The following is a 72089-nucleotide window of genomic DNA, read 5'->3' on the forward strand; positions in this document are numbered from 1 at the left end:
CTCCGCCTTCGCTCGCATCAAGTTAGATTTACTTTTATTTTATGGTACCCTACCAAGTTGAAAGAGTTGGCTAGTGCTTAATTTTACTCTCTCTCTCTCTCTCTCTCTCTCTCTCTCTCTCTCTCTCTCTCTCTCGCGAGCACGTGCAAAATCAGACGACAGGTGCCAACCCAACATGTCGAAGAAGACAAAATCTCAACTGATACGAGGCACCTAAGAGAGAGAATCCATGGAGCGAGAGCAAGCTTCTGTTGTGCTGCATTACTTTTCGGCTCCTAGACGCTCTTGTGCTACAGACCTTCTTCAATCTAGACGAGTATTGGCAATCAGTGGAGGTTGCTCACCACATTGTATTTGGGTACATCAAAAGGAAGGCATTCAATCTTTTTCCTTGCATAGACTAGCTTGAGAGAGAGAGAGAGAGAGAGAGAGAGAGAGAGAGAGAGAGAGAGAGATTCATTCACGTTCTTTGGAGGCTGAAGTCGACCCATTGGACAAATCCAGATACATCAGTTATTAGTACACACCACATCAAGGTGTGCCATAGCAAAACTGAAAAACTGGCTTATGCATTGTGATCCATGAGTTACAAAAAATGTGCATTACCAATTTCATACATGAGAGAAATCTAGATGTCATGATGCTACAAAAAGGGGGTATATTCTTGGGGTTTTGATGTCGAAACAACCCTTACAAAATTTTTGCACTTATGCTAACTACAAAAAAGGTACTACTCAATTTTGGCATGAGAGATTTGGTCACCTAAGCATTGCTTTGTTAAAAGAGATGCAAAGATCTAGGATGGTGGCACACATGCCTCAAATCTTAGATATGAATGAAGGCTTGCATGATGGGCAAGCAATAGAGAAAGGCATTTTCACATGAGAGTAGTAATCGAGCTAAGTCTCCTCTAGAGTTGGTACATGCAATCTTTGATGTAAAATGTCTAAATCTGCTTTAGGTGGATCTTTTTTTTTTTAATGGGCTAGTTGACGACTTTAGTCAAAAAATGTGGGTGTATTTCATTCGTGAGAAGTTTGAAGCTTTTTGAAAATTTAAAGTGTGGCACAAGCTTGTAGAAAATGAAACAAGAAAGAAGTTTAAGAAGCTTCGCAGAGATAGAGGAGAAGAATTCATCTCAAATGAGTTCAACAACTACTGCAATGAGCACGACATCCAATGTCACCTTACTATCGCTTACACACTACAATAGAATGGAGTTGTGGAACGTCGCATTCGGCAGACTGTGGTAGAGATGGCAAGGTGCATGCTCAAAGCCAAGGACATTCGAGATTCCTTTTGGGTTGAAGTAGTAAATATAATAGTTTATGTTTTCAATCAAATTTACACAAAGGCTTTGAAACGTAAAACACGTCAAGAAGCCTATTTCAATAAGAAACCTTTGGTCTTGCATTTCAAAACTTTTGGATGTTTCTATTATGCACATGTTCCCGTTTCCCAAAGAACTATGTTCGAAGCCAAAAGCAAGAGGTATGTATTTCTCAGATACATTGAAGAGTCTAAGGAATACAAACTCTATGCTCCAGAGGCAAAGAAGATACTCACTAGTCGTGATGTGGTATTTGAAAAAGGGCCACATTCAGTGGAGAAACAAGGTTTGTCTACTTTCTCATCAAACGGAGAAATAACTCACCTTCTGTCATATCAAAGTCAGGTAAAAATTCAAGAGGAGGAAGTTGTATGATGATGACAACTCAAAAAAATCTAACCAATTTGTTGCAGCATCACAGGAAAATCCACTACCAAAGTGGGCTCAACAAATCTTTGAATTTCAATATCCTTAAGTTTACAATCCTTGTGAAGAGGAGGGTGGTTTGTGAAGGTCAAAGAGAATAGAGGAACGAAGAAGAGCCTTTGAACACAATGTCAAGATGGCTCTTATGACTAAAATTGTGGGCTCATAGAGGAGATAGCCTCCATCAACAAGGCCATGGTTGATCCAAACTAGAAAAAAGCAATGCAGTCAGAGTATGATAGCTTTCCAAGAATGACACTTAAGAAATAATGGATCACCCACCAAAGAAGAAGGTCATCGGCACCAAATTGGTTTACAAAGTCAAACACAAGGCTGATGGCTCATTGAAAAAGTACAAAGCAAGGTTAGTAGCCTAAGGTTTTTTATAAGTTGAAGGGTTTGATGTGAGTCGAACCTTTTTCTCCCACAGCTCGAATGACCACTAATTGTCTTGTACTTGCTCTTACTGCTATCTATCCGTGGGTTATTTACCAAATGGATGTAGTATGTGCTTTTTTGAATGACTTCTCCAGGAGGAGGTTTATGTAGAGTCACCACCAGGGTTTGAGTTGCCACTTTCAAAAGAGAAGGTTTGCAGATTGAAAAATGCTTTATATATCCTAAAGCAATCACAAGAGCATGGTATGTCATGATAGATAGGTTTTTCAAAAAGATTGTCTTTAAAAGAAGTGCTTCTGAAGTGAATTTGTATGTTCTAAGAGAATCAAAAGTAGGTCATTGTTATCTTATATGTAGATGACATAATTATTACAGGTGATCATGAAGAGCTCATCCAACAAACTCGCAAGAGTTTGAGCTCTGAGTTTGAAATGACAGACTCGGGTCTATTACTTTATTGTTCGGGGATTGAGGTTTTGGAAATCCACAAAGGGCATCTTTATCTCTCTCAGCAAGAGTATACAATAGAGATCCTAAAAGCATTTGGGATGTAAGTTGTAAACCGTGAGCACTCCAATGAAGGTTAATGTGAAACTCTCCATGGATGATTCTTCTCCCTCAGTTGGCATCAAGAAGTAAAGGAAATTTGTGGGAAGTTTTATTTTCTTGCGTAATACTAGACCAATAACTTGTTTTGTAGTAGATGTTTTGAGCAGGTTTTCCAACCAGCTAAGGGAATCTTATTGAAAGGCGGGCATGCGTGTTCTAAAGGTAAATCAAAAGTACTTCAAGCCACGACATTTTCTATGGCATTAACACAAATACTCTAAGTGGGCATTGTGACTCTGATTGGGCAGGAGATTGTGATTCTAAAAAGTCAATTTTTGGATATTGTTTCTCACTTGGTTCTGCAGTGTTTTCTTGGATTAGCAAAATTGGTCATCCATCACTCTTTCTTCAACGGAATCAGAATATAAAGCTGCTTGTTTTGCATCTTGTGAAGCAATTTGGCTCATGACAATTCACATGGACTTAGGTGTTCCTGTTGATTCAGCAACAACACTTCAATGTGACAACCAGAGTTGCATAGAGATCGTTAAGAACCCTGTCTTCCATGACGCACAAAGCATATTGAGGTTCAATATAATTATGTTCTAGAGTCATTGAGGATGAGATTGTGGAGCTAGAGTATTGTCCTACTGAAAACAATTGTGTAGACATCTTCACCAAAGCTAGTGGGAAAGGCCAGCTACTTTGACATCGTCATCAACTCGATGTTGGCGCATGGCCAACATAAATCACCTTCGAGTGTTCATTGAGGGGGGGTGTTAGTATAGCTACAATGCCGACCTATCAGTTTTGCCCACCCGGCAATGTATGTTGCACACTTTATAGGGCCCCCATATGAGGAGAACCCAATAGTGCATATATATATATATATTTGGTGGATTCGTTGATGAGGTCTTTTATTGTGATCGTGGATGGTACATAGCAAATCATGCATGGAAAAAATCCCTCACCGGTGACTAGCAACCCAAATCTTGTACCTGATTCTTGGAATATTCCTTTTTGTTTGAACATCTTGGCCGAACGACGATCAAAAAGTGACTGACAAATGGCCGGCCGCCAATGGTCGGAAGTCTTTGGCAACCAATAGCTGACTTTTAGGACCTGGCTACACATGGACGACTACACATGGACGCATGGTGGTAGTTGAATTCTACTTGGACTTGGCTACACAAGGGAAACTACATAGCATGCATGGTCGAGTTCTACTTGGACTTGGCTACACAAGGGTTGCTACACATGGGCGCATAGAGGCTCCATTACATCTTTAAAAAAAGGCCTTCTCCATGGGCCATTACGAACACACACACATCCTTATTGAAGGATAGGCAACCCCATATATATATTTGGTGGATTCGTTGATGAGGTCTTTTATTGTGATGGTGGATGGTACGTAGCAAATCATGCATGGAAAAAATCCCTCACCGGTGAGAAAAATCACTCACTAGCAACCCAAATCTCGTACCTGATTCTTGGAATATTCCTTTTTGTTTGAACATCTTGACTGAACGACGGTCAAAAAGTGGCCAAAAATGGCCGGCCAATGGTCAGAAGTCTTTGGCAGCCGATAGCTGACTTTTAGGACCTGGCTACACATGGACGACTACACATGGTGGTAGTTGAATTCTACTTGGACTTGGCTACACAAGGGCAGCTACATAGCACGCATGGTCAAGTTCTACTTAGACTTGGCTGCACAAGGGCGCATAGAGACTCCATTACATCTATAAAAAAAGGCCTTCTCCATGGCCCATTACGGACACACACCATCCTTATTGAAGGATAGGCAACCCCTTGTATTCCTACTTGCTCTAGTTGTCGGAATCGCCATCTAAGCTCTATCGTGACAGCGCATGGGTGGATGATACCATCACTTTGTAATAGTGTGCTAATCTAAATTTTTGATTTGCCACTGATCAAATTTGCATCGTATCTCTCTCTACTCTTCTTGCTACAAGATCATATTGTGTTTCGCATTTCTAGTGAGTGGAAAATTAAAACAAAAGTCCAAAAATGTTTTTTTGATATACATATAGGTTGAGGGAAACTTTTAGGTAGAAATTAAGTGTTTTTTTTGAGTCACCACTTGGTCCTTATTTATGCAAGTTTTTCATGAGTTGTCGTGGAAAAAAATTCTCTTTTACTTTCAGAAAGGTAGTAAAAGAAAAGGACTTCTTAAATCCACATGCTATAGACCTAGAAAAAAGGTTAAAGGATCTATTAAGAACTAGGTTCATGAATGCTCTTTTTCCTTTAACCCTACACAACATTACTCTTTTTACCAACACTTTTTCAAATTTCAAAGAGTTATGGTATTTTTGGATCAAATAATGCTCTTTTTCCTTTAACCCTACACAACATTAGATTTTACTCTTTTTACCAAGACTTTTTCAAATTTCAAGAGTTATGGTATTTTTGGATCAAATATAGTTTTTTGATAGTTTTTCTCTGACCTGTACAACTCAAAATGATGGTTTTTGATCTGCTTCACTTACTCCTATGAATTGGAAATAACAATATCCAGCAAAATGAACAAAATGTGAAAATATGGCTAATGAGTGTGGTGTGTACAACACTCTAAAACCATTGAAAAATTGAAGATTGAAATACTTGAAAGTCACTCAATCTTTATTATAGTGGCATATTGTCTCAATATAAACAAAACCCTCTCAATAGCCAGAAGATTCCCTTTGCTTTCTAAGGCTTCCTGTGCTAATTCCCTTGCCATCGAAGGTTGCCCGTGCTCTTTCTCCATCTCTCTTTTCCCTCCCCTTGCCTACGCTTGCCCTCCCCTCCTCTACCACATTGTTGAGACAATCTGTGAAGCTACCATAGGCTGGCATTACAAAAGAATCTCTTGCGCCTCCTTCAACTGTCGCGACTAGTAGGTAGGACCTCTTGCGATCAAACCGTGGAGGAAGAGCATGCAATCAACAACGCTCAAGTCCACTTAATTTTCATTCCAAAAGCGGCGCTCAGGCAGTAATGGCGGGTGTATTTTTTATTTTTATGTTCACTTGCACTCCTAAATGGTGGCATATGGAGTGCTGAAAAAAAACGAACTGAATTTATTTATTTTTTAGAGATAGAGAAAGAGGAAAAGAATCTGTGTTGATTCTCCACTCTTTTGAAAATTCAGCTGGTGCTGGCTCTCATCACGTTTTATTCATACTTTAGCAAGATGCTTCCACCCCCCATGATATCTTCACTCCTAGCCTTAGTTGAGGCTTCACCTTTTAAAATGGATTGGAATGAGAGTCAAACCCAACTCCCGCAAAAGTTTAACTGTTGTACGATCGTCGTAGACCACTCCAATGCCCCCAACTCAGTGCTTCAAATTTCTCTCTCGGATTTGAGAGCGCACGGGGTTCTAGAGCCCCCTCCACTACCAACTTGCCGATTCCTCTCGCCCCCCTCCTCCAACCGTACCTGCTTTTTTCGTGTGTGCTACACTGCTACCAAGCCCACCGTCACCCTTCGGTTTTTGCGTGACACCTCCACCTGCGCTCGCATCAAGTTAGATTCGCTTTTATTTTCCGGTACCCTAAAGAGTCCTAACTTATGCTCAAGATTTTACACACTTTTTCTCTCTCTCTCTCTCTCTCTCTCTCTCTTTCTCGTGCGGAATGAGACGACGGGTGCCAACCCAACATGTCGAAGAAGACAGAATCTCGGCTGATAGGAAGCGCAGCGGGGCGCCTAAGAGAGAGAATCCATGGAGCGAGAGCAAGCTTCTGCTGTGCTGCATTTCTTTTCGTCTCCTAAACGCTCTTGTGCTACAGACCTTCTTCAATCCAGACGAGTATTGGCAATCAGTGGAGGTTGCCCACCGCATTGTATTTGGGTACGTCAAAAGGAAGGCATTCAATCTTCTTACTTGCATTGACTAGCTTGAGAGAGAGAGAGAGAGAGAGATTCTTTCACGTTCTTTGGAGGCTGAAGTCGACCCATAGGACAAATCCAAATACATGGGTTATTAGTACACACCACATCGAGGTGTGCCATAGAAAAACTGAAAAACTGGCTTATGCATTGTGACCCATGAGTTACAAAAAATGTGCATTACCAATTTCATACATGAAAGAATCCAGATGTCATGATGCTACAAAAAAGGGGGTATATTCTTGGGGGTTTGATGTCTCTGCTGGCCTGTTCTTGAGTTCAGGTGCGTAATCTGAAACGGGCTGTAATATTTGTTAGATATTTTCACAACTTTCTGGTGTCGATAGTCTTGCCTTCTCAAACTTGAGAACAATGTTGCCAAGAAACGCGCTTCTTCACTCATGAAACGTACGAAACGTTTCAGAAACGTTTCTGTATGAGTTTAGACGTTTCAAAGGTAAAGTCAAGGCTCATGTTACATGTAAACCTTGAAGCGTGTCGTCTCTCTCTCTCTCTCTCTCTCTCAGTTCTGTTTTTATTGAAGTGCTAAAGGTCTGTTCAGTTTGCTCTTTTCTATTGGCACGTGGTGCCCGTCTTGTGACAGTGGTATCAGAGCATCAGGCGTGTGCTTTTCTAAAAGCATACCAGTCCTACAAAAGAGCACACAGAGCTATTGGAATTTTGTTGAGGTACCTTCGTCCTTCAACCCGGACTTATTAGCCACTCCAACCCTTACTTCATCGCGCATCGAGCGCGCTCCCGTCTTCACCGCTCATGTCTTACAAGGCGTAAGCCATTAAGATCACTTGTAAGAGAAGGATCCAAGATTTTTTTCGAGCTGTTGTTATTCTCAGAGACAGTACCATGTAGATGTCTATAGCTACCAAGCCGCACACTTCTAAGGACTTGGCAAGCTTTCAAGATTTTTTTTTTTGCCCAAAGTTATATAGTTCCTCACATCTTCCTTCGGAGTGCAACTTCTGGCAGAGTGGGGTATCCTAAAATGCTTGCCATGGAAACCCTAGCATATTATAATTTCAAGTTTCTCGACATCTCTCAGTAGATGTCTCTTCACGAGCCGATGACCTTGGAGGTCCAGTGCGATTGCTATCTTGGGACTACCATCACCGCCAACGAAACACTGTTTGTCCAAGAGCTGATGGACCATGCTGTGCTCGGCTACGACCTTATGGAATGAACCTAACCCTAATTTTGGTGCGGGTTTAAGGATGGAAAGTCTATCGACTTTTCGAGCTCGACTGATGTCGAGATGCTTTTTAAGTTTGAAATCTGTTTGAGAACTTGTTTGGTGATCCTGTTTGAAATTTGTTTGAAATGGATGGTATCTGTTTCGAACCTGTCTTGGTGCCGATTTGAATTTTTTGACTCTGGTTTTAATACTGGTTTCAATGATTGGTGATTTTACTCCTGGGTGGAGTAGTGAGAAATTATGTTTGAGAATGCTTGTTCATACTCACAGCCCGAACCCTTGTGGTTATTTGTGGGGGGAGTATTGAATGATTGAAAAGTGCTGTTTTTTTTAAAACTCGTGGCCCAAACCCTTGTGGTTATTTACGAGGGGAGTATTGTTGTTGTGACTCCCGGCTTGGACCTGGATGGTTATGCGGGAGGAGTATTAAGAAGTCTGAGCAGTGATTACTCTCAGCACCTCCAAACGATGCAGGCTGCAGTCTGGGGGACGTTTGGTTGTAAAAGGCCTCTATATCTCCTGGCCCGGACCTTTTTAGGTTATGCGGGAGGAGTGATGAGGGAGTCGTTGAATATCTTCCGGCCCGAACCTTGTTAGGTTATGCGGGAGGAGTGTTCATCGGCGGCTTTATGTTTCTATGTCTTGTAATATGCATATGTGAACTTTGCTCAAGATGAGTGCTCCGAACTGTGCTCAAGGATTCCTTTTACTTACAGAAGGGAGAGCCTTCCGTTCCTTTAGTGAGAGAGTGCAATGGACACAAACAAAGTGAATGGACACTGTGCATGGAAGTGCATGAGACTGAGAGATAGAGAAGAGAATACGACACCAGAGACGTTGTAAAACCCTCCTCCGAAGGCCCCACAGTGGCCCTCCTCCCCGCAATTGTAACACCTGCCAGTCAATTGCCTAGCCCTGCCTCTTCTTGTCCTTACTTGACCTCTATCCATAATACTTAAGCGCAACCCTTGAATTTGCTCAGGCAAATCTTGAACTGTATGTAACCATTGTTGAGGAACGGTTGCTACCCTTCAATTGGGCTGATTCTCCATTTGAGCTTCTCTCAGATTTGAGGTTGGATTGGGAACCATCACTTTGTACCCCAATGCACCTTGCTTAATCTTCTTCTTTATTTTTGGCTCTTAGACCGTGCAATAGCAACAGCCCCCTTGTAATTCTTTGGGTCCTCAAAATCCACCTTTTCACGAACTTTGGGATGCAAGCAAGCCATAAGTTTTTCCAATTTAAAGTACTCACCACCATTGACCAACTGGCGAGAGCGGTCTACTTATAATTGCACAAATCTCTACAATGCTTGGACTTGCCGATGATGTCGACGACGACGAGACGGGCTGAAATGTGCAAATCTTTATCTGCTGAATTCTGCCTCTATGTCGGGGACGATGTCGATGGCGACGATGCGACGACGACGACGCGTTGAAAACTGAAAATGCTGGTGCCACTGCTACTTCTGTCGCGAAGATCTGCAAAAACGCTAGGTCTCTGGCTGATCCAAAAACACTAGGCTGATTTGGGGTTCTGTGGGAATCTGCTAACGCTAGGGCTGATTTGCTGTTGGGGGGGAATCTGCTACCGCTAGGGCTGATCTGCTGTCTACTGTCGCCGTGAATCTGCAAGTGCAAAAACGCTGGCTGATCTGATGCAAAAACGCTAGGCCTTCTGCAATGCTGAAAACGCTAGAGTTGTCGCGCGGGGGTTGGTCTTGCTGAGAAGTTGCCTGTTGAGCAAGGTGCTTCTGCTGCCTGTTCTGCCAGAAAGTGCTAGCTCTAGATTTCTACTTATACAAACTTAGTAAATTTGCCCTACCTACTTTCCAACAAAAGTCACTTAAAAATAATAAGTGAATTATGTCAAAAATAAGGAAAATAGGTCTATGCACTGTAAAAATGCTCTTGATGGGATCTGATGGGAATTTGATGGTCATGCTATGTGCAACCAGAGGATATGCATCTAATCTAAGTGTCTGGACATGCACGGTCTCCGAACAGACTCACAAAAGTGCCAGAACACTTCCTATTCTAGGCTGACTTGATTGAACTGAACCCTGGTTATGCTGTAACTTGTCCACGGACACATAGGGTTGGATGTGTCACGTGACATCCTCTCCTTTTCAAAGTGAGGGATTGATACCGAACTGTATGCCGTCGAGGGAGATCGCCAACAACATTCGGAATCATGGAAGGGACTCTTCGCCGGCCCACTCTGATGTGTGGGTCGTGCGGTGATGTGTGGGTCGTGCGGTACTTGAACTTCATAAAGGTTTGCAACGCTTGCTTCTTTGGGCCGCGCCGAAAGCGACACAAAGTCTTCTGTGGCTCCTTCAATGCTTCATCTTCGTCTAGAGTCATGCTTCTTTCTTCTCTAAGAATCTCCATGGCTGAAAATTCCTGAAACCATTTCCAACACAAAACCATGAACATACCTACTCCATGTAAAGTGACTGGAAAAAATCTTGTCTTCCTCAAAGTCTGTGCATGCAATGTAGAGGAACAAAGAGACGGAGTGCTAAACCGTTCACCACACACACGCAAACAATGAGATCGAATCTTTCTCCTATGATCTAAAGCAATCAACTGTGGCAATTCAGAACGGAAATGCCCATGCTTGGTGCTCATACTTTCATGTGCTCTTTCTACAACTGTGTCGTGCCAAGGAAGAGACATGGAATGTGACTTCCTTGAATGCATACTTTTCAGCTTTTCATGAAAAATCCGCATACATCCGTGCTCATTCATGAGTGAGACGTGCTCAACGTACAATATGTCATGCCTAGGAAACGGGATCACATAAAGACGCTGACAAAAATAACGATCACGAATGAAACACTCGTACAATGCGTGCTGACAAATCATTCGAACACATAGTACTTCTTGTAAGGGTTCTTTGGACCTAGGCTCGAGAGCCAAGATCGGTTCTTCCTGAGGGGGTTCTTTGGACCTAGGCTCGAGAGCCAAGATTGATTCTTCGTGACTGATCGAATCTGCGATGAGGTTAGCTTCACTAGAGAAAGTATCAACTAACACATCATCCTTGTGAACAATCACATCATCTTCATGCAACTCATCATGCTTGTGAGAAATCACATCTTGATCATGCAAATCATCATGCTTATCATCATCATTCAAATCATCATGCTTATCATCATCATTCAAATCATCATGCGTATCATCATGCAAATCCTATGTGTCATGCTTGGGAGAAGAAGAGACTGAGAGAGTCTCTTTTTCCCGAATCTCTTGCATCTGTGCCTACACTTGAGAAAAGAGTCGCAACATCTCTTTCATGTGTCGGGCGCTCTGTTCGGCCGCCAAGCGCGCTTGCTCACGCTCACGCTCCAAGTCGGCCTTTCTTTCTGCTTCTCTTTTTGCTTTTCTTACTTTGTTCTCGCAATCAAATTCGGCTCGTCTTTCTTTGACTCCCAAGCATGCTCGTTCGTACTTATGCTCGATGACTGCCCATCTTTCTTCGCGTTCACGTGCTATGGCTGCCATTCGTTCTTCGTATTTCCGTTCTATGGCTGCCATTTTTTCGTCGCTTTCTAGCTGAATGTCCATCATCATCTGCGGCAACTCCTTCATAGGAGTTAGTGCAATCCTTGGCGTAGATGGGGAAGAGGGAGGGTCGGAAAAACCTCTTGGAGGGGAAAATTCTTCTTCGCCTCTCTCATGCTCAGCACCTCCAAGCGAAGTATCCATTCCGCTTCGAGTGATGACTATCCACTGAAGTCTTGGGTTCTTATGGGTTCTTGTGGTCTTGGGTTCTTAAGTTCACGAGGAACTTGGGTTCTTGGGGGTCTTGGGTTCTTGAGGGTCTTGAGGTTCTTGAGTTCTTTCACTTGCAATCAGTGCTAGAGAAGGATCTTCTCTTCACCCGAGTTCTTCTCTTTTCCGCGGGTGCACCCCTTGGCGGCCTTGCGCTCGCACCAAGGTTGCTTTTTCCCACCTCATGTCGATTGGCCGGCCGCTAAGTGCACGGTCCGCTCGCAATGAGTGAAAAGAGGCACAAGGGGAGGCTGGACAAGTCCTTCTTTCCTGGGATTCCTGTCACTCTTCAAAAACACGATTAGGAATCGACACGCCCAAGCAAACTTGGGTTCGTGTGACCGCAACAAGCAAAAAAAATATGTGGTTCTTGTGGTTCTTTCCTTGAGTGATACAGAACACTGCCAAAGCTCTAATACCAATGTAAGGTGCAGCGGAATGAATGTTTGAACTTTGCTCAAGATGAGTGCTCCGAACTGTGCTCAAGGATTCCTTTTACTTACGGAAGGGAGAGCCTTCCGTTCCTTTAGTGAGAGAGTGCAATGGACACAAAACAAAGTGAATGGACACTGTGCATGGAAGTGCATGAGACTGAGAGATAGAGAAGAGAATATGACACCAGAGACGTTGTAAAACCCTCCTCCGAAGGTCCCACTCTCTATGGCGAGAGCGGTCTACTTATAATTGCACAAATCTCTACAATGCTTGGACTTGCTGATGATGTCGACGACGACGAGACGGGCTGAAATTTGCAAATCTTTATCTGCTGAATTGTGCCTCTATGTCGGGGACGATGTCGATGGCGACGATGCGACGACGACGACGCGCTGAAAACTGAAAACGCTGGTGCTACTGCTACTTCTGTCGCGAAGATCTGCAAAAACGCTAGGTCTCTGGCTGATCCAAAAACACTAGGCTGATTTGGGGTTCTGCAGTGGAAATCTGCTAATGCTAGGGCTGATCTGCTGTCTACTGTCGCCGTGAATCTGCAAGTGCAAAAACGCTGGCTGATTTGATGCAAAAACGCTAGGCCTTCTGCAATGCTGAAAACGCTGGAGTTGTCGCGGGGGTTGGTCTTGCTGAGAAGTTGCCTGTTGAGCAAGGTGCTCCTGCTGCCTCTTCTGCCAGAAAGTGCTAGCGCTAGGTTTCTACTTATACAAACTTAGTAAATTTGCCCTACCTACTTTCCAACAAAAGTCACTTAAAAATAATAAGTGAAAAATGTCAAAGATAGGGGAAAAAGGTCTATGCACTGTAAAAATGCTCTTGATGGGATCTGATGGGAATCTGATGGTCATGCTGTGTGCAACCAGAGGATATGCATCTAATCTAAGTGTTTGAACATGCACGGTCTGCGAACAGACTCACAAAAGTGCCAGAACACTTCCTATTCTAGGCTAACTTGATTGAATTGAACCCTGGTCATGCTGTAACTTGTCCACGTACACATAGGGTTGGATGTGTCACGTGATAGCATTTGTGTTGCATTGTGATGTTCCAACCACTGAATATTCCTAATTGGATGAGATTGCCTGGGTATGTGATTTTAGTGCATCAAGACACCCGTGGAAGATCAGTACGGTCTGGGTGTGATGGCTAATTTTACTACACCGGAATATTGAGAGTTCCGATCAAGACGAAAGGAGAAGCTAACTCCTTGATCAAAAGAGCCGGAAGGAGAAGCTAACTCCTTAACAAAAAGAGCAAATTGAATGTCCCTCGGATTTTTTTTATAGCTAACTTGAGTTGTTTTGCAAATATGCTGTAATCGCGGACGATTACTCTCTTTCAAGAAGGGGAGATGTCACAAACTGATGACGTGTCAAAGCCCTAAAGAAGGGAGCCAACTTGCAGATGTGGGCCGAGGGGCCTAAACCCTAAGTGAAGAGGCAAAGCAGCAGGAAATAAAGCAGGGCTTACACACACACACAAGAACTTGTGAAGTAGGTTGATGACGTGGCAGAACTATACGGATTTTCGCTTTTCACGCTGGCGGTGCTGACGTGGCTGGACGGTACGGATTTCCATAAATTGCGCTGGCAGCTTTTTGGCTTTGCTTTTGGACCAGATGCTTTTGAGTTTGAAGGCTTTTCACTGTAATTGCTTTTTAGGCCAAGGGCCTTTAAATATGAGGTTAGGGCTCGTTCTCTGGCATGCTTCCTAGAGAAGGTCCAGAGTCTCGAGTACAGCTTTTTGGCTTTGCTTTTGGACCAGAAGCTTTTCAGTTTGAAGGCTTTTCATTGTAATTGCTTTTTAGGCCAAGGGCCTTTAAATATGAGGTTAGGGCTCATTCTCTGGCATGCTTCCTGGAGAAGATGCAAAGTCTGGAGTAAAGCTTTCTGGCTTTGCTTTTGGACCAGATGCTTTTGAGTTTGAAGGCTTTTCATTGTAATTGCTTTTTAGGCCAAGGGCCTTCAGATATGAGGTTAGGGCTCATTCTCTGGTATGCTTCCTGGCGAAGGTGCAGAGTTTGGAGTACCGGCTTGTACTGTGTTGATGCAATATAAAGAAATACCGAAAGGGGCGCCAAGGTTTGGGGCCAATACTCTCTGGGGTGGAATTCCGCCGCTTCGTGTCGCGTGTCGTCTCTCTCTCTCTCTCTCTCTCTCTCTCTCAGGTTTGTTTATTGAAGTGCTAAAAGTTTGTTCAATCTGCTCTTTTCTATTGGCACGTGGTGCCCGTCTTGTGACAGTGGTATCAGAGCATCAGGCGTGTGCTTTTCTGAAAGCATATCGGTCCTACAAAAGAGCAGACAGAGCTATTGGAATTTTATTTGAGGTATCTTTGCCCTTCAACCCGGACTTATGAGCCACTCCCACCCTTACTTCATCGCGCATCGGGTGCGCTCCCGTCTTCCCCGCTCATGTCATACAGGGCATAAGCCATTAAGATCACTTGCAAGAGAAGGATCCAAGATTTGTTTGGAGCTGTTGTTTTTCTCAAAGACAGTACCATGCAGATGTCTATAGCTACCAAGCCGCACACTTCTAAGGACTTGGCAAGCTTTCAAGAAATTTTTTTTTGCCCAAAGTTATATGGTTTCTGACATCTTCCTTCGGAGTGCAACTTCTGGCAGAGTGGGGTATCGTGAAATGCTTGCCATGGAAACTCTAGCAGATTATAATTTCAAGTTTCTCGACATCTCTCAGTAGATGTCTCTTCACGAGCAGATGACCTTGGAGGTTGAGTGCGATTGCTATCTTGGGACTACCATCACCGCCAACGAAACACAAGAGCTGATGGACCATGCTGTGCTCGGCTACGACCTTATGGAATGAACCTAACCCTAATTTTGGTGTTGGTTTAAGGATGGAAAGTCAGTCGAGATTGCTTTTTAAGTTTGAAATCTGTTTGAGAACTTGTTTGGTGATCCTGTTTGGAATTTGTTTGAAATGGATGGTATTCGGTTTGAACCTGTCTTGGTGCCGATTTGAATTGTTTGACTCTGGTTTTAATACTGGTTTCAATGGTTGGTGGTTTTACTTCCCGGTGGAGTAGTGAGAAATTATGTTTGAGAATGCTTGTTCATACTCATGGCCCGGACCCTTGTGGTTATTTGCGGGGGGAGTATTGAATGATTGAAAAGTGCTGTTTTTTTTTAAAACTCGTGGCCCGGACCCTTGTGGTTATTTACGGAGGTAGTATTGTTGTTGTGACTCCCGGCCCGGACCTGGATGGTTATGCGGGAGGAGTATTAAGAAGTTTGAGCAGTGGTTACTCGCAGCACCTCCAAATGATGCAGGCTGCGGTCTGGGGGGCATTTTGTTGTAAAAGGCCTCTATATCTCCCATCCCGGACCTTTTTAGGTTATTCGAGAGGAGTGATGAGGGAGTCGTTGAATATCTCCCGGCCCGGACCTTGTTAGGTTATGCGAGAGGAGTGTTCATTGGCGGCTTTATGTTTCTATGTCTTGTAACATGCATATGTGAGCATTTGTGTCGCATTGTGATGTGCCAACCAATGAATATTCCTAATTGGATGAGATTGCCTGGGTATGTAATTTTAGTGCATCAAGACACCCGTGGAAGATCAATATGGTCTGGGTGTGATTGCTAATTTTACTACGCCGGAATATCGAGAGTTCCGATCAAAAGAGCCGAAAGGAGAAGCTAACTCCTTGATCAAAAGAGCCGAAAGGAGAAGCTAACTCCTTAACAGAAAGAGCAAATTGAATGTCCCTCGGACTTTTTTTTATAGCTAACTTGAGTTGTTTTGCAGATATACTGTAATCGCGAACGATTACTCTCTTTCAAGAAGGGGAGATGTCACAAACTGATGACGTGTCAAAGCCCTAAAGAAGGGAGCCAACTTGCAGATGTGGACCGAGGGGCCTAAACCCTAAGTGAAGAGGCAGAGCAAGAGGAAATAAAGTAGGGCTCACACACACACACAAGAACTTGCGAAGCAGGTTGATGACGTGGCAGATTTTCGAAAATCACGTTGGTTGATACGTGGCAGAACTATACGGATTTTCGCTTTTCACGTTGGCGGTGCTGACGTGGCAAGACTGTACAGATTTTCGTAAATTGCACTGGCAGCTTTTTGGCTTTGCTTTTGGACCAGATGCTTTTGAGTTTGAAGGCTTTTCACTGTAATTGCTTTTTACGCCAAGGGCCTTTAAATATGAGATTAGGGCTCATTCTCTGGCATGCTTCCTGGAGAAGGTGCAGAGTCTGGAGTACAGCTTTTTGGCTTTGCTTTTGGACCAGATGCTTTTGAGTTTGAAGGCTTTTCACTGTAATTGCTTTTTAGGCCAAGGGCCTTTAAATATGAGGTTAGGGTTCATTCTCTGGCATGCTTCCTAGCGAAGGTGCAGAGTCTGGAGTATCGGCTTGTACTGTGTTAATGCAATATAAAGAAATACCGAAAGGGGCGCCGAGGTTTGGGGCCAATACTCTTTGGGGTGGAATTCCGCCACTCCGTGCCGCGTGTCGTCTCTCTCTCTCTCTCTCTCTCTCTCTCTCTCTCAGTTCTGTTTTTATTGAAGTGCTAAAAGTCTGTTCAGTTTGCTCTTTTCTATTGACATGTGGTGCCTTTCTTGTGACAGTTCCCATACACTTGCATTAGTACCCAGCCTATGTATTTACCTGCATACGAAGCCTCTTGTAAGCGAGTTTAGCCTCATATTTAAAGGCCCTAGGCTCAAAAGCAGTTTACATGAAAAGCCTTAAACTCAAAAGCATCTAGTACAAAAGCATCTTGTCCAAAAGCTATCAGCACACATCACGGAAATCCGTACAGTCTGCCACGCCAGCAGTCAGCGTGAAACGTGGGATTCCGTACAATCTGCCACGTCAACAAGCCAACGCAAAATCCGGAGTTCCGTACAGTTTGCCATGTCATCTGCTTCTATTGCTTCTGCTTCTTAGGGTTTAGGCCCCTCGGCCGGTAGCTCCGTTCTTTAGTGACTTGACACATTAGCAGTTTGTGACACAACCCACAATTCCGCTATCTTCCACAGAGGCGGAGTACAAAGCAGCTTGCTATGCTGCTTATGAGGCCATACGGCTACGGAGATTACTGGGAAAGTTGTGTTTTCCCCACACTGCTACGACTCGTCTTTTATGCGACAATCAAAGTTGCATTGCTATTGCCAAGAACCCTATCTTTCACACTCGGGTCTTGTAGTCATTCATTGTGTATTGAGAGCATCATTTGCAGAGCAGTTGTATTCTCTCTCTCTCTCTCTCTCTCTCTCTCTCTCTCTCTCTCTCTCTCTCTCTCTCTCTCTCTCTCTCTCTCTCTCTCTCGCGTTTTTGGCGCGCGTGGCTCACACCCTCTCCACTGCTCACTCTCACAATCACCCCTCCCCACCTATTTCGTTTTAGTTTCAGTTTTTGAGATCTTTGTACTTTCTGTACTCAGACACTGTATCAGATTCACCAAGGTCTCATGGGTCACTTTGGCATCTTGAAGACGTTAATATAACATTTCATTTCATTTCTCTCTCTCTCTCTCTCTCTCTCTCTCTCTCTCTCTCTCTCTCTCTCTCTCTCTAAGTTTAGTTATTGCAATTTTCTATTCGCGTGTTGTTATTGATTTCTCGCTTGGGTGTCCAAGCTTGTTACATGATCTATTTGACGTGGGAACTAGACCAACACGTTGCATTTATCCTAGGCTACATGTCGTCGTCATCGGATGGCCACATAAGTGTAATACACCTGTCAAATGCGTGTACAATCCATATAAACACCTATCTAATGGACTTGTCTGGATATGGGATCCTGCGCAAATGCTCACAAATTGTTGGTACTAAATCTTTTAGACTCAATAGACAAACGTTTGCACTGAAGACAAAGTAGTAGGATGTTTACGGTGCACATAGAGCCATGTCCAGGTGACACACTTCGAGACACATTTTTTTCTTAGAGCAAACAGATTGAGGACCTACACACACGAAAGACTCACAGATTATGTTTACAACACCACGTTTAGGACATCCTTTGAATTGTACAAGTATTTGGTGATGCCTTTCGAACTCACAAATGCTCCTGCAATGCTCAATAGGATAACGTACAACAAATGTTCTTACTATAGATGATCATTCGATAGTTTTTAGAGATGGCTTTGCCGTTGCATACCTCAACTCAAAAAGGGGTTTCTTTCAAGTGGGGACCTTCACAGATCACAGCTTTTGAGAGATTGAAGGACATGTTGACTACAGGGCCAGTCTTGAAGTTACCAAATTTATAGAAGTCTTTTGAGGTCTATTGTGATGCTTGTGTCATAGCTTACGAAAGCATGATGTTGTCTAAATTAGAGAGGGTTGCACAGATTACGAGGAGCTCTTAGCAGTGATTCATGCTTTGACTTAGTAGAGGTATTAGTTGCTCGGTGCAGATTTCATAGGGTACACGGATTATCAAATTTTGAGATACTTCTAGTCCCATAACAAGCTTTTGGAGAGGCATATGAGATGTGTGGACATTTTTTCACAATTCCATTTCCAGATAGTCTTATCTAAAGGGAAAGAAGAATGTAGTGGGCAATGCATTGTCTCACAAGCCATAGATATCCGGTGTCACTTGAGTACATCATCGTGTCCTTGATAAGATGCGGGAGCAGTATGTTGTAGATCCATATTTTGGTGAGATCTTCAGCAAGGTGCAGAGTGGGACACAATCTTAGGATATTTTCTCAAAGAAGGGATTTTGATGCGCAAGATCCCTTGTTCACCAATTTGTTTTGCAGAGCATTGTGTGAGAATTTCGGCACTATGCTCAAGTTCTCATCATCGTATCATCCTCGGACTGATTGGCACTTTGAGATTACCAATTTAGTGGTTTTGGATTTACTTAAGTACTATATCTCTGAGCGTCAGTCTCAGTGGGAGCGATGTTTGCCATAGGTGGAGTTAGCTTACAACAACTCTATTCATACTTCAAGGAGGAAGGCCCTTTTGAGATTGTTGAGGGTGGAAAAAGGTTTCTCCTATTTTGTGCACTTAGAACAAGATTTTCCAGGCAAATCATTTTGTTAGGATGTAGAGACTGCCTGTGAAGATTATCTACTAGCTTTGTGTATTTCATTATAACTACTCTTCAAATCTATGTAGCTAATAATGACATGTACCTTGCAACTTCTCTAAGACACTGTCTATTATAGTGATTGAAAAGAAATTCTTGATCATAATCTATTGGAACTCTATACTCAATAAATGTTTTTTCCTTTTCTTGGACAAGTAGAAGTGGAGAGCAGTATGGAGAAGTTGTCACAAATTGCTGATGTGTCAAGCCACTGAAGAACAGAGCCAACCTTCAGATCACGGTTGAGGGGCCCAAACCCTAAGAAGCAGAAGCAATAGAAGAAAAAGAAGCGGAAGAAGTTCCCACCAACTTATGGGACCCCGTCCGATGGGGCCCAAGTGACATAAAGGCATTAAAATAAAGCTGGACCCAACGTACACACACACACACACACACACACAAGCTTTTTTGCGTGGAGCTTGATGACATGGCAGGCCAATGCGGAATCCCGGATTTTGTGTTGACATGATGACGTGGCAGACTGTACGGATTTCCGCGTTTCACATTGACTGTGCTGATATGGCAGCCTCTACGGATTACCGTGTTACGTTGATTGATTTTCAGCGCTAGCTTTTTGGGCTAGTTGCTTTTGAGTTTCAAGCTTTTCATATAAACTGCTACTCAAGGCCAAGGGCCTTTAAATAAGTGAAGATGGCTCAGTCTCTGGCATGCTTCAGTGAGAAGGTGTAGAGTGCGAGTACCGGCATTGTACTGAGTTCAAGTAATATAAAGAAATACCGAAAGGGGCGCCAAGGTTTGGGGCCAATACTCTCTGGGGTGGAATTCCGCCACTCCGTGTCGCGTGTGCGCTCTCTCTCTCTCTCTCTCTCTGTGCAAGCATGTCAATACAAAGTATTGGGCAGGCTATAGAACAAACCCAATTGAAGCCCAAGCCCACATACGAACACCCATGCCCCACATGGCACGAAGAGCCATTTCTTTGATGCGCACAAGGTCACATATGTTCAAAATAGAAACAGAGGGCTGGCTGAAAATTGATGCTTCTAAACGGATATGCACATCATGTACAATGCAAGCTCCCGAAGATGAAGCACATGTGACATTGGAATGCCTAGAATATACTCACATCCGGGCTAATTTTCAACCACTCCTAAGCGGTTGTTCTACCTTAGCGGATCTATTATCCAAGACAGACCCCTCCCCTACAACTCTCGGAACATACCTCACCGGCATACTTGAGCATCAAAAGACACTCATAGGAACACAAAAAGAGAACAACACACCATACACCCCCGTAAGGGGAGACTATGTATCACTTTGACGTCCCATGGGTCATTTCTGGCCCCCCGCGGACGTTAATACCAAATCAAATAAAATCTGTCTCTCTCTTTCAGTTTCAGTTTTGTTATTGAAGTGCTAAAAGTCTGTTCTTTTCTATTGGCATGTGGTGTGCGTCTTGTGACAGTGGTATCAGAGGATCAGGCGTGTGCTTTTCTGAAAGCATACTGGTCCTACAAAAGAGCGGACAGAGCAAGCCAGAGGCTACTGGAATTTTGTTTGAAGAATCTTCTTGTCTCAACCCCGGACTTATTAGCCACTCCCACCCTTACTTCATCGCGTATTGGGCACGCTCTCGTCTTCAACGCTCATGTCTTACAGGGCATAAGTCAAAAAGATCACTTGCAAGAGAAGGACCCAAGATTTGTTTCGAGCAGCTGTATTTCTCAGATGCAGTGCCATGTAGTGGTGGAAGTTTATAGCTACCAAGCCGCATGCTCCAAGGACTTGGCAAGCTTTCAAGAAAATTTTTGCCCGAAGTTATATGGTTTCTGACATCTTCTTTCGGAGTGCAACTTCTGGCAGAGTGGGGGTATCTTGAAATGCTTGCCATGGAAACCCTAGCAGATTATGACTTGAAATTTCTCGATATCTACCACAAACTGTTGACGTGTCAAGTTCGTGAAGAACAGAGCGAACCTTCATATCACGACCGAGGGGCCTAAACCCTAAGAAGCAGAAGCAGTAGAAGGAGATGACTTGGCAGCTGTATGGATTCACAGAATTCACGTTGACATGCTGTACTAAAAACCCGGATTTCACGTTGGACTGCTGACATGGCAGACTGTACAGATTTCCGCGTTTTGCATTGATTACTGACGTGGCAGTTGTATAGATTTCCGTGAATTACGTTGGCAGCTTTTGGGCATTTCTTTTGGACCAAATGCTTTTGAGTTTGAAGGCTTTTCATGTAAAACTACTTTTGGGGCCTTGGGGCTTTAAATATGAGGCCATGGGCTCATTCTCTGGCGTGCTTCTTGGAGAATGTGCAAAGTTTGGAGTACCGGCTGGTATTGTATGATGCAATATAAAGAAATACCGAAAGGGGCGCCAAGGTTTGGGACCAATACTCTCTGGGGTGGAATTCCGCCACTCCGTGTCGCTTGCGGTCTCTCTCTTTCAGTTCAGTTATTATTGAAGTGCTAAAAGTCTATTCAGTCTGTTCTTTTCCGTTGGCACGTGGTGCCCGTCATGTGACAACATCTCTCAATAGGTGTCTCTTCTCGAGCTGATGACCGTGGAGGTCCGATGTGATTGCTATGGCTAGGGACTAGTCACTACCATCGCTGCAAGAGGAACACTGTCTCTCCAAGAGCTGACGGACAATGCTGTGGTCAGCTACGACCTGATGGAAGGAACCTAACTCTAATTTTTTGAAACAGGTTTCAGGTTGGAAAGTCAGTCGACTTTTCGAGCTCGGCTGATGTCGAGATTGCTTTTCAAGTTTGAGTTTTGTTTGAGAACTTGTTTGGTGATCTTGTTTGAAATGGATGGTATCTGTTTTGAACCTATCTTGGTGTAGATTTGAATTGTTTGACTCTGATTTTAATATCTGGTTTCAATGCTTGGTAATTTTTACTCCCGGGTGGAGTAGTGAGAAATGATGTTTGAGAATACTTGTCCATACTCATGGCCCGGACCCTTGTGGTTATTTGCGGGGGGCGTATTGAATGCTTGAAAAATATTGTTGTTATTACTCCCGGCCCGGACCCAGATGGTTATGTGGGAGGAGTATTAAGAAGTATGAGCAGTGGTTACTCTCAGCACCTCCAAACGACGGAGGCTGTGGTATGGGGGGCGTTTGGTTGTAAAAGGCTTCCATATCTCCCTGCTCGGACCTTTTTAGGTTATGCGGGAGGAGTGATGAGGGAGTCGTTGAATATCTCCTAGCCCGGACCTTGTTAAGTTATGCGGGAGGAGTGTTCATTGGCAACTTTATGTTTCTATGTCTTGTAACATGCATATGTGAGCATTTGTGTTGCTTTGTGATGTACCAACCACTGAATATTCCTAATTGGATGAGATTGCCTGGGTATGTAATTTTAGTGCGTCAAGACACCCGTGGAAGATCAGTGCGGTCTGGGTGTGATGGCTAATTTTACTACGCGGGAATATTTGTTAGATTTACACCACTCTCCTGCTTCACACAGGTCTAGGGCACTTCCTTGTCTGGCTAGTGTCTCCGGGTTGGCCACCCATAGTCTAGGTTGTACCTTGTCTGGCTACCCACGCTTGGGGCCGGCCGTCCACTTGAGTTGGGCGCCCACCTTGGGCACTCATATATATGGGGCCAGGGGAGTATCTACTTCCACACTATCTGGTTATTGTGTATCGGGTCTTCTACTCATGGTAGTCATGGGGTGCTGATCGCCCTCTCTTCACCATATCTTCTGCGTTTGTGGTCCTCTCTCTCTCTCTCTCTCTCTCTCTCTCTCTCTCTCTCTCTCTCTTCCGCACACGTGCACTCTCACATGGTATCAACAGCTTCAGGCTCTCCATGGACGCTTGCTTCATCATCCACATCGGGTACTTCTCCCAAGGTCAGCAACAGCCAGCGTTTTTTGCAATAACCACCAGATCAGCCAACGATCACTGCACAAATAGGGTGGCACCATCACCTGGACAACATCCATCGTGACGGATGTTCAGCCATACCTACGTTATTGTAGATCAGGCCTAGCCTTTTGGCAGCGCTCAGCTTTGCCCACCTGGATCTTGCCTACGACACACGGCCTTGCATCCGGTGCATTGCCAGTCAAATTCCTTTTTAGATCTTCATTTTTCAGCCAGCAATACCTGCTGTTTTCTCTGTTTTCAGCCCACCTGGGGCTGTGCCAGGGATTCACCATCCTTCCTACACCCTCTGCACTGCTCCGGACCTTGTCGGGAGCGTACAAGCACGCTGAAGATCACTGGACAGAAGCATTTTCATCACCTCGCTGTTGTGTTTTTGGGTGGACAGCAGCCTCTTGGCTTGTGTTTTTCACAGAGGATGAAATTACCTCCTCCCAGAACACCATCTGGTGGCGGTCCGGGGTGGTGGTCCGTACGGTCTCTCAGTGACTGCTGCAGTACACAATATCTTCGACATTGGTTTGATCCACTACGGGCGTACGGTCCTTGGGAGATCCATTCATTCCAGCCATCATTCGGCGGTTGCGCACTCCAGAGGGGGTGGTGACTTGTGGTTTGCTATGGATACACCTATGCAGCCAGCAGAGGAGTTTACACAAGATATGGCCATGCTCATGCTCATCGGCTTCATGCGGTTTGTTCTGCTTCAGGTGCTGAGAGGGGGTGTTAGATTTACACCACTCTGTTGCTTCACACTGGTCTAGGGAACTTCCTTGTATGGCTAGTGTCTCCGGGTTGGCCACCCATAGTCTAGGTTGTACCTCTTCCGGCCGCCCGAGTTTGGGGCCGGCCGCCCACTTGAGTTGGGCGCCCACCTTGGCCACTCATATATATGGGGCCAGGGGAGTACCCACTTCCACACAATATGAAACTGGCCTGTTCAATCCAAAAAGGGCGGTAGACTTTACTTCAAACCTTGATTTAGCTTTCACCCATTATTAGTCGTCTATTTTACCTGTACTTTCAAGACACAACAAAGGGGAGAGGGATACAGGCTGCTAGATTGCACCTGTATGAGTAGACGGACACCAGATTGGCCCCTAACTTAGGCGCCCCTTTCGGTATTTCTTTATTGTTCAAAAGAGGGAATAAACGTTGTGGTTCCCTACAAGCTGCCCCGCACAAACTCGGCTGAATTTCCACTGTTCCAGCCCGATTTCGGCAGCATAACTGTACTAGAACCCTTCACAGTCAGTATTCCCACGCATTGACTGACTTTCCCGACGCATACGGGCACTTTGCAAAACCTGGCGAGAATCTGCAGCACGCTGAATTCTCTGTTTTCAGCCCCGAAAATGCGCCAGATCACCTGTACAGCGGTCCCCTTGCATCCCCGAACCTCTTGGGGGTATTAGGGTCCGTTTAGGGCCAAAACCCTAAACCTGCAAAAATACACAGCAGGCTGTAATTTACTGTTTCGGGCTCCGTTTCGCGTGCCGGTCGCATCCGTAGCAAGTCCTCGAGCTACCGCACCTGTAGGGCTACTTGCCCTTTGAATCGGACGAGATTTCTGGCGTGAAACCTCTCCGAATTCACCTGTACCTGCGGGGGGATTAGCCGCTAGCTAATCCAGTACCTGTGCAAGAGGCTCTTGCCTCGGCAATCGCGCATAAACCCACACAACTGTACATTGGTCAAATGAAGAGCCCACTAGAGGGGCATAACATACTGCCAAAGGGGAGAGAGAGGGCAGTGCGTAGCGTGCAGGGCATCACTCCTGGCACCGCACTGTACATAGGAGGGAAAGCAAGCACTCCATAGCTCTTAACCTGTGACAAAACTGAAAATGAGGCTCTCCCCCTCCTAAATTCAGCGCCACTTCTTGTTGCATGAGGCAAGTGCACCAGAAGGTGCCACTTGGCACATTTATAAGCATTTTCCCGTTTCGGGGTTGCCGCCTAAAAATATCCCAACCGGTTGCCCAGTTGACTTCACGGCAGAGTAAGAAAATGTTCCCTTTGTCATTCCGGAGGTAATGACGCCAACACATTTTCAGGTCCCAAAATAGCAGTTCCCTAAATTTTAGGAGATGCTGCCATTGTATCTTTCTAGGTCATCCGACCCTCTTTGTACACTGCGGCCACATCCAGAACTGAAATGTAGCCTCTGTAGCAGGATTCCACTTTGGCTAGTCAATGACCCCACTTGGCTAACCATAGTCCTTGTCCAACCTTAGTGCTCTCTCTTGCCCTCAGGCCTGGACTCCCTCTGGATAGTTCCACACTAGCTATGCAATGCAGGGCAGTTAGATTTCCCGAGGGGTGTTTCCAAAAAGTGAAAGTAAATAGATAATAAGAAAGAAATCAACAAAAAGGATAGATAGTAGTCACACGCTGGTGACATACCCCCCTCTTGAAATCTCAAACGTCCTCGTTTGCATCTATGTCGTACATGCTTACTGTCAACACTGATGTATTCAACACCTGTCGACACATATGCGACACATACATGCTCATTGTCAACCCTGGTGTATTCAACACCTCGTCGACTCATGTATTGCCTGCGTGTGAACCCTGTCCCAATGACATAGTGGTAGCTTCGCACTCTGCCATTGCTATGAGTCACTAACTTTCCAATGACAAAATGGTAGCTGCACATTTTTCCACTGTCTTATAGTACACGTTGGATCTTGTAACACTTTCGAGCATACCCAAACCGACAGTTTAAGAATGCAGTTACACATGTACTGTTCAATAGAAGCAATCACTGTATCCTTGACAAACTGACAAGAAATACTCACTTCTATAGCACTAACCAAACTTTTGGACATTCCATAAGAGCAATTGCCAAACTGACAATCTGTACAGCTGTAACATTCATGTAACATGTATTTCATTTGAGCTCACTTTAAATACCATGTACATCATTTGTTTCAGAAGCCATTGTCACACTGACAATCCATTTAGCTTTGAAACTCAAGGGGTCAAGTTAGGTTGCAAACCGAAGGCTTCAAGGTAAAGTGATAACACAGTTGGTGACTCTGCAAGTTCACCTTCTTCCATCCACTTAGCATCCATTGGTGGATAGTTTCTGAACTTTACCAAGTAACGCCTAGCAACCTTGCCTCTCACTTTCCTTTCTTTGTGTGCCAAAATCTGTTCAGGGACCAAGATCTCGTCAAGTTCCTCGACTTCCGGCTGATCTTCAGCTGGCATATCTTCTGGCACATCACCCACATAGGGTCTGAGAAGACTCACATGAAACGCATTGTGAATCTTCCAACTGTCAGGCAATTTCAGCCTATATTCAACATCACTGATTATGTCGCATACTTGAAAAGGCCCATAGTAACGCATGCTGAGCTTTGGAAACAGTCTTTCCTTGCCCTTCATCTTCTTTAACCTTGCCTTTTCAAAGCGTAAAAGCACCCAATCACCAAGTGAATATACCACTTCACGACGGTGACGATCAGCTGCTTTCTTTTGCTTTGCCTGAGTCCTTTCTAAGGCCACTTTGACCTTCTTGTACATTTCATCCATGTCCTGAACATACTTATCTGCTTCAAATATCTTGTCCTTTGTATGCAGTATGGGAGGAACTTTCTTGCCACCTTCAACTATCTCAAAGGGTGCTTTGCCAGTTGATGAATGCATTGTATTATTGTATGCATACTCCACCAATGGCAAATACTGCTCCCACTTTCCTTTATGCTCTGACACATAGCACTTCAGCAAATCTAGGACAGTAGAATTTGCCTCTTCTGACTGCCCATCTGTTTGAGGATGAAATGACGAAGAGAATTTGAGCGTGGTGCCCATATTCTCAAACAAGCCTCTCCAGAACAAACTTGTCATGCGTGGATCACGGTCGCTAACAATCGACTGTGGCATGCCATGATACTTGAAAATATTGCTCATAAACAAGCGTGCCATCTGATCTGGCTTTATCTTCTTCCTGACAGGAATAAAATGAGCCTGTTTGCTGAATCTGCAAATAATGGTCCAAATACCATCGTTTCCTGTCTGCGTTCTCGGAAGATCAAAGATAAAATCCATAGCAATACTTTCCCATGGTTTATCTGGAATAGGTAGTGGTTGCAATAACCCTGGTGCCTTTTGCCTGTCAAACTTGACCTTTTGGCATATTAGGCATTCTCGCACAAAGGCATCCACATCCCTTCTCAATGTAGGCCAATAGAAGAATGTCTCAACCGCTTTAACTGTAGCATCAATACCACGATGCCCTGCATACGGTGGGACATGACTCTCTTCCATAACTTTGCGTCGCAATGGCTTTGTGACACACAATCTGCCATGCATCATCATGAACCCGTCTTTAAGAAGATAGTGTTCATGACGTTGTCCATCCATTAGTTGCTCGAAGACCCTTGCAAAATCTTCATCATTTGCATACTGTTCTCTCATATCATCAAGTTCATGATGATAAGGAATTGACACAGCTGAAATTTGTGGCTTCCTTGACAAGGCATCAGCCACAACGTTCTTCTTGCCTTCCACATGCACAATCTGAAAATGGAACATGGACAAGATGTTTGCCCATCGCATATGCTTCTCAGATAACTTTGTCTGTGTCAAGAAGTATCGCAAGGTCTGATGGTCCGTTTGGACAACAAAGTCTGCACCTAGCAGGTAGTGTTTCCAACTTAAGAGCGCATGAATCACAGCCAGTAACTCTTTCTCATAGACCTGCATGGTCATCTCTGGCCCTTGCAAAATTCTGCTCTCATAGGCTACTACCCTGCCATCTTGCATTAGCACTGCACCAATGCTACTACCGCAGGCGTCACACTGGACCACAAATGACTTCCTAAGATCTGGCAACACAATGACTGGATCCGAAGTCATCTTTTCCTTTAAGAGATTAAAAGCTGAAATCTCTTTTTGTGTCCATCTAAAGGTGACTGCCTTCTTTTGAAGAGCATGTAAAGGTGAAGCAATCTCAGCGAAATTTTTGATAAACCTTCTGTAATAGGAGCATAGTCCCAAAAAGCTTCGGACATCTTGCACCGTCTTCAAATTTGGCCATGACTTGATCGCTTCAACTTTTGCAGGATCCATTCTGACACCATCCTTTGAGACAATGTGTCCCAGAAAGTGAATCTCTTCCAGAAAAAACTCACTTTTCTTTGCATTGATGAGCAACCTATGACTGCGTAGCTCTTTGAACACAATGGCCAAGTGATGCCTATGCTCCTCTTCATTCTTTGAGTAGACTATCATGTCATCAAAGAATGTACCAACAAATTGCTGGTGTGGATGGAAAATTCTGTCCATCATCCTACTGAACGTAGCAAGAGCATTTGTGAGACCAAAGGGCATCACTAAAAATTCGTAAAGGCCAAACGTCGCTCTAAAAGCAGTCTTGTGCACATCCTCTGATCTAATGCGGATCTGATGGTACCCACTCTTTAGATCTATCCCGCTAAACATAGCTGCTCCTTCTAATTTGTCCATAATATCATCAATTCTAGGTATAGGGAACCTATTCTTGATGGTATTCTTGTTCAGTGCACGGTAGTCGATGCACATACGCCATGAGCCATCCTTTTTCTGCACCAACAACACTGGAGAACAGAATGGAGATGAACTAGGCTGAATCAGCCCCTTTTCTAACAACTCCTGTACTTGGCCCATTATCTCTTTCTGCTGAGCCGCACTAACCCTGTACGGAGGCTTATTTGGTGGGCTACTGCCTGGCACCAAATCTATCGCATGGTCCTCGGGTCTCTCTGGCGGTAATTGAGACGGTAATGAATCGGAAAAACAGTCACTGTACTGTTGTAAAAACATTGACGTTTCTTTATCTAGCACAGATAAATTTGATTCATCACAATCTGACACTTCACGTGTAAAAACCAAGTACGCAGAAAGATGCTTTTTCATTACAAAAGTAATAGCAGAAGCCGATACAGTAGGAATAGACTCCCCTTTAAGCTTTACATCTAGAATGTGAGTCGTTCCCCTGCTCTGTACAGTGATCTTTTTGTTGTAGGCATCCATGATTCCCTGTACACGAAACAACCAAGGAATACCTAACAACACATCACATTCGTCCAGTGGCATGATGTAAAATTCTTCAGCATCTACATAGGACTGGATATGTAGACGCAACTTTCCAATGATGGGTGTCACAGCCTCTGTATGGCCAGGACATGCCAAACCTGCCTCTGCTGTATACCCCATCTCTTCAGGTCTGATTCCCAACTTTGAAGCCAATTCTGGGGAAATGAAGTTGGCTTTGGCACCTGGATCAAAGAAGATAAGCACTGTTTGATCCCTGACCTTTCCCCATGCTCTGGAAAGCTCACTTGCATCTGAATTTGGCTTGTCGCCCACCATATCTGGCACTAGACCAGCCATGGGCTTCTTTCCTTTCCTGTCTTCCTTGTCATTAGAATCAGCTGGCCTTTTCTTTGTAGGACAATTGTAAGCAATGTGGCCAGGCTGCTCACATATAAAGCATTTGTTTTCTGTCCTCAGGACCTTCTTTTGCTCTTCTGACTTGCGAGGAAAACGTCTTTTCCATTTCTTTGCTGGTCCTTTTTCTGATTCAGCCGTAGCTTTATCTTTCCCTGCGTTGGCTGACTCCTGAGTCCCTTTAGGAGCCTCATTGGGAACGTGCTTCTTGGCTGAATTTTTCTTGCCTGATCCTGCCTTGACGCCAGTGTTAAATTCATAATCTTCTCCCTTGAGCAAACCATTGCCAGTGTTTGCTACCTCGATGAGCTGCGTCAAAGTAGTGACTTTTGTCTTCGTGCAGTTTTTTCTCAATCCTTTGGGTAGGCCACAACAGTATTTTTCAATCTGTTCTGTCAATGGCACAAACCTATAGGAAGTTACTGGAAGTAGAGCTTTCCAAAACTTCCGATTGTAATCATCCAGATTTCTGCAAGTGGCAGCATTTAGCTGGTGCCATTCTATCATGACATCTGCTTCAAAGTCATCAGATAACCATGCTGCTGCAAAAATCTGCTTGAAGTAAATCCATGTGGACGGAGCTTGCCCTTGAAGCAATAAAGTTGTCCACCATTGTCCCACATTCCCTGTCAAGAAAGTGGCTGCCTTGCGGACCTTTGAAGCCTCTGTAAAGTTTCCCCCTGCATAGGCCTTGTCAAACTGCTGGAGGAATGAAAGAGCCTTCTTCCTGTCATCAAACCCTGTAAAGGTCGTGAATGACACACCTTTGCCACCTTCTTTGTACGGAGTTGGCCTCTCCAGCGGCGTTAAATTGTCATATGGAAGTGACTGAAACATGGGAACACTATTAGGGTTCATCTGTGTTCCTTGGCCGCTATTAACTTGACTTGGAAACGCCATATTTGGCTGCTGATTTGTAATTCCAGCCATACCAAAATTTGCCTGTGGCATCCCAAATTGGCCCTGAGTGCTCTGAAAACCTGGTAGCATGCTCGTGACACCATACATGGGGTTAGGCATCATCGTTTGAGCACCCCCAAACACTGTTCCTGGCGTGTAAAACTGATTTCCAGGTGCATGACCAGCCATGCTTTGGAATACCGATCCACCTCCAAAATAGCCAGGGTGTACTGAAGGTGGTGGGAAGACCTGTTGCATAGCCTGTAGGTTGCTTCCCTGCCCATTAGAACCAGCTATAGGGTGCTGAAAGGTAGCGGGCTGAATTGGTACAGCTTGAAATATTGGCATCTCAGCCACCTGTTCTTGCACCTTAGGCATAGGTTGTGGAGACTGCATGTTCTCCGTCAAGTGTACAGGTGTTTCCATTGACTGTGCGGTATAAATCACCTGTGCTCGAGCCTTAACAGGCTTTTGAATATGATCCAGTGACCCAACTTGCTGAGACGGAACAGGAGGTTGCAGAAAGGCTAAAAACCTCGAGTTCTGCATTACTTGTGTGAACATAGCCACAGCAGTAGCCAACTGGGTCCTGAATATATCGTCATCTGTCTGTGGTGGTCTTGAGGACTCACCCACTTCATGTGTCTGTTGACCCTGTGAAGAGGAGACCTCTTCAGTAACATCATCTGGTCTGTCAGCCATAATTGCAATTCCCTGTGTCTGGTCTATGATCCCCTGTGTCTTCAAGCCCAAAACTGCCCAAGGCTCACTACTATGGGAAAAAGTGATTTAATCCCGTCGATGGAACCATGAAACCGGCCTGTTCAATCCAAAAAGGGCGGTAGACTTTACTTCAAACCTTGATTTAGCTTTCACCCATTATTAGTCGTCTATTTTACCTGTACTTTCAAGACACAACAAAGGGGAGAGAGATACAGGCTGCTAGATTGCACTTGTATGAGTAGACGGACACCAGATTGGCCCCTAACTTAGGCGCCCCTTTCGGTATTTCTTTATTGTTCAAAAGAGGGAATAAACGTTGTGGTTCCCTACAAGCTGCCCCGCACAAACTCGGCTGAATTTCCACTGTTCCAGCCCGATTTCGGCAGCATAACTGTACTAGAACCCTTCACAGTCAGTATTCCCACGCATTGACTGACTTTCCCGACGCATACGGGCACTTTGCAAAACCTGGCGAGAATCTGCAGCACGCTGAATTCTCTGTTTTCAGCCCCGAAAATGCGCCAGATCACCTGTACAGCGGTCCCCTTGCGTCCCCGAACCTCCTGTGGATATTAGGGTCCGTTTAGGGCCAAAGCCCTAAACCTGCAAAAATACACAGCAGGCTGTAATTTACTGTTTCGGGCTCCGTTTCGCGTGCCGGTCGCATCCGTAGCAAGTCCTCGAGCTCCCGCACCTGTAGGGCTACTTGCCCTTTGAATCGGACGAGATTTTTGGCGTGAAACCTCTCCGAATTCACCTGTACCTGCGGGGGGATTAGCTGCTAGCTAATCCAGTACCTGTGCAAGAGGCTCTTGCCTCGGCAATCACGCATAAACCCACACAACTGTACATTGGTCAAATGAAGAGCCCACTAGAGGGGCATAACATACTGCCAAAGGGGAGAGAGAGGGCGGTGCGTAGCGTGCAGGGCATCACTCCTAGCACCGCACTGTACATAGGAGGGAAAGCAAGCACTCCATAGCTCTTAACCTGTGACAAAACTGAAAATGAGGCTCTCCCCCTCCTAAATTCAGCGCCACTTCTTGTTGCATGAGGCAAGTGCACCAGAAGGTGCCACTTGGCACATTTATAAGCATTTTCCCGTTTCGGGGTTGCCGCCTAAAAATATCCCAACCGGTTGCCCAGTTGACTTCACGGCAGAGTAAGAAAATGTTCCCTTTGTCATTCCGGAGGTAATGACGCCAACACATTTTCAGGTCCCAAAATAGCAGTTCCCTAAATTTTAGGAGATGCTGCCATTGTATCTTTCTAGGTCATCCGACCCTCTTTGTACACTGCGGCCACATCCAGAACTGAAATGTAGCCTCTGTAGCAGGATTCCACTTTGGCTAGTCAATGACCCCACTTGGCTAACCATAGTCCTTGTCCAACCTTAGTGCTCTCTCTTGCCCTCAGGCTTGGACTCCCTCTGGACAGTTCCACACTAGCTATGCAATGTAGGGCAGTTAGATTTCCCGAGGGGTGTTTCCAAAAAGTGAAAGTAAATAGATAATAAGAAAGAAATCAACAAAAAGGATAGATAGTAGTCACACGCTGGTGACACAATATGGTGTATCGGGTCTTCTGCTCATGGTAGTCATGGGGGGCTGATCGCCCCCTCTTCACCATATCTTGCGTTTGTGATCTCTCTCTCTCTCTCTCTCTCTCTCTCTCTCTCTCTCTCTCTCTCTCTCTCTCTCTCTCTCTCTCTTCCGCACACGTGCACTCTCACAATATCAAGAGTTCCGATTTGGATGACAGGAGAAGCCAACTCCTTAACAAAAGAGCCGAAAGGAGAAGCCAACTCCTTAAACAAAAAAAAGAGCAAATTGATTGTCCCTCGGAAATTTTCGAACTAACTTGAGTTGTTTTGTAGGTATGTTGTAATCGCGGACGATTACTTTCTTTCAAGAAGGGGGATGTCACAAATTGTTGACGTGTCAAGCCACTGAAGAACAGAGCAAACCTTCAAATCACAGCCGAGGGGCCTAAACCCTAAGAAGCAGAAGCAGTAGAAGAAGAAGAAGCGGAAGAAGTTCCCACCAACTTATGGGACCCCGTCCGATGGGGCCCAAGTGACATAAAGGCATTAAAATAAATCTCGACCCAGCATACACACACACAAGCTTATTTACGTGGAGCTTGATGACGTGGCAAGCACGTACGGAATTCCGGATTTTGCGTTGACTTGCTGATGTGGCAGCCCGTACCGATTTCCGCGTTTCACGCTGACTGTGCTGACGTGGCAGCCTATACGGATTTCCGTTATTTACTCTTGCTTTTGAGTTTCAAGCTTTTCATGTTAACTGCTTTTCAAGGCCAAGGGCCTTCAAATAAATGCAGAGGGCTTAGTCTCTGGCACGCTTCAATGTGAAGGTGCAGGGATTGGAGTACCGGCATTATACTCAGTTAAAGCAATATAAAGAAACACCGAAAGGTGCGCCAACGTTTTGGGGCCAATACTCTCTGGGGTGGAATTCCGCCACTCCATGTCGCGTGTTCTCTCTCTCTCTCTCTCTCTTTCAGTTCAGTTGTGATTGAAGTGCTAAAAGTTTGTTCAATTTGTTCTTTTTGATTGGCATGTGGTACCCGTCTTGTGACATATTTCCATACGTGGGGTTTGGCATCATGCCTTGCATACCCCCAAAGACTGTTCCTAGCATGTACTGCTGGTTTCCAGGCGTATAACCATCCATGCTTTGAAACATAGATCCACCCCCGAAATACCTAGGATATACTGTGGGTGGTGGAAAAACGTGACGCATAGCGTGGAACTTAGTTCCCTATCCATTTAAACCAACATTTGAACTCCAAAAGGTGGCTGGCTGAGCTGGTATAGCTTGTGGAATTGGCATCCCGATCACCTGTTCGTGGACAGAAGGAAGTGGCATACTAGGGTTGCAGACCGAACACTCACACACCCTCCCTTGGTCAAGGGCAGTCCCGGAAAGTCTGGCAAAATGCTGACGTGGCGGAAAATGCGTTGAATGTTGACGTGTCACTGCCGTACGGACCCTCCGTGATTTTCTGCGCGTTTTGCGGCACTATTTACGGTAGCCTGGTGCAGCTTTATTTTACGTAATGCAGAAAGAGAGAGAGAGAGAGAGAGAGAGAGAGAGAGAGAGAGAGAGAGAGAGAGAGAGAGAGAGAGAGAGAGAGAGAGAGAGGCTTTGAGTTGACTTGCTTTATTTTGTGAAAATTGCAAGAGAATGAGAGAGAGAACTTTTAAAAAGCCCTAGCTTTTTATGGACAGCTTTTGGGGCTCTGCTTTTGGCATCCCTTGTAATCTTTAAATAAGTGGGCAGGCTTCCCACTTCTCAGAGCATCTGGACGTAGAGTCTGAGAGTGAGAGCCTCCCACTCGCTTGTACTTTGAGTTGCAGATTAATACAAAAAGAAATACCGAAAGGGGCGCCAGTCTTTGGGGCCAATATCTCTAGGCACAGAACTCCGCCGGGCCAGTGTCGAATCAATTGTGAACTGTGAACTGTTTTGAAGTGATTTATTGTGGTGTTGCGGTAGACTCCCGACTTGGAGTGTCCAAGTCTCTTACAGTGGTATCAGAGCACGGCCGATTTTTGTCCTACGGGAAATCGGATCCTTTTTACGCGGCACTTATGGCTTCAAACAAGCCTACTCAGGTGGAGATCGAAGAGATGGAGCATCGACGATTGATCAGCGATGCAACAAAGATGATGCTAAATTTTGCGAAGGACCCGAAATTTTGCTAAATTTATGAGCCAGACCTCCTTCGACGAGGCGCATGCACAGTGGCAGCAGACCACAGAACCACCCCTCAAATCGGCCCTGAAGAAACCTCCTACTCCAAGGATGTACACAGAGCAAGAATTAGAAGAGGTGGTTGATGCACGAATTGCTTAGCTTTTTGACGCGCAGAACAAAGCTAAAAAGCACGACAAAAAGCAGAAGAAAGGTGCTAACTTTTCGGGTTATTTGGGTCGTCAGTCTACAATTGAGTCGGCAAGAAAACAGAAGAAGCGTGTTCGATTTGAAGGAGTATCCAGTTCTTCTTTTTCTTCATCTTCTGACAGTTCTTCTAGCTCCTCTGACTCGAGCGAAGAAGACAGAAAAGGCAAAAAGCGAAGCAGTGGAATTCCGCCACTTCGTGTCGCGTGTTGTCTCTTTCTCTCACAATTGTTATTGAAGTGCTAAAAGTTTGTTTAGTCTGTTCTTTTCTATTGGCATGTGGTACCCGTCTTGTGACAGTGGTATCAGAGCATCAGGCGTGTGCTTTTCTGAAAGCATACCGGTCCTACATAAAAGCAGACAGAGCTTTTGAAATTTTATTTGAGGTATCTTCGGCCTCCGACCCTGGACTTATTAGCCACTCCCACCCTTACTTCATCGCGCATCGGGCGCGCTCCTGTCTTCATCACTGTGTCTTACAGGGAATAGGCCATAAAGAACCCAAGACTTGGAATTCATGGATTTAACAGAATATTTGCAGTTTCTGCTCAACGAGCTTCATGACATTCTTTCGCGGCATCCTTAGTAGAATCTGCTGATGCTGCAAAGTTTTCAACAATTTTTGAACTACATGTTACCCCCTCTGATGCCCCAGGTGGTACCTTCTCCTCCGGCACCAGAAAGTACAAGAGCTTCCAACCGGCAACCTTCTCAGCCGTCTTCAGGAATAGGTTCCGATCGGGGGAGTCTTCAGGAATATGGTGCAGCTATATGACCCTGATCCAGTGCAACCGCCTTTGCCACTGCCATTGCCCCCACCTCCACCACCGCCGCCACCAGGCTACAATGGTTGGAGCCCATATGGATACCCTTATTATCCATACCCGGGATATGCGCCTAACCAACCCAAAGATTTCAAAGATGTCGGCACGACAATCAAATTTTTCACTTTTTCTGGGGTAAAAGATCGCAAGAAAGCATTGCAATTCCTATAGCAATTCGACAACATCTATGCTTTCGGGATATAAAGAAGAATCCAAGATATCTGGAGCAGCGGGATTTCTTAAAGATAATGCTATGCAATGGTGGAGTTCAATCGCGACACAACCGCATGCTCCAAGGACCTGGCAAGCTTTCAAGACAGTTTTTGCACGTTGTTACATGACTTATATGTTTGAAGTCCGGATTTTGGCAGAGTGGGGCAACTTGAAAATGCTTGCCACCGAAACCATGGACGAATATAACCAAAGGTTTCTCGACATGTACCTTCCGGTGTCCTTCTTTAGATTTGTTCCCTTGGAGGCCCAATGCGAGCAATGCACCATTGAACTACCATCACCATTGCAGGAATATTGTCTATACAAGCAAGTCTCTACCATGCAAGAACTTATGGACCATGCCGCGGTCGGCTAGAAATTGATGAAGGAAAAGCTAGAGTTTACCACAGAAGAATCTCCGGCCAACACAACTCTCGGCAACAACGAACAAATTCTCGAGAGTCTCGTGAAAATCAACTGCAAAGCCCTCGTTTGATGCCTCAACAACGAGACACCTTACTACAAGAAGGCCGAATCGCCGATGCTTTGGATGCTTTCAAACAGGGCATAATTATTCTAATTGTCCAAAACGCACTGATAAACCAGAGGAGTTGGCATCTGCACCAACGGTCGACAGAACCCCAGCGCCACCTCTTGCTAAGAGAGCTAGACCCGCTATTGGACTAGTTCCTGATATTTATGGCATACTCCTTGAGAGTACAAATGAATTGTGTCGAGAATATGGCAAAGTCAATGGCTTCAAAAGCCCTTATTTTCTTTGATTATGATGCAGAGGGTGGAGAAATTGAAGCTGAGCCACAGGGCAAACTCAGAAAGTGGTACCGTCATTGGTGCTCTTCCAGTGACTAATCAAAATTATCATGGAAAAGCTGATTTCCACATCATGAAGTTGGGCAATTGCGATGTTCTCTTGGGCATGCATTGGCACGACAAGAATGATGCGACTCTCCAGGTTCAGAACCGAACCATCACCGTGATGCAGAAGGACAAGCCGGTCGTTCTCAAAGTTCGGTTGTCCGAACAAAACCTCGAATGAATTCTCTCTACTTGCTTTTTCTTTATAGCTAGACAGTATTGTTTGAAAATTTGTTTGAAATGGATGATACTGTTTTGAACTTGTTTTGGTGCCGATTTGAAATGTTTGACTCTGGTTTTAATACTGGTTTCAATGATTGGTGATTTTACTCCCAGGTGTAGTAGTGAGAAATGATGATTGAAAAGTATTGTTGTGACTCCCGGCCCAGACCTGGATGGTTATGCGGGAGGAGTATTAAGAATTCTGAGCAGTGGTTACTCTCAGCACCTCCAAACGACACAGGCTGCGGTTTGGGGGGCGTTTGGTTGTAAAAGGTCTCTATATCTCCCGGCCCGGACCTTTTTAGGTTATGCGGAGGAGTGATGAGGGAGTCGTTGAATATCTCCCAGCCCAAACCTTGTTAGGCTATGCAGGAGGAGTGTTCATCGGTGACTTTATGTTCCTATGTCTTGTAACATGCATATGTGAGCATTTGTTTTGGATTGTGATGTGCCAACCATTGAATATTTCTAATTGGATGAGATTGCGTGGGTATGTAATTTTAGTGCATCAAGACACCCTTGGAAGATCAGTACGGTTTGGGTGTGATGGCTAATTTTACTACGCCGGAATATCAAGAGTTCCGATCTAGACGAAAGGAGAAGCTAACTCCTTGATCAAAAGAGATGAAAGGAGAAGCTAACCCCTTAACAAAAAGAGCAAACTGATTGTCCCTCGGAATGACACTTGGATTTTTTTTTTTGAGCTAACTTGAGTTGTTTTGCAATCACGGACGATTACTCTCTTTCAAGAAGGGGAGATGTAACAAACTGTTGACATGTCAAAGCCCTGAAGAATGGAGCCAACTTACAAATGCTGGCCAAGGGGCCTAAACCCTAAGAAGAACAAGTAGCAGAAGAAAAAGAAGTCCTACCAACTTATGGGGACCCCGTCCGATGGGGCCTCAAGTGACATAAAGGATTGAAATAAAGCAGGAACCACACACACACACTCACGCAAAGTTGATGACGTGACAGCTGTACGGAAGTTCCGAAAATCACGCTGGCTGATGACGTGGCAGAACTGTATGGATTTTCGCTTTTCACGCTGGCGGTGCTGATGTGGCAGGACTGTACGGATTTCCGTAAATTGCGCTAACAGCTTTTTGGCTTTGCTTTTGGCCCAGATGATTTTGAGTTTGAAGGCTTTTCACTGTAATTGCTTTTCAGGCCAAGGGCCTTTAAATATGAGGTTAGGGCTCATTCTTTGGCATGCTTCCTGGAGAAAATGCAGAGTCTGGAGTACCGGCTTGTACTGTGTCGATGCAATATAAAGAAATACCGAAAGGGGCGCCAAGGTTTGGGGCCAATACTCTCTAGGGTGGAATTCCGCCACTTCTTGTCGCGTGTCGTCTCTCTCTCTCAATTTAGTTGTTATTGAAGTGCTAAAAGTCTGTTCAGTCTGTTCTTTTCTATTGGCACGTGGTGCCCGTCTTGTGACATATGCTACACTTGTTACTTGAAGCACCCACCAACTCCATCTTTCACACTGCAATGTGCATGCTATTGTTCAACAAATCTCTCATATGCATATAGAGTGTCCCATAATTGGCACATGCATTAGGCACTCTTCCTTTGTTTCTCCCAAGCACTCACCTTTCATGACAGGTACTTCAAGCCTAACTGCTCAATTCCAATAAGAGCGTATACCAAAGGCACTTTTCTCCCTTTGGTCGTCCAGGTTTTAGACCCTAATCCACAGACACCTATCACCATCCTCTTGTATATATTTCTTCTACATCAACAATAAGGAAATGGCTACCCACAGCAATCGACAACGACTTGGAGCTACAGCTACAGATCCCAACATACTCATCAAGAGCAAATCTTACATTCAAGGACAACAACCAAGCTCCATCAAACATGGGCAAAAAGACAAATGGCATACAAAGACAACGGACAAACAATGACAACTTCAGCAAGAAAGCTCTCATCAACAAGCATAAGGAGCTCAACGGTACTAAAGTTAGTGAAGTCCATCATTAAGTCAATGATAAAGGGAGGCACATCAAAAACCTTCTTCACGACCAAAAGTGGCAACAAAGAGAAAATGAGCAACAAGAAGTAAAATTGCAACGACTAATGAAGTCCAACACATGCATCAACAAGAACACAGCAGATATTAAGAACTCAAGGAAGGACAACGCGTCATCAATAACAAAGCATAGAACGCTAAAGACCAGCCTTGAAGACAAAACTGAAGACAACCTAACAAGAAGATTGCACATGGTCGTGTCAAGGGACGACACGAGCTAGGAAGGGGGGAATGTTAGCAGATTGACCGAACGGGCGTTCACGTGGCCGGACACTTAGCCAGACGCCACATTTGGACTCTATTATTTTTTTTAGATATTATAGTGATACTTTGTGTAAATCTTGAGTGCAAAGTAGCAAGTCGATTCTCTGAGTTGTAATTCTTTCATGACATTTGTAAAGACCCATGTGAGCCGGTCATTGGCCATTTTTGAAAGCTCTAGGTATAAAAGTCAATAACTTTAATGTGAAAGGAAGCTTATCTTTTGAAGAGAAAGAAGCTTTGCTGCACGTACTCTCAAGCGATTACGAAGCTCCAATTTGTAATGTAATCCGTTTTTAGTTTTGAAACTTGCATTGTGTTCCTCTTCCCGTGCTCTTTCATTCAAGTGTAAGTATTGTCAGTTTTATGGAGGTTCGCGACATGCATTAGTCAGTCTAATCTTCAAATTTGAGTGCTTAAATCATTGGTTTTTTGACATTTTGACCATAGGAAAGTGTTCGTAGACCATAGAGCGACCTTTCGGGATGGTTCTGTTGCAATTTCAGGACCTTTTTCATGATGGATTGTAATTTTTGTACCTTGTCGGATTGCGACTAGACTTGGTAGGAACTATAGTGCCCCTAGGTGTCTTAGACCTCCTCCTAAAGTTTCGTTGCATTTCGAGTTCATTCGAGTGCCAAAATGGCATGATGACCTAGAGCGGTGAGAGAAGGACAGATTTTTTGATCATTGAGTGGTGGTTTGCTTGTTGAGTTGGCATGTTAGCTTGATAGGTTTACTTCTTGAGATTGACAACCTCAAAGAGTCTGTGTGCCCCATTCGAGTCACTTCACTGAGTATTGACATTATGTTAGTGCCAAATAGCTATGCTACAGACGTCCGTCGCGGCGACCCGCTAACATTGGCGCCATTACCGGGGAGTCTATTGGGCTTATCTTGGATTCATCTAGGTATATCACATGTTGAGGTGATTGGTTTTGGTGGTAGTGAGTACATGTTACCTAATCAATCTTGTGATTATCTGAGTGCTTTGGAGGCAATTCATAGGAAAGAGTATGAGCTAAACAATTTTGATATTGTGCAATAAACTTCAGTCTACTCTCCACTAAATTGGAGACTTAATTTTTAGTAGAAGACTTCCTCTAGCTTGCAAAGATTAAGCAAGCAAGAAGACTTTTCTAAATGTCCTTCTTTACAGAGATGTGACTTACTACTGGCATTCGCTAGTCACAGACATTTACTCTTTCATGTAATTTGACTTTGACACATAGCTCATTTTCCTCCCTTAATTGTGTGTTTCACATGAGTGTTTTAGCCTTTTTAAAGTTGTCAAGTCCACCTTTACGATCTTATGAAGCAAAGCCCTTATAAGAACTGCTGTTTCTTCTGTGCCAATTTCACTTATTAACTTTTTCTTTTGAAGGTATGGACACCTTACTTGGGAATGGTCAAAAGGCATCAGAAGCTACGTTCACCCATTGATCTTTGCAGGGCTGTACAAAGTTTTAAAATTTACAAAGATGGATACCCGCTGGTTGGTGGTATGTGTTTGTTCTCATGCTAATTCTTGTTGTAATTGTTTTGCAATAATGGGACAAAATTTTTGAGCACAGATTAGGGAACACTTGTTTAGTCAGTGGTGTATCATGTCAGTGTTTTGACTTTTGCATTGCTGGGCAGCAATTTGTAGATAAATGCTGTAAGAACCCTTGAGCAACAAACATTCTTGTTCGTGATTATCTTGATAGGTATTGATGTTTGGTGGCTGCTTGATAGTAAAACGTTTATGATGCTTGTGAAGGTATGATTGAAAATTCAATGGATGTTTACGAAGTGTCGAGAAGAAGTTTGAAGCCTGCTCACCACCGTTTCTGTTTTAAACCACCTCTGTACTCCGCATTGTATGAGTTGAATCACTTCAACCTCTTTTTGCTCACACGAAAACCTATTGTTTTTAGAATCCATGGTGAAAAGGCTCCTTGATTCTCCTATTGATCATTTCTTTGTCGTGGTCTTTTACTAATCAACAAACCATCGCTCATCATCAATCTCAAACATTTTCTGCATTGGACCCAACCAGATTTATTGGTGATACTATCAAACTGTAAACCACTGATAGTACTGGTGTTTGTGCCCTAAATTCTTACAAGCCCGAACTTGTGGTGAACATAGAGTGAGAGTACGCAGAATGAGGGTGCGCAATTGCCATGTGTACAAGATTTTGCAGAATAGAAAGTTTGTGCTAGCAGGAAGATTCTTGGAAGAGTGCTGGCAAAAGGCCGAGGAAAGAAAAGTGTGAGGTTAGGCCCAAGAAGAGCAGTTAGAAGTTCTACTAAGCTTTTCATGGGCACTGCTTTTTTGGACTACATAAGGAATCCTTAGTGAAGCTTGGTTTTTTGGTGCAATTGTGGACCATTTAGATAAAGCTTGCCGACTAGTGCCACGTAGCAAAAAAACTTTTTTTTTAATGTTTTTTCTAGGTTTTTGTGAAAGATGTTGACATTTGTGTATCTCTCTCTTTAAAGAGGGTCATTGAAAATTGGGTCACACACGATCTTTCTTGTCCTCTCACCTTTTTTTTTCTCAATTTGCTACAATGCTTCCAAGTGGTTTTTTTAAACATTATTTTTATGTTTTTTTGGAATATATATATTGTAGTCTAAGTAGTTTATTGATGATTCACTTTTTTCAAAAAAAAGATAATATTTTATTGTGATAACAAATGTTTTAAAAAATTAGTCTCTTTCTTGTTTTCTCTCACAAAAAAACCTTTTATTATCAAATGCTCCTTATAGCCTTATGTAGGTCACTTGATGACACAATCTCCGTTTGTTTATGAATCCTAGTTATCGCCTACATCTTCATCTGACCCCATCAGATCAACCATAGTTGAGATGAAATTCTTATTCAAATCTGAAGCCATTGAAGCAAAACGGGACTTTGTTTCTCTCACCCTCTCACATTCACTCTATTTACAAAGCACAGAAGCCAAAATCAAAAGCTGCAAATCCTCATTGAGCACCTGAAACCATAATTCAGCACCTGTAAACCCTGAATCAGCAATTCAAAATCCTAAAAACAGCCCAAAACGCAGCAAATTACAAGGTTATGCACAAGAAAACACTCATACTCCCACCTACACCCCCTTGTACCTTGTATAAACCACCCTTAACCTTTGACACAACCACAGCAAACAGATATTCTTTGTGCTTTATCTTATGACATCCGGATGACATAGACAAATTATATATGATTTTGTCTCATAGGCTGTTCTCTTTGGTCTCTCCAAGACGTTCATAAAATCTTTCTTTCTCCTCGAACTTAGCTATCGCACCATTGGCTCCCTTGGCCTGGTTGTTACATAATCGTGCATGTTAAAAAATTATTGGAAGAGAGGGCAGCTTCAGTGAACACTCAAAGTGCCAGCAGACAATGCACCCTCAAATCAACTTCTTGCTCCTAGGGCGAGGATGGCCCAGGGATACGCCATGAGTGAACTTCAATAGGTCCTAAGTACCCCAATCTATTTGTGACCTTGAAGGAAGGGACAATTGTGGGGAAAACATGTGGAGGGAAAGAATGTCAGAGAGCTAGCTGATGCAGAGCTGGCTTTGTCACAAGACGGGGCACCACGTGCCAATAGAAAAGAACAGACTGAACAAACTTTTAGCACTGAACTGAAAGAGAGAGAGACGACACGCGACACGGAGTGGCGGAATTCCACCCCAGAGAGTATTGGCCCCAAACCTTGGCACCCCTTTCGGTATTTCTTTATATTGCATCATCAAAGTACAAGCCAGTACTCCAGACTCTGCACCTTCTCCAGGAAGCATGCCAGAGAATGAGCCCTAGCCTCATATTTAAAGGCCCTTGGCCTAAAAAGCAGTTTACATGAAAAGCTATCAAACTCAAAAGCTTCTGGTCCAAAAAGCAGTTTACATGAAAAGCTTTCAAACTCAAAAGCTTCTCGTCCAAAAAGCAATCCCAAAAGTTGCCAGCGTAAATCATTGAAATCTGTACAGCCTGCCACGTCATCAGCCAGCACAAAACGCAGAAATCTGCCCTTAGGGTTAGGGTTAGGGTTTCTGCAGTTTTAGGGTTTCTGGCACAGCAGTTGCAGGTTTTAGGGTTAGGGTTTCCAAAATTAGGGTTTCAGCAGTTAGGGTTTCTGGCAGAAATTAGGGTTTGTAGGTTTTAGGGTTAGGGTTTTCAGAATTAGGGTTTCAGCAGTTAGGGGTTTTGGCAGAAATTAGGGTTAGGGTTTCTGCTCTCGGGCAACCACGTCATCACTTCGTGACACTTCTTCTGTTACTTGTTCTTCTTAGGGTTTAGGCTCCTCAGCCACATCTGTAAGTTGGCTCCATTCTTCAGGCTTTGACACATCAGCAGTTTATTACATCTCCCCTTCTTGAAAGAGATTAATCGTCCTCGATTACAACATATCTGCAAAACAACTCAAGTTAGCTCAAAAATTTCCGAGGGTCATTCTGAGGGACAATCAATTTGCTCTTTTAATTAAGGAGTTAGCTTCTCCTTTCTGCTCTTTTGATCAAGGAGTAAGCTTCTCCTTTCGGCTGTTTTGATAAATGAGTTAGCTTCTCCTTTCGGCTGTTTTGATAAAGGAGTTAGCTTCTCCCCTCTCCAGATCGGAACTCTTGATATTCTGGCGTAGTAAAATTAGCCATCACACCCAGACCGTACTGATCTTCCATGGGTGTCTTGAGGCACTAAAATTACATACCCAGGCAATCTCATCCAATTAGGAATATTCAGTAGTTGGCACATCACAATGCAACACAAATGCTCACATATGCATGTTACAAGACATAGAAACATAAAGCCGCCGATGAACACTCCCCCCGCAAATAACCATCCAGGTCCGGGCCATGAGCTGTTCAACGACTCCCTCATCACTCCTCCCGCAAATAACCTAAAAAGGTCCGGGCCATGAGATATAGAGGCCTTTTACAACAAAACGCCCCCCAGACTGCAGCCTGCGTCGTTTGGAGGTGCTGAGAGTAACCACTGCTCAGACTTCTTAATACTCCTTCCGTAAATAGCCATGCAGGTCCGTGCCATGAGTAACAACAACAATACTCCCCCCGTAAATAACCATGCAGGTCCGGGCCATGAGTAACGACAACAATACTCCCCCCGTAAATAACCACAAGGGTCCGGGCCATGAGTAAAAAAAAAACAGCACTTCTCAATCATTCAATACCCCCCCGCAAATAACCTCAAGGGTCCGGGCCATGAGTATGAACAAGCATTCTGAAACAACATTTCTCACTTCTCCACCCGGGAGTAAAATCACCAATCATTGAAACCAGTATCAAACCAGAGTCAAACAATTCAAATCGGCACCAAAACAGGTTCAAAACAGATACCATCCATTTCAAACAAATTCCAAACAGGATCACCAAACAAGCTAAAACAAAACTCAAACTTAAAAAGAAATCTCGACATCAGTCGAGCTCGAAAAGTCGACTGACTTTCCATCCTGAAACCTGCACCAAAGATTAGGGTTAGGTTTCTTCCATATGGTCGTAGCCGAGCACAACATGGTCCGTCAGCTCTTGGACAAGCTTTAGCTCCAAGGTCATCTGCTCGTGAAGAGACATCTACTGGGAGATGTCGAGAAACTTCAAGTTATAATCTGCTAGGGTTTCCATGGCAAGCATTTCAGGATACCCCACTCTGCCAGAAGTTGCACTCCGAAGGAAGATGTCAGAAACCATATAACTTCGGGCAAAATGTTTCTTGAAAGCTTGCCAAGTACTTGGAGTATGTTGCTTGGTAGCTGTAGACATCAACATCTGCATGGCACTGCTTCTGAGAAAAACAGTGACTTGAAACAAATCTGGATCCTTCTCTTGCAAGTGATCTTAATTGGCTTATGCCCTGTAAGACATGAGCGGTGAAGACGGGAGCACACCCGATGCGCGATGAAGTAAGTGTGGGAGTGGCTAATAAGTCCGGGTTGAAGCGCGAAGATACCTCAAATAAAATTCCAATAGCTTTGTCTGCTCTTTTGTAGGACCGGTATGCTTTCAGAAAAGCACACGCCCGATGCTCTGATACCACTGTCACAAGGCTGGCTCCACGTGCCAATAGAAAAGAACAGACTGAACAAACTTTTAGCACTGAATTGAAAGAGAGAGAGACGACACGCGACAATGAGTGGCGGAATTCCACCCCAGAGAGTATTGGCCCCAAACCTTGGCGCCCCTTTCGGTATTTCTTTATATTGCATCATCAAAGTACAAGCTGGTACTCCAGACTCTGCACCTTCTCCAGGAAGCATGCCAGAGAATGAGCCCTAGCCTCATATTTAAAGGCCCTTGGCCTAAAAAGCAGTTTACATGAAAAGCTTTCAAACTCAAAAGCTTTTGGTCCAAAAAGCAATGCCAAAAGCTGCCAGCGTAAATCATTGAAATCCGTACAGCCTACCACGTCATCAGCCAGTGCAAAACGCAGAAATCTGCCCTTAGGGTTAGGGTTTCTGCAGTCTTAGGGTTTCTGGCACAGCAGAATTAGGGTTTGCAGATTTTAGGGTTAGGGTTTCCAGAATTAGGGTTTCAGAAGTTAGGGTTTCTGGCAGAAATTAGGGTTTGCAGGTTTTAGGGTTAGGGTTTTCAGAATTAGGGTTTCAGCAGTTAGGGTTTTTGGCAGAAATTAGGGTTAGGGTTTTTGCTCTCGGGCAACCACGTCATCACTTCGTGACACTTCTTCTGTTGCTTGTTCTTCTTAGGGTTTAGGCTCCTCAGCCACATCTGTAAGTTGGCTCCATTCTTTAGGCTTTGACACGTCAGCAGTTTGTTACATCTCCCCTTCTTGAAAGAGAGTAACCGTCCTAGATTACAACATATCTGCAAAACAACTCAAGTTAGCTCAAAAATTTCCGAGGGACAATCAGTTTGCTCTTTTTATTAAGGAGTTAGCTTCTCCTTTCTGCTCTTTTGATCAAGGAGTTAGCTTCTCCTTTCGGCTGTTTTGATAAAGGAGTTAGCTTCTCCCCTCTCCATATCGGAACTCTTGATATTCTGGTGTAGTAAAATTAGCCATCACACCCAGACCGTACTAATCTTCCACGGGTGTCTTGAGGCACTAAAATTACATACCCAGGCAATCTCATCCAATTAGGAATATTCAGTAGTTGGCACATCACAATGCAACACAAATGCTCACATATGCATGTTACAAGACATAGAAACATAAAGCCGCCGATGAACACTCCCCCCGCAAATAACCATCCAGGTCCGGGCCATGAGCTGTTCAACGACTCCTTCATCACTCCTCCCGCAAATAACCTAAAAAGGTCCGGGCCATGAGATATAGAGGCCTTTTACAACCAAACGCCCCCCAGACTGTAGCTTGCGTCGTTTTGAGGTGCTGAGAGTAACCACTGCTCAGACTTCTTAATACTCCCCCCGTAAATAACCATGCAGGTCCGAGCCATGAGTAACAACAACAATACTCCCCCCGTAAATAACCATGCAGGTCCGGGCCATGAGTAACAACAACAATACTCCCCCCGTAAATAACGACAAGGGTTCGGGCCATGAGTAACAACAACAATACTCCCCTCGTAAATAACCACAAGGGTCCGGGCCATGAGTAAAAAAAAACAGCACTTCTCAATCATTCAATACTCCCCCCGCAAATAACCACAAGGGTCCGGGCCATGATTATGAACAAGCATTCTGAAACAACATTTCTCTCTTCTCCACCCGGGAGTAAAATCACCAATCATTGAAACCAGTATCAAACCAAAGTCAAACAATTCAAATCGACACCAAAACAGGTTCAAAACAGATACCATCCATTTCAAACAAATTCCAAACAGGATCACCAAACAAGCTAAAACAGAATTCAAACTTGAAAAGAAATCTCGACATCAGTCGAGCTCGAAAAGTCAACTGACTTTCCATCCTGAAACCTGCACCAAAAATTACGGTTAGGTTTCTTCCATATGGTCGTAGCCGAGCACAGCATGGTCCGTCAACTCTTGGACAAACAGTGTTGCTTTAGTGGCAATGGTAGTCCCAAGATAGCAATCGCACTAAACCTCCAAGGTCATCTGCTTGTGAAGAGACATCTACTGGGAGATGTCGAGAAACTTCAAGTTATAATCTGCTAGGGTTTCCATGGCAAGCATTTCAGGATACCCCACTCTGCCAGAAGTTGCACTCCGAAGGAAGATGTCAGAAACCATATAACTTCGGGCAAAATTTTTCTTGAAAGCTTGCCAAGTACTTGGAGTATGTTGCTTGGTAGTTGTAGACATCAACATCTGCATGGCACTGCTTCTGAGAAAAACAGTGACTTGAAACAAATCTGGATCCTTCTCTTGCAAGTGATCTTAATTGGCTTATGCCCTGTAAGACATGAGCGGTGAAGACGGGAGCACACCCGATGCGCGATGAAGTAAGTGTGGGAGTGGCTAATAAGTCCGGGTTGAAGCGCGAAGATACCTCAAATAAAATTCCAATAGCTTTGTCTGCTCTTTTGTAGGACCGGTATGCTTTCAGAAAAGCACACGCCCGATGCTCTGATACCACTGTCACAAGGCTGGCTCCACGTGCCAATAGAAAAGAACAGATTAAACAAACTTTTAGCACTGAACTGAAAGAGAGAGAGACGACACGCGACACGGAGTGGCGGAATTCCACCCCAAAGAGTATTGGCCCCAAACCTTGGCGCCCCTTTCGGTATTTCTTTATATTGCATCATCAAAGTACAAGCTGGTACTCCAGACTCTGCACCTTCTCCAGGACGCATGCCAGAGAATGAGCCCTAGCCTCATATTTAAAGGCCCTTGGCCTAAAAAGCAATTTACATGAAAAGCTTTCAAACTCAAAAGCTTATGGTCCAAAAAGCAGTTTACATGAAAAGCTTTCAAACTCAAAAGCTTCTCGTCCAAAAAGCAATGCCAAAAGCTGCCAGCGTAAATCATTGAAATCCGTACAGCCTGCCACGTCATCAGCCAGTGCAAAACGCAGAAATCTGCCCTTAGGGTTAGGGTTAGGGTTTCTGCAGTTTTAGGGTTTCTGGCACAGCAGAATTAGGGTTTGCAGGTTTTAGGGTTAGGGTTTCCAGAATTAGGGTTTCAGCAGTTAGGGTTTCTGGCAGAAATTAGGGTTTGCAGGTTTTAGGGTTAGGGTTTTCAGAATTAGGGTTTCAGCAGTTAGGGTTTTGGGCAGAAATTAGGGTTAGGGTTTCTGCTCTCGGGCAACAACGTCATCACTTCGTGACACTTCTTCTGTTACTTGTTCTTCTTAGGGTTTAGGCTCCTCAGCCACATCTGTAAGTTGGCTCCATTCTTCAGGCTTTGACACGTCAGCAGTTTGTTACAGGCTTCATTAAACATGAGCAGAAGAAAAATCTGGGCTAGGGATATGTCATAACTTTCAACAGCTTTGCTTCATTTGGAGGATGTGCCCTTACACTGCATGTCAGCGTTGTCATCATTGTCATTGTTGGCAGATGTTTATCAAATGGAGTATTTGGGTTTCACTATAAAAGCCCTCAGAAATTTTAAGTAATAGCTTTTCACAAGATTTGACTGCAATGGAGTGTTTGGGTTTCACTATAAAAGCCCTCAGAAATTTTAGGTAGTAGCTTTTCACAAGATAGTCAAATCTTGCTTTGTCTCTGAGTTGTTACTTTGTCATGGTATATATCACAGATGAAAGCACCACGACTCTTGCAAGGACTTTTTGCTGCAGCTGGAGATTTGTATTTGTTTAGACTCGCAAGACTTTATTGGGGGGATCATACCGCAAAGTGGGCGGTATCCTTTTTGACAAGCATACTGAGTTTGCAAGTTTTTTAGATCTGGAAAGAGAGTATTTTTTGCAACCCTGTCAATTGTTTTTTCTGAATCAAACTCAACAGATTTTCTGTCAGCTTTGCAATTGGTTCAATTTCTTCTGCATGGTGCGCACGTTCTCAAACTGCTTGGAGACAGTGCTTACTTTGGCTGCTTTATATCATTGGGTCGTTGGAGAAAGATCTTTGAAATCCAATTGCTTTTCCTTATTCACAGCACGCCAATTGGCTCTATTTCTTGCTGCTTTGGCTTGTGTCATTAGACCAACTAGTGCAATAGTCTGGATGTACGTCGGATTGATTGGCCTGATCAAAACTGATAAGAAATCACAGCTTCTGTTTGAGGTGATTGTCATTGGGTACGCCCTCAATCTTTCCATTGTGTTTGGTGAATGTAAGCTGTTATTTATGAATGCAACAATCTTGCTTATGCTGACACTACCAGGGTTTTTACATTTGGAGCAAGCTGTTTGGCTGATCGATGGATGTATGGAAAATGGATACTCGTGCCCCTTAACTTCTTAAGATTCAATTTCTTTGCATCTGGTGGTAACTACTATGGTACACACCCGTGGCATTGGTACTTTTCACAGGGTTTTCCTGCAATTATTATGACATTCCTGCCTTTGTCAATTTTGGGGATATGGTGGTCCAAGCAGTGGCAGCTTGCAGGTTTAATGGGATGGGTTTTGAGTTTATACAGCTGTTTGGGGCACAAAGAGTTCAGGTAACTGTTTGGAGGCTGGTTTAGTTATTTGGCTGAAATGTACAATCTTGCATTTTCAGGCTGATTCATGAGCTTTTTGATAATGCACACCACTGCCTCAATTTCATGTTGCACAATGTTTCATAATTTCCAGAGGGGAAAAACGTAGGGATCGGTATGGGAGAAAAAATACATGTAAATGGGAAGCCGAGAGACAAAGATCAGGCAGGCAAAACTCTGAAGAATGTGACCTGTGGAGCTTTTGAGACTAACCAGTGGCCACACCACTGGGACAGCTTATGGGCTGAAGCCCCATTCACAGCTCGAAAAGCAGTCAATATTGAAGAGCTTGAGAGAACCCAGGAGAAACAGTCCTCCACGATCGCCTTGAGGGCCATCCCAACAGGGCTTCGAGACCTTTGCAACATGCAAAAGTGTAGGACGTTGAAGAGTGGCATATCGGGGACAGGGCCAACACCTACCACCACCATACCCACACACCACAAACAAAGAAAGCACCAGAAGAAGAAACAAGAAGTAAGAAAAAGCAGGCATGCGCACGTGCACACACACAAGCGGAGATGTGAAACACACACATCCCAAACACAACCAGACCCTGCATGCACCTGCAAGCATAGACAAAGAGAAAAATCACAGGCAGACGAGCAAACAAACAAGAAGAAACAAAGGAAATGAAGAAAAAAACATGTATCAAAAACAGAAAATGAAAAGAAAGAAAGATTGGAGGAAGGGGGGGGGGGGGGGGGGGGGTCGCACCAGCTCTAGCAACAGAGAATCAAAGTGGTGATGACGACCTTGAAGAGGGGCAGTGGCCAGATCTGCAATGATGGCGGGCAAGAAGCACGCGTGAGAGAGGCAGATCGCAGGCTGCTATGAGGAGGCCGTGGAGCAGGACAGGGAACCGGGGGCTCTCGCTTTCTTCCTCTCTGCCAAACTCTATGGAGTAGTGCTGGAGGTAGAGTTGAGCTTCTACACAGATGATCTAAGATCCACTGGACAGGCCTGTTTCAGATGAGCCTTCTCTACCATCCATCACATCTTTACTTTGCGCTGCCTGATTGATTAGGCAAAGGTGCGTAAGAGGTGACTACTATTGCTTTGTGGAATGGCAACATGCCTTCAACATAGTTCCATGCGATAGACTCTTCAAATGCCTGCAGACACTTGGTGTGCCATCAGAGATTATTTGGGGGATCTACTCTCTCAACGAGTAGGTGATAGGCCAAGAATGCTGCCTAGGAGGCACTTCAGAGCCGATTTCCAGCACTATTGGTGTGTGACCAACAGTGCCCACCATGTGTGGGTGACTGAGAAAGAGTCTCAACTCTCCCTATGTCTCTGAATCTCTAGTAAGAAGCAACCCAGCGGTCTCTGGTCTCCCGACTCCAACATCACTCTTAAGTCGGGCTGTCCTATGAAAAGGGCTGAAGATCGGCCTCGCATGCTCTTATATGTTGGGCATTGACATACATAGTGCTCCTCGTTCTCCATCCCACCTCCACATACCCTACATATCCTCCAGTCTCTGTCAATGTCTGTGCGTGCCCAACCTCAGTCTCTAGTCTGTGAGACCTTGAGCTGTCCAATTGCCACTCTAGCACAATGTGCCACTACATGAAGCCATCCTCTAGAATAGTTATGAAGTTTTCGACGGAAGAGGCTGCCTAATGTAGGTTATGTCCCTCAGATGTTTAGTTGCCAAAGATCTTACCAGAGGATCCGATTCCTCTGACTATGTGAGAAACGTATAAATGGTGAGTCTAGCTCATATCAAAAAGGCAGGAGCAGCTCTCTATCCAGACCATGATCTACTCTCTATATATCGTGATCTACTCTCACCTGTGCCCTGTCTTTGCCAGCTGCCTGGATGCCTCAACAGCTCTCTATGGAAGTCTATTCTAGGATAGCTCCGTCAATTTCCCAATGAAACATACTGTGAAAGAGAACCTTCACTACCATGGGTGTTGTGGTCAGCTCCACTCTGATGATGTCATGTGGGATGGATCAATCTGCTTTTCTTCATCTTGATGTTGTTCATCATGCCAGGCTTCCTCTTCTTCTGCTTCTCTGTTAGATTCTCTATGAGAATCCATGGCACGTGCTTTGCAGGAAGTCTGATCGTATCCTCTGCAGATCTTCAAAGCAAACATACAATTGAACCTGAAAAATTGTTGGCGCTTGCACTTTAAAGAGACACAGAATGGTGGAGTTCACTCTCAGAGGCACTGACCTGTAAGTCAGGCGCCCCTTTCGGTACTTTTTATATTTACATTAAGTCAACTCACATAGTACAACTGCCAGGGAGCGACGCTGCAACTGTGCAACCATGCACTGAGCTGTGAGAGTTAGCTCCCAAGGCTCATGTTTAAGGGTACTGAGGCCCAAAAGTAAGATTAAAAGCCTTCAAAGTCAATTGCTTCTATAACTGTCCCAAAAGCTGCCACAGCACCCTCATCCATACGGCTGCCACATCAGTTCAAGTTGCGGTGCAATTCCCGGGCCGCACTGTACAGTGCTCTCTCTTTCTCTTTGTCAGGTTGGGTTGGGTGTAGCCACATCATCACTTTGTGACAAATAAATATTAAGGTGAGAAAAAGCACCCCAATATGTTAACCCAATTCGGTTTGAGTTTGGAGTTCATTTTCAAACTCATTGTTTTCAAAGTGTTGTCAAATGTCTGCTATGCTGCTAAAAATAAGTTGGCCTAGTGAAGTGTTTGCGGTCCAAAAGTTTGTCTTAAAGTCTGTAAGTTCTTGTTTTTGCCCTGCATCTTGGGGTCCTGACTAAATCGTCCCATTTCCTACATCATGTGACTGGTACTACTTTTGGATTTTTCCAAAGCTCACATGGTTTGGCGAGAAGTATGCTCGTGTTGACAGTTGACCATAGTAGCACTGAAACATTTTTCTGATGTTTTTGAACTCCAAAATATTATTCAAATTGTTTTCAAAATTGAGGCCCTTTTTTTTCGTCTCTCCTGGAAAGCTGGTTTTGTTCTTCGCTGATGAGACATGACAGATTTTCCATTTTCTTATATTGGATGAATTTTCCTAAGAACTATGATATCATGATCCATGGAGTTGGTTTGCAAGTCACATCTGGCGGGCACCTCTGAAATGTTTCAGCCACCAGGGTCTGACATTTTTGAAATGTCTTTCAGAGTTTCGATTTTGAAAAGTGCTGCAACTATGTAAGTGTGCAGATGGATTCATCAGTTGGTTGCTTCTGCAATTTCTGTGTCCTCATTGAGCGGGAAGCTGAGGATCCTGTTACCTGCTCCCAGGGATACTGGACATGAGTCCCTTGTTCTGTCCATGAGTTTCCTATGTAGTCCAGGAGCCTATTATTGGACTCTGTCGAGCATTGCCTTGTGGGGCATTTAGAAAGCTCGTTGTTTGCTGATACTTAGCAACCAGTCTTTGCTCACAGTTGATACACGCTTTTGTTAGGGCCGAGCTGGACCACATTTGGAACCAGTGGGACTCTTCACCTGGTTAGTCCAAGCCACAGATGATCGGAGGTATGGTTTTCTTAGACAGTGGGATTGGGCTTCACTCCTTTTCGGCGGGCAAGTGGATTGGTGCTTGCCACATCAGTGGTTTCTGCCCAACTCGTCCAACAGGACACCTTGATCTGTATGATAGTGGCTATGACACACTATAGTTGATGTACTTTCTTCAGTGTTTGCCTGGTGTTTTTGTGATATGAGTATCTTTCAGTACACTGTTAGTCAGCCCTGTTCACACACACATACACACGCACAGCTTGTTTGTTGGCATGTTCTTTTTTGGTTATTTAAAGGTAAATTGTTTTTTGATGGGTCGATGGGCTTTCAGGTTTGTCTTGCCAGTACTTCCGATAGGGCTAATGTTTGCAGGCTATGCCCTAGCTAGAATGCAGTATTGTGTTGAAGAACAATGCTTTGACTCAGGATCAACACTACACGAGGCCTCAAAAACGAAGACTGACGGAAATATGTTCAACTTTAGTAAAGGAAAAATGCGGTCATGGGGCCATGCATGCATTATAGGACTGTTGATCACCAACATCCCAACAGCTCTTTATACGTCACTTGTCCATCAGGTTGGTTGTATCTGAGTCTACATTAATGGAAGAATTTGTGCCTGCTGCTATATATATGTTCTAAGGTGTCCCTTGTTACATTTGCAGAGAGGTACTGAGACTGTGATGCACGTTTTGTCGGAAGAGATAGTTCGTGGAGATGCAACGAACATAGTATATTTGATGCCTTGCCACAGTACACCCTACTACTCTTTTCTTCATTCCAATGTGACTTTGCGTTTCCTTGATTGCACGCCAAGGTAATCAAATCTGACTGTTTTTGCTAAAAAAGAATTGTATACCTTAACAGTATCTCACAATAATCTTTATTTCAGCAATGAAGAGGGATATGTTGATGAATCTGATCGCTTCTTAGCCGAGCCTGCATTGTTTCTAGACACTTTCCTAAGAAATGAAGTACAGCTACCTTCTCATTTTGTTTTGTATGATTCTGTGGAAAAACGTCTGCTACCATTTTTTAAGGAGTATGGATATCAACAGGTCAGTTTAAAGGGACTTGCACATAACATGCATGCATATGCAGTGGGACACCTTTTGGTGCTCAAGCACGAAGACTCTTTGTTTTACTTTTGCAGGTCAGAAGAATTTTTCATGCCCATTTGCCAGTGGACCATGGTCTTATAAACCATGTTATTGTGTATCGCTTGGGGGAAGGAAGATAGGACCATGTCGTGTGTACCGTTCGGGGGATTGGTATCTTCCTCAAAGGTGAAAAGTACAGCATGTACATGGAATGACCAAGGCATCAACAAACTGATACTTTAAAGCTTGTTCATGGATGACAAACTTGGTCAGCGGAGCCGAAGAGGCACTTTCAAGTAGGCTTTGTCTTCTGTAGAGTTCCAAAGGATTCTATGTAGATTGCTTTGGAGACAAGCCTCATTTATTAGAGGCTAACTGACATAAAGGATCGCCATCTTGTAAGATCTTGTTAATAAGGAGCTATGTCTCAGGCTTCAGCTCTGCTCACAGTGTAGCTTACATTCTGAGCTCATTCGAATTTTGGGGAAGGAGCAAACTATGTATTCTTTGATGCCTATTTCAAGCATGTGTCATCTTTTGTATAAATGTGCAAGTTGTTAAAAAGCACTATCTTTCATGTGTTAGAAGCCACAGTGCGACTAGTAAATGTAATGATCATCTGCCTATTTGCCAACAAGATTTGTTATGATTAATCAACACGATGTAACTTGCTTATTTGTCAAATGTATATAAAAACCAAAAATCAAACACACTAACACACTTTTTTTTAAAAATAGATTTGATTAATTTACTAGTGGGAAACCTCGAACCGAAGAAAACCCACCAAAAAGATCATGTACAAGGGAAGGAACACCAAAAGTGTTTGGGTGTACAAAAGGCTAAACGCATTCATAGGAAAGCTGATGTATCTCTGGGGTGATATCACCAACTTCCAAGGCGAACCACAAAGATTGCATGAGAGAGAGCTTACAAAACGGGAAGAGATCTGCATGAATGCGATGGAACATATAGCCATTACGTTGTCGCCATAGGGTATAGTAAGCCCAAAATCTGACCCACATGAAGAAGACCACGAAGCGTTGCAATGCCGGTGAGAAAATACCAAATGCCCAAAACCATTTATTAAAGGCAGTCGTGGGAAAACGGAGCCCCATGCACGCCGATACGCGGCGAAGGAAATCTCGAGTAATGTAGCAATCCTTGTCGAGCAATGGACACAAGATGAAGGGCGAGTATGGTGCACCCTAAGAAAAGTGCCCACCCGAAGCACACCAAGCAAACGCCAAAGAAACATCCGCTCTTTCAAAGGCAAATGGCTTTTCCACAAAGCAGCTTTCTCTACTCGATGATCAGCAAGCATGTGCGAAAGAGCATTACAATGATCAGCAAGCCGTGGCTGAGGGAGAAGAAGAGCATAAACTCGACCAACATAAATATCATGAAAGGGAAGATTCCAGTTGGACATGCGATCGCAAAGGTGAAATGGGTAAAAAATCAACTAGCATTTGTTGCAGTTCTGGAGACAGTTCTCTCCAGAACTGAGGTAATGCATGATCCGAATCGGCGAACGGCAAAGGGAAATTGCAAAGTGAATTAGGATGTATCCACCACATCCTCAACTACTAGAATGCCACGGCAAGAGAGAGAGTACACCTGGCGAGGTGAGCAGTCAACCAATGTAAGAGAGAAAGCCCGGGTCCAATGAAGACTCTCCAAGTGAAGCAAATTTCCTTCCCCCGTGCATTCCATGAAAGATGAAATGTAACCTCTTTCCAAGTAGAGAGAAAAGTGGAAGCAAGCGGGCATCCAGGAATATGTTCGTCCATCTTACCAAATAGAACCTCCCAAATAATTGCTTGCCAGTGACCAAATGAAGGTTGTGCAAGTGTAGGCAATAACATAGCTTTCCTCGCAAGAACATGCCTACGCAAGTGCAAATATTCCGACCACCAAAACGTTTAGGCGTACAAAGCTTCTCCCTCCATCGACATCAAATGCAAGCCTTTTTTGTGTGCATGAGTTCGCGACAAATGAGACAGAATGGCTGACATAAGAGAATCAAGACAGCGGCGAGGCCAATGCAACATATGCCATCAAAATACTCTAAACGATTTGTAGGCGAACATGCAATGGCCAATTAGATAGCTTTCAGTAATGTAGTTTGACATTCAAGCGTTGCATAACCCAATCCACTTTTTGAGTGTGAGTGGCGTTCCATCCAATTGGATATCCCAAATGCGTGGTGATCACATTTGGAGGAACAATCTCACCTGGCCATAATAGATTGTGCCGAAGTGGCAGAAGCTTCGATTTACAAAAGTTGACTGTAAGACCGGCAGCAATCCCAAACAATTCCAAGGCTTCCATAATCACTTGGACATCCTCTGCTGGTTGCGCGGCATAAACGATGAGTCATTTGCATAAGCCTGCCGTATGACCAGAGGGTAACTGCAAACCATGAAGACGCTCCGCAGAGGTCAAATGATCAAGATACATCAACAGAGGGTGAGTGGCTATAGCATACAGCAAGGCACTAAGGGGACAGCCTTGCCTAACCGAACAACCAAGTGGCCACTATTTTGTCAATTCATCGTCCAAGATCCTTGAAGACGTACTACAAGCATACAAGAAATAAACCACATTGGCCAACTTAGGACCTAACCTTAGACACCTCATCGTGGCAATAATAAAGTCCCACTGCACAGTGTCAAAGGACTTTTCAATATCCACTTGCATAACCAACACATCTTGTTGCCTGGACTTAGGATACTCCATGCCAATCAACATTAGCCAAATTGTCCATGATTTGACGTTGCGGAATGAAACCATATTGAGCTTGATGAAGCCGTGCAAACAAATCATCCGTGATGCAATGCAACAACATTTTAGCCAATATCTTGTAAATCACCGGCATCAAAGTAATAAGACGCCAATGAGTGAATTGCTTGCAAAGCGCTTGCTTAGGCAACAATTTAAGTAGGCCCTCTTTCCATGATAGTGGAAAATACTGTTTCTCCCAGGCCGCATTTAACATGAAAAGCAGTGGCTGTTTGAGAGCATCCTAAAAGGAGAGGAAAAACTCCACAGTAAGGCCGTCCCAACCGGGATATCGCCAACAACCCAATGCAAGCAACGCACTATGCAATTCAAAATCAGTGAAAGGATTTTCAAGGCATTGTGCATCTTAGGAAGACAGAATCAGATGAACACAAGAAAGCAACAATTGACGTGCCTGGCAAATGGCTGAAGAAGGCTGAGAGGGAACAGCAAACACCTGTCAATAATGTGAAACCATAACATCAACAAGTTCTTGCTTTGAAGAAGTCCAAGCACCCGAGGAAAGCATAACCCGCTTGATTGCTTGAGTGACCCTTGTATGATGCAAATGCTTGAAAAATTGCTTCGAAGCATAGCCTTTATCCATAAAGACTGTTGATGGGCACACATCTGCCATTTAGCAACTTTCCACTTATCATTTTGATGAATACACACATTAGCTTCACATAACTCTGCCATGTCAAAGTCAGATAGAGGTTGCAAATCAACCAATTCTTGCAGTCGTTGAGAGACCTCTTTTGCATCAACGGCATCCCCCCGAGTGCGCCGCATATAATGCGTGCCATAGTCATGAATAACACTTTGTACCCTCATGACAAAATGATGTCGGACAGTATCTAGATCAAGATACATATGAGCAAGCAATGGGCGAGAATGAAGTCCGCAATCATGTCTTGAAAAACCTCATGAGTAAGATAGGCATTGTTAACATGCAGCAAACATTTTGTAGGTAGACGTCAATCAAAAAGAGACTGCCCAAAGTACAAGGACAACAAAAGAGGGTAATGATCCGATAACCGCTATCCTCATATCACATACAAACTCTTCATACTATTGCCCATTAAGCAAGTACCAACGATCCAACTGTGCACGATAAAAAGAATGAGAAGCATATTGAAAGGTAAATCCAGAAGCATTTGGATGCAAACAACACCATAGATTAATCATTCGAGTGGAGGCAAAGAGATGATCCCATGCTTGCCTTTCCGCAAGTAACATATGTGAATTGTCCGTGTTACTATCACTCATAGCAGGGGTATTATTAAAGTCACCACAGAACGATGCATTGGAGGACCATGTGTGAGAAGAGATATCTCGCCATAAAGCCGCTGTGTGTCCAAAGGCTGTATATGCATAAACACCTCCAAATTCATATACTAGACCATTCAACAAACATTGCACAACCATCCATCGGCCATGCGGATCATTATGCAATAAAACAAGCTTAAGCTCATGATGAACTAGCATCAAAAAATCCGAGAAATCTTGTAAGTCAACATACGCAATCCAATCACAGGCAAAATAAGAACGTTGACCAGCAAACCCGGACTGATTATGCTCTTGCAAAACAACTATGTGTGCCCTACATGTATGTACATAGTGCCAGGTCAATCGCCATTTATCAAGGTTACATAACCCACGCAGATTGTATGAAATGCACTTGATTTGACTTTGCATTGGGAATCATATGTACAAGAGGCAACAAACATAGGAATCAAGTAGAGATACCCATAAACACGTGTTATCCCCTACATCCATACGAGAACCCATCCTCTGAGGCAATACATGAAACGTATCCACATGATTTACATGTGAGGTGGAAGTCTCCCCAAGAAGTACATCTTTGTAAGAGCGTCGCTTTTTTCTATGCATCAAACAACGTGCGATTGTCATTGCAAGGAAGTTGCTGAAATGACGCATTCTTATTAGCATTGACAGGGGGAACATAATTACGAGAAGAGGGTGGCATACGAATCTTCACTGACTTTTCAAGAACCACCCAAGTGTTAGCATCGGTAGGCCCAACATTTTTGCCTTTTACAGCAGCCCCATTCCCAGGATCGGTGAATTGCAATGTCTTGCCTTTTGTAAAGAATGAGGATGCAAGAGAGCTACACAAGACAAGCACAAAGCACACAGAGATGGAAAGATTCTTCTTCTTCTTCACACAGAAAAGAGAGTACAAAATGACTAAGTGCTAAAACTGAAAAGTAGTACATATGTACATGCGGTCACTAAGTGTGAACTCGCTAGAAGCGTACTAGGCTGGCACTATAAGTGTATTCCAGCTGTAGAATCAATTGCAGAGATCCTCTGTGGTGGTCACCTAACGCGCCAGTGAGTAAATATCGTAAGTGGCCAAGACCCGTAGTGAATGCCAGCTCAAGATGTAGAGCTCGACATCTCAACACTCCCCCTCGAGCTCTGCATGTCGCAGAGTCCAAGCATAGTCCGAAAACGTCAAAGCTTCTCAGCTCCGAGGGCCTTGGTAAAGATATCCGCTATCTGCTCCTCTGTGCTCACGTAGACCAAGTCGATGTCGCCCGCCAACACTCGCTCTCGAACGTAGTGGTAAACCTCTATGTGCTTGGTCCTAGCATGGAACACTGGGTTCCTAGTCAAGTGCATGCTGCTGAGGTTGTCACAATGGATGACAATCTGCTAGTCCACCTGCACTCCCAAGTCCTCAAGTAATGTGCGTAGCCAAGCTACCTCGCACGCTGCAACTGCTGCACCTCTGTACTTGGCCTCTGTGCTCGATAAAGCAACCGTAGACTGCTTTTTGCTGCTCCAAGTAACAGCAGCACTCCCAAAAGAGAACATGAAGCCACTCGTAGATCTCCTATCAACAATGCTACCTGCCCAATCTGCATCTGTATACCCATACAATGCTAATGGCACATCTGCTGCATAGAACAATGCGTAGTCAAGAGTCCCTTGCACATACCGAAGTGTGCATCGTACTCCATCCAAATGTGGATTCCTCGGACGTTGCATGAACTGACTCTCCAAGCCTACTGTGTAGCTCAAGTCAGGCCTCGTGATAGTCAAGTAGATTAGACTACCCACAATCTTCCTGTACATCTTGACATCCTCAACAACATCACCGTTCTCTGCACTCAGCTTTGCATTCACATCCAAGGGAATAGAAATTGGCTTAAAATCAGCCATACCATATTTTGACAACATGTCCAAAGCATATTGTCTCTGTGACAGCCATACACCCTCCGGAGTCCTGATCACCTCAATGCCAAGAAAGTAGCGCAACTCGCCCAAATCTTTCATTTCAAACTCCTGTTTGAGAAGACCCTTCACATGGTCAATCTCCATAGCATTGTCACCCACAATAATAAGGTCATCTACATATATGGTAATGACCACAATCCCCACATCACTCTCACGTACATAGAGTGAATGATCAGCATGAGCTCTCCTAAACCCAATACTGACAAGATACTTGGCAATCCTGTCATACCATGCTCTAGAGCCCTGCTTCAAACCATACAAAGCTTTGAGAAGTCTGCATACATAATTTGGGTAACCTGGATCGACATAACTAGGTGGCTGATCCATATACACTTCCTCTTGCAACTCACCATTCAAGAAGGCATTCTTTATATCCATTTGATGCATAATCCATCCTCTAGATGCAGCCACTGCTATGACAGCTCTCACAGTCGTCATCTTTGCCACTGGAGCAAAGGTCTCCTCATAGTCTATGCCATACGTCTGTGCATAACCCTTTGCGACCAGCCTTGCCTTGTGACGCTCAATGTTACCATCAGCCTTGTGCTTGGTTTTATACACCCATTTACAGCCAATAGCTTTCTTGCCACTTGGCAATGGCACCAACTCCCATGTGTCGTTTGCTTCCAATGCAGCCATCTCTTCATTCATTGCATCATCCCAATGCACATTTCCAACTGCATCCTCAAAACATGTGGGCTCCACATGTGGGCTCCACATCCTGTATCACCTTAGCCATGTAGGCTTGGTGATGCGCTAGATACCCATCATAAGTCAATTTCTAAACTGGATTTCTGACTCTATTAGATCTGCGCGGTCCTGGGTCACTCCTTTGCCCTCTAGCATCTTCTTGTACTTTCCTTACACCAGGTGTCCTGACGGCCGAAATTCCAAATTCCTCATCAAGACTTTGTTCAGAACCATCTGAATCCATGTCTACATGTGAAAACCCTGATGATGCATCAGCCATAAAGGGAGTTTCATCAACCTTTTCCTTTCCTTTTGGTGATACATTCCCTGTACCTGCTGGTGGAGTAACCTGCATACGTAGTCTACCATTCCATGGCTTCTCGACGGAGCCACGAGAAGACGACTCTTGTGGTCCACTCAAAACCTGTGACTGTGGCCTCACATTTTGTACAACCACATCATCTTTTACATCAGCCCCAATAGTGCCATGTGCATTACTGTACCAGCTGCTCATCTCATCAAAGACTACATCTCTGCTCACTCGTAATTCTCGTGTAGTAGGATTGTAGCACCTGTACCCCTTTTGTTCAAGGGAATATCCCACAAGAATACATTTCTCTGCTTTAGGATCCAATTTCCTACGCAACTCATCTGGTACATGCACGTAAGCTATGCAACCAAACACTTTCAAGTGTGCCAAATCAGGCTTTGTACCTGTAAACTTTTCCTCGGGCGTTACATCATGCACCGCAGCTGTAGGTGTCCTGTTCATAATGTACACAGCTGTATTTACAGCTTCAGCCCAGAAATGATGAGGCATGTTCTTCTCATTCATCAATGCACATGAAACCTCTGCAATGTGCCTGTTTTTCCTTTCTGCGACCCCATTCTGCTATGGAGTATATCTGCATGTAAACTGCCTGCGTATACCATGCATTCGCAAAAAATCTGAAAAATCATTGGAGAAGTACTCTTCTCCTCCATCTGACCTCAATGTCTTGATTTGCATATCTGTCTCCTTCTCAATCATGACTTTGAAGTCCTGAAAGTGACCAAACACTTCACTTTTGTTACGCATGAAGTAGACCCATACTTTCCTTGTATGGTCATCAATGAAAGAGACATAATATCTGCAACCATGTATACTTGCAGTATCGGTTGGACCCCAAACATCTGTGTGCACCACCTCAAGTGGATTTTTACATACATTGTGCTCATGTGGAAATGAGCCCTTTGACTGTTTTCCAAACTGGCATGCTGCACACACTTTATGCATACCATCCACCTTGAATTTGGGAAAACCTTTTACAATCTGTTTTGATTGCATGCTGCGCAATCTCTACTCATTGACATGGCCAATGCGTTTGTGCCAAATGTCAACATCAGCCACAACACCTGTGCCCTGTGCAAATAATGCAGCTTTTATCTCAGGCATGTCTACATTCAGCGTAAACATTCTGCCGACACATTTTCCCTCTGTGATCAGCTTACATCCATTCTGGAAATCTTCTACATAACAGCCATTTTGATTGAAGCGAACCTGCAAACCCTGCTCAACCATTTGTCTAACAGAAACAAGATTCTTTGTAATGTTTGGGACATGAAGTACATCTTCTAAGTACTTTGATTTCCCACTCTTCGTATTTAGAGGTATGTCCCCTACATGAGCAATGGGGTGAGTTGTGTCATCTCCTGTCTACACATAGCGTGACACATCTGGTTTGCGCATATCTCTAAACCACTCTCCACGAAACGTCATGTGATTAGAGGCACCTGAATCCGCATACCAAACATCATCTTGGGTGGAATTCTCTGCAGTCATTGTATTCATTACATGCTTCATAACAAACATGCGCTCGTTTTTGTTGTCATCTGCATCTCTGCTAGTAGATGCATAGTTGCCATGTTCTCTCTTTCCACTTCCTTTTCCCTTTGGATAGTCACATGACATGTGACCTCTTTCACCACAAGTCCAACATCCTCTGCTATCTGTAGTATGTTGCTGCCTGCTTGATCCTGCACCACGACCTCTTTGACTCCCCCTGCCTTGAGACTGGTTTCCCCTACCACCTGTATTGTTTTGATTTGATTGACCTTCTTGAAATTGGCCCCTGCAACCACTTGGGCCTTGACCACGACCTCTACCTCTACCTCTGTTGAAGTTAGAATAGAAGGCCAGTTCAGACCTATTTCTGCCACTAGAAGAAGACGTGTCAAGACCAAGGTTCTTCTCTTCAAGAATAAGCATAGAAATCAAATCTTGGAACACGGGGATGTCGTCTCTTGTATTCATGGAAGACCTGAAATGTACATACTCATCTCCTAGGCCATCCAAGCATGCACGTACAATTTCATCGTCTTCCACTGAGACTTTAATAGATCCAAGAGCCTCAATGATACTCTTGATCTTCAAGGCATAATCATTGATGGAGAGGTTGTTCCTCTTAACCTGATTTAGCTCCGACTTTAGTTGAAGCTTCCTGGCCTTGGTGTTCACCTCGAACACTCTGCCTAAGTTTTTCCATGCAATGGTGGGGGTTGCAGCATCCTATAGATAGCCCATCATGCCATCTGTGATGCTCATAGAAAGCCAATACATCACTTTGCTCTGGCCTTGTTGCCAGTCCCTCAAAGCTTTTCTTTGTTCTGCTGTAGCATTTGCCTCGGGAATCTCTGGTTCCTTTTCATTGTCTCCTTCTACATAGTCCTAATAACCTTTTCCTTTTAGAAAATTTGTTATTCTGAACTTCCATGCAGGGTAGTTATTTTTCTCAAGCTTCTCAGTAACAATCTGATTGAAACCGTCAGACATCTTGAAGCACTAAGACAAAATAGTTGCAATCTGCAAAACCTGCAAATCTGCTGAACCTGCTATCGTGGTACCTGTAATGCGTACATACAACCACTGTACTTGTACAGTAAATCTCTGTGTACTGCACTTTGGAGACCTGTTCAGAAACTTGTACGAACGAAGGGATTGCGAACGAAGGGATTGTGATGCTCTTGCTCTCTTAGCCTCTCTTGCCTGCACCAGGCTCTGATACCATGTAAAGAATGAGATGCAAGAGAGCTACACAAGACGAGCACAAAGCACACAGAGATGGAAAGCTTCTTCTCCTTCTTCACACAAAAAAGAGAGTACAAAATGACTAAGTGCTAAAACTGAAAAGTAGCACATATGTACATGCGGTCACTAAGTGTGAACTCGCTAGAAGCATACTAGGCTGGCACTATAAGTGTAGTCCATCTGTAGAATCAATTGCAAAGATCCTCTGTGTCGGTCACCTAACGTGCCAGTGAGTAAATATCGTAAGCGGCCAAGACCCGTAGTGGATGCCAGCTCAAGATGTAGAGCTCGACATCTCAACACCTTTCCCTTTCTCCCCAATCAAAACCACCTTAGCAGTAGAGGCTCCATTCTACTTACCTTCACTAGTTGGTTTACCTATAGGGATAGAGGTGGACAAAGGAACAATCGAAAGAGGGGGTTGCAAGACTGGCTTCAGACATTCAGATTGCATATGACCAAACTTGCCACATCGAAAGCAAGAATTTGCAAATTTTCCCATTTAAGTTTAAATGGACACTTGCCCACCCATGGGTCTCTTGAGTCAACCATATTTCCTTCAGGGGTTTGTTTGTCAGTGTCCCAAAGGATGCAAAACCTATTGGTTTTCATATCCAACTTCGGGGGGCAAATCATCTTACCAAGTTGCACAACCAACAATGGCAGGAAATGTCTCCACGCACAAGTGAAATCAACAATTTCCACCCACAGCGGGCATTTGTGATGAAATAATACTCTGATAGTTTTTAGTAAGTGCCCGTTGTAGAACATGTGTCATTTGTGTATTAAAGAAGAGGGGATACATCTGAACCAAAATATTTCTGGCTTCCGTATTTGCAAGCAGAACATCATAAAATCCACGCGCATCGAAATAAACGCCACAGACAGCTTGTTGTTTAAGGAGGAAATTGACCCATTACCTGCCATCTTGCATAGTAGGTATTTTCCCGAGAAAAACAACATGACTGCATTCATAGCATACTGAGCTATTGGATACATGATGTTTTACACGGGAATGCACACCTCAAGAGCAAGTGCCTGACCATTCCAGGCTTGTCGAGCCTCCTGAAATTCCTCATACAAACAAGCCTTGGTCTCCAAAGCGGCCTCTAAAGCAGGTTCCATTGCTCTCCGTCGATTAAACACACACAAAATGTCAACTTCGCCAAACAAAAGAAAATGTCTAAAAAAACTCTGCAAAAACTATGGAAGGTAAGTGAAGTTCTGTGTAGAGAAAACCACAACAGTATTACATCATCCAACACTGTCCTTGCAACACTATTGAGCATAACACACTCACAAAATCTCTGTACAAGATCTCTCTCTCTCACACACACACACACATGCGTGCTGTCGTGCAGCTCCGCTCCCATGCTAAGAAAGATACCAGGAAGATGCACATTGAGCTTAATGAAGCTTACCTAATTAATGATCAGTGTTCAGGGCTTGCTCCCAAGCTAGTTTTACGATTAATGTATGCCAAATGTGGTTTTAAGGACCAAATGATGCATTGATGATACTAAAAAGGAGTATGATTGAGGTGATCACAGATGCGGGATTATGATCTAGAATTGTAGTGCTTGAAGTGCTCTACCGGCCTGTCTTTACGGCTCGTCAATTGGAGCTACGGTGAAGAAGTTATGGCAGATTGAATTTTGAGTTAATTGCAGATCCGTACCGGATTGGGCAAGTGCAACTGAGGGATTAGAGATGAAGCGAATGGGTGGTCCTGAAGTGCTCACTTTGTGGAGCGCGTCGGTCTTTTCGAATCAACGATCGGAGTTCTTATTGCCAAGATATTGGCCATTAAAGATTCATCGGGGGTCGGTTCTATGCCAGGTCGGTCGCCTCGGTCGATGTGTCATCTGGGAATTTTTACTTCGACCAAGTTCCAAAACGTCATCTTTTGCAGTGCACTGATACTTATATATTCGAGACGACTTGAACTCGGCACTACTTTAGTCAATATCTGTGTCATCACTGTGCATTGGCAATGCTGTGTTCTCTTATGAAAGCACGAGCAGTTTAAAGGGTTAACAACTCTTAGAGATCATTGGTTACGGGGAATGCCTAATATGGTTGTGGCAAAGAAACTTAATGAAGTTTTAACCGAATGCGAAGGGAAGGCTTTTCGCCAAATGCAATCACCTATACTTACATCTTGAAGGCAAGTGGCACTATACAAGCCATTCAAATGGGCAACTAAATTCGTCATGATATGCCAGTCGAGGGATTTACGAGGACATCTTGAGTCTCGGAAATGATTTGGTCAATAAATATGGTGCACCTAAGTTTCAATGGTCACCCAAGGGGTGGCCGCCCAATTGTCAAGGGTGTGGCCGCCCAAATTAAAGACATTTATAGGAGAAATAAGTGTGGATGAGAGGGAAGAAAAAGCATGGCGATGGCGTGCAGGCAGCAATGAGCAACGAGTGAGGAGAGAGGAGGACGCGCTAGGCCGTGCATAGCTCGGACGAGGTTGAGCAAGAAGGGAAAACTCACCGGCTCGCCAAGGCGCCCCACTTTTGGTACCACTGCCGGCGAATTTTGCGTTGTTCGAAAAACGGCCTGCCACCTCAGCAAGAATGCATTTTTATGCTCCCTAGCAACGATGGTGTTGTCGTTGCTTAGGGAGGGGAGGTTATTTATAGGGATGACATGCAAGGGAGAATAATACTCAATGGGGAGTTGTTGCATGGGCAAGAGGAGGTAAGGAGGCTCTCTCTCTCGCTCTCAGATCTAAGCAAGGAGGACTACATCTCTTTCTTCTCGACCTCAAGGAGGGGGCTCGCCATCCCTTGCTCTCAACCTCAAGGAGGTTCTCTCTCCCTCGCTCTTTCTTCCTCTCTCTTTGTCGGAAAGGGGTAAGCAAGACTCAGGAAGGGGAGTTGTTGAAGGGAGTCGAGCTCAGTAAGCAACAAAAGAAGGGAGTCGACGACGGTAACCGAAGACGTAAAGTGAACGACGATCGATTCTAGAAATCCGACACAGAAGAATTTTTGTTCGCCGACGACAACTTAGGTTTAGTTAATATTTTTGATGAATCACGGAGCCGTTAATGGCTCGGGAAAAATTGTAAAGGGAGCTTAAACTCCTAAACCATTTCTTGAATTAATTAGCAGGTGTCGTTAACAACACTGCTTCAATAATCATGCGTTAGTTCATTAGTGTTAACAATCTTCAAGTGGTTTTGGTGCATTGTTAGCATTACCAATAAGCAATAACTACCTTATTGTGCGGTGCGATAACTCTTGGCTCTCAATTTTTCCATAGCCAGTAGCCCGGCGTTGACCTGGCTCACATTCCGAACCCATATCCCCCGATACGCGCACACATACACAAAAGAAACCCTTACCCAAATGCAAGCCTTGAGAGTACAACCACAAAATGAAAAACAGTATGCTTTGCCGATGCCTTTTTCAAGAATGTGACTCTTTACTATTAACTTGCTAGTTGTTGAGAAGCATTCTTCTTTCCTGCTTGAGAAGCAAGATGCAATGCAGCTAGTAAAGGTAATAACAAGCATCCCTCTCTCACATCTACACAGCACCCAAAAGAAACCCTTACCCCAAAGCGAGCTTGATAGTACATGCACAAAATGAAAAAGAGTGTAACCCACTCATAGAACTAACTATGTCTTCTTTGATGCTTGTTTGAAGCATGTGACTTTATCCCTTAGACTTGCAAGTTGCCAAGAGACGGCTACTATTCATCAACATGATTGGATTTTCTTATGGCACTTTTGTCAAATGTGTATAAAGTATCATAGAACAAGTGAAAGGGTCACAACAGCTTTCAAAAACAATAAGAAAGTGATATAATTGTTTAAGCTAATATTAATGTTTGGGAAAGGATTGTATCAGCTTTTAGTCTTGAGCCGATTGAAAATCGAGACTAGCTAACTGCAAACCATAGTAAAAGAAAGAAAAACAGATGAAATATGTGAGAAAGTCGTCCAAACATTTCGCAAATCTTAAAAAATTTGCTAGTATTTTCGGTTTTTTTTTTGTGAGGAGGAAACTCGATCAACAGCGGCTTAATAAAAGAGACTTCCTTGAATGTTACCACTAATTGGAATCAAAATATAAAATGCAAGAAATGTAAAGCCATGCGAAGTTGTGAAATGAAAGATGAAGTAAAAAGAACTAATTAATATATTTGTGTGTGTAGAATTTATTAGAATTATAGAAGGTGAAGCTTCACTCTAGCATTCTAAAACAATAGAATGCAAAAAAGACATATATTTGTGTGTGTGTAAAATTTACTAAAATGAAAGGCAAATCTCCATCCTGCACTCAAAACTATGAAGTCCCTCTAACCCAGCCCAACACTAAGGGTTTCTTTTAGAAAGTAAAAAAGGAGCCAAATAAAACAAGCTTCACATTCCCCACATGTACACCCAAATCAACAAAAAAATAAGTCTTGCTGATAAGACCAACCCCCCCCCCCCCCCCCCCCCCAAAAAAAAAAAAAAAAAAACACACAGACACATATTCGTATACTCTCATCCTAAGGCCCTTGTAGCATTTGGGTCGTTGCTTTGCCTAGTTTTTGGGAGTTTATCTAGTTTGTAGTGCTCCTCCTGATTGGATAAGTAATCTCTCAATCCTTTTCTTTGTAAATTGTTAGTATGGGGTTGCCTCAGTGGCATCTAGAAACTTATATGCCTTGAACTTAGTGTGACACTCCTCTACAATCATCTTAGGAGATTGCTTGGGGGTAAACTTTTTCCCCCCTTGACTCTCTCTCTCCCCTCATTTTATCCCCAATTTGAGGCCCTGCATTGGAGCTCCCTCTTCGTTGCTCTTCATGGCACTATCAGACTTTGGAATGACTTTTTGGGGGGCCCTTCAAATCTTGCATTTCCTTGGTGGGATCCTCTCCTAACAAAATTGTGATTGGGTTCTTGAAAAATTTAAGGGTATTGAGTGGAAGCTTTGAAAACTAGGCATTCATTGCCCCACTCCCCTACCCCGCTCTCCTCTACATTCTTCCCACTTTATACCTCCCCCCCTCTGTATGCCGACTCGGCTTCACAACTTCACCATCCTATTTACATTGTTTATTTCTACCCCTTAGATCCGTTTTGATAGACGCTCTTCTCAACTAAATTGGACCTACCCTAGTCTGTTAGTTGAAGGCTCTGCATAAAGACGAAGTGGTTGCCAATTGTCTCCAACTCCTAGACTCTATAAACTCTATAAAGGTGAGGGGTCCCTTCTCCCTCACTTAGCCTTAATTTTTTCATAATTTTTTGTCAAAGATAGAGAGAGTAAGTGGGAAAAAAAAGCATGCTTCTCTTTCTGACTCCTTCACGTAACCTACGAACATTTTGCTTTTCTTTTTCTCCAAGTAAATGAGATTGTGAGTGAGGGGAAGATGCCCTTATGGTGTTGCCATTTTGTGGATTTCATGCTCTTTGGTGTGTGTGTGTGTGTGTGTGTGTGTGTGTGTGTGTGTGAGAGAGAGAGAGAGAGAGAGAGAGAGAGAGAGAGAGAGCAATGCCTAGCAGCTTTGTTGTCTTGCTAGAATCTGGTGGGTTTTTATGTATTCCAACTCTCCAACGGAGATAGTGGATGATGTGCATTGCTCATAGACCTTTACTTCGTGAAATCTCTCGCTCTTGTTCTTTTAGGTTATTATGGTTTCCGTGACTTTTTTGTTAGCAAAACATTGTAATATTTTTTATGCTGTGAAAAAAAAATTCACATCATGACATGGCTTCTACCAAAATATATTGATTTTCTCATGTGTACTTGGCTTCAAATTAACCTCACGGTTTTGGCGATATGTTGTAATGGCCTCTTGATTATCATGATTGCTTGGATTTCAATTTTTTTATTATGGCAAAACTTTTGACATGGCCTTAATTCCTTGGCCTCTTCGTAATTCAAGGGGATATGATGGGAACAAGGGAATTAGCTTGGTTGAAAATTATTCTAACTGGGCTCCTTAACCTCATTTGATTGGTACTGCTCTTAAAAACTTAAGTGTTGTGCCTTCTACTTACATTTTGATGAAAAGCATTAACTATCCCAAGCCTTAGTCCCAAGGCCTCAAACACCTTCAAAGGTGGAGAGAGCTAGCGGGGAATGAGGGTAGGGAAGAGGAAGAAGAATCATCCATAGGAGAAAGAAATAGTTACTCACTTATCATCACTCTTCTTGCTTAGCATAGCATAATAGCATAGTAATGAAGATGAAGAAGATGACAAGCTTAAGCATTGAAGCATGGCTCTTGGTTGGATTTGCATTCCATAGCCAAGATTGTTGGTGTAAGCTCTCAACTTCTCAACAAGCTTGGAGAAGGAGATGGAGCTCTTGCACTTTGCACTTCACATAATGAGAGAGAGAGAGAGAGAGAGAGAGAGAGAGAGTGGGAGAGTCTCCCCCCCCCCCCCCCCCCCCCCCTCAAGCTTGGTCCAACCCTCTCTCTCTCTCTCTCTCTCTCTCTCTCTCTCTCTCTCTCTCTCTCTCGTATTATAGAATTATATCATTTGGATATGTGTCCTCTTTTCCTCTTTGAGAGAAAGAACTTAATTATTTATTTTATGCATCTAAATTCTCATTGGACCCCTGTAAATCCTATCCAATAAGATTCAATCATATCATGAGGGCCACATGTGGAGGATTTTGACATGTGTCTTTTATGCTTCTTAAGTTATTTGGTTTGAATTGAACACTTCAAGCACTTAGTCAATCACTCAAGGAAACATTTTATGTCTCTTTTGAGCTTATCTTTGAATTGAACACTTCAAGAACCTTAGTCATTTAAGCATAAAAATCACCTCAAGCTTTGGACAAGGTTCCCACAAATACTTTTACTTTAGTTAGCAAGCCGACAACAAGCACCTCATGTTTGAGTAGGATTCCCACCTCAAGGTCAGCCATAGCTTGCCTAAGGTCAAAAGACTTTTTTAACACTAACTTTTGGAGGTCTTTAATGAAGCTAACCCTAAGGTCTTTTAAGCTCCATTAGATGCACGTCACTCTTTGATAAACTACTGCTTTTGGACCCCTATTGAGATGTAACCATCTCTCCTCTTGGTCCCTTGCTGAGGTAAATCTAGAAGCACTTATTGCACATTGCTCTTTGGTAAACCGTCTCCTTCTAGATCCCTATTGAGATGCAACCATTTCTCCTTTTGGACCCCTATTGAGATGTAACCATCTCTCCTCTTGGTCCCTTGCTGAGGTAAATGTAGAAGAACTTATTGCACATTGCTCTTTGGTAAACTGTCTCCTTCTAGATCCCTATTGAGATGCAACCATTTCTCCTTTTGGTCCCCTATTGAGATAGGTCTAAAAGCACATATCTATATCTTAACTCTTGTTCCCCTTTTATCTTCCCATATTAAATTATCAGTTTAATATGAGAAAATCATTTGGTAAAGTTTGATATTATATTTTATGACAAAAAGCTCATAAAGAGCCAATTTAAGGAGCAAATTAGGCTACCTATGAGGCACCAATCATTATCAATTATCAACATCTAATATAACCTATAGATGTTATATTTCTAGAGTCATAACAATTGCAAATATAAGGAAATTTTAAACTAGCTTATACCATTTGTTTAGATAAGCCACATCAAAAGAATAGTTTTCACAAAAAATTTCAAAGCTCACCAAATGCAAAAATGCAAATGTTTTTCATGGAAAGAACTAGCCAATAGGCATAGGCCTTGCCAATTTTGCTTTAGGGTTGATTTGACGGAATCTTAAGAGATGCTTTGTTTTCTTAGAGGGAAAGTGA

At 43.8% G+C, this 72089-nt stretch overlaps 1 protein-coding gene across 1 annotated transcript; it reads left to right on the forward strand.

Annotated features, from left to right (window-relative positions):
• The first annotated feature begins 6289 nt into the window (after positions 1 to 6289).
• LOC147437391 (Alg9-like mannosyltransferase family) lies at positions 6290 to 55097 on the forward strand. The gene is made up of 9 exons (XM_086486934.1): positions 6290 to 6566; positions 40794 to 40911; positions 49059 to 49163; positions 49268 to 49560; positions 49647 to 49928; positions 53765 to 54011; positions 54099 to 54250; positions 54326 to 54491; positions 54587 to 55097. The coding sequence occupies exons 1-9, from the start codon at positions 6349 to 6351 to the stop codon at positions 54671 to 54673; spliced, it is 1668 nt and encodes a 555-aa protein (XP_086343060.1). The 5' UTR covers positions 6290 to 6348; the 3' UTR covers positions 54674 to 55097.
• Positions 55098 to 72089: the final 16992 nt, after the last annotated feature.

This window comes from Adiantum capillus-veneris, chromosome 17 (genome assembly GCF_014529385.1).
Source record: "Adiantum capillus-veneris isolate H3 chromosome 17, ASM1452938v2, whole genome shotgun sequence".
Taxonomy (NCBI): Eukaryota; Viridiplantae; Streptophyta; class Polypodiopsida; order Polypodiales; family Pteridaceae; genus Adiantum; species Adiantum capillus-veneris.

Excerpts from the sequence above, each read along its gene's own strand:
- LOC147437391 (XM_086486934.1), top strand. The coding sequence starts at position 6,349 with ATGAGACGACGGGTGCCAACCCAACATGTCGAAGAAGACAGAATCTCG. Across the intron at positions 49,164-49,267 it reads ATCATACCGCAAAGTGGGCG|ATTTTCTGTCAGCTTTGCAA; the intron begins GTATCCTTTTTG and ends CAAACTCAACAG. Across the intron at positions 49,929-53,764 it reads TTGGGGCACAAAGAGTTCAG|GTTTGTCTTGCCAGTACTTC; the intron begins GTAACTGTTTGG and ends ATGGGCTTTCAG.